Genomic DNA, 72,089 nt, shown 5'->3' with positions numbered 1-72,089 from the left:
TAGAGAGAGGGGACAGTGTGGATAGAGAGAGGGGACAGTGTGGATAGAGAGAGGGGACAGTGTGGATAGAGAGAGGGGACAGTGTGGATAGAGAGAGGGGACAGTGTGGATAGTGAGAGGGGACAGTGTGGATAGAGAGAGGGGACAGTGTGGATAGAGAGAGGGGACAGTATGGATAGAGAGAGGGGACAGTATGGATAGAGAGAGGGGACAGTGTGGATAGAGCTAGAGCACAGTTTGGATAGAGAGAGGGGACTGTATGGATAGAGAGAGGGGACAGTGTGGATAGAGAGAGGGGACAGTGTGGATAGAGAGAGGGGACACTGTGGATAGAGAGAAGGGACAGTGTGGATAGAGAGAGGGGACAGCATGGATCGAGAGAGGGGACTGTGTGGATAGAGAGAGGGGACAGTGTGGATAGAGAGAGGGGACACTGTTGATAGAGAGAGGGGACAGTGTGGATAGAGAGAGGGGACAGTGTGGATAGAGAGAGGGGACACTGTGGATAGAGAGAGGGGACAGTGTGGATAGAGAGAGGGGACAGTATGGACCGAGAGAGGGGACAGTATGGATCGAGAGAGGGGACAGTGTGGATAGAGAGAGGGGACAGTGTGGATAGAGAGAGGGGACAGTATGGATAGAGAGAGGGGACAGTATGGATAGAGAGAGGGGACAGGATGTATAGAGAGAGGGGACAGTATGGATAGAGAGAGGGGACAGTGTGGATAGAGAGAGGGGACAGTGTGGATCGAGAGAGGGGACTGTGTGGATAGAGAGAGGGGATAGTGTGGATAGAGAGAGGGGACACTGTGGATAGAGAGAGTGGACAGTGTGGATAGAGAGAGGGGACAGTGTGGATAGAGAGAGGGGACACTGTGGATAGAGAGAGGGGACAGTGTGGATAAAGAGAGGGGACAGTGTGGATAGAGAGAGGGGACACTGTGGATAGAGAGAGGGGACAGTGTGGATAGAGAGAGGGGACAGTATGGACCGAGAGAGGGGACAGTATGGATCGAGAGAGGGGACAGTGTGGATAGAGAGAGGGGACAGTGTGGATAGAGAGAGGGGACAGTATGGATAGAGAGAGGGGACAGTATGGATAGAGAGAGGGGACAGGATGTATAGAGAGAGGGGACAGTATGGATCGAGAGAGGGGACATTATGGATCGAGAGAGGGGACTGTATGTATCGAGAGAGGGGACAGTATGGATAGAGAGAGGGGACAGTGTGAATTGAGAGAGGGGACAGTGTGGATAGAGAGAGGGGACAGTGTGGATAGAGAGAGGGGACAGTGTGGATAGAGAGAGGGGACAGTGTGGATAGAGAGAGGGGACAGTGTGGATAGAGAGAGGGGACAGTGTGGATAGAGAGAGGGAATAGTGTGGATAGAGAGAGGGGACAGTATGGACAGAGAGAGGGGACAGTGTTTATAGAGAGAGGAGACAGTATGGATAGATAGAGGGGACAGTGTGGATAGAGAGAGGGGACAGTGTGGATAGAGAGAGGGGACAGTATGGATAGAGAGAGGGGACAGTATGGACAGAGAGAGGGGACAGTATGGATAGAGAGAGTGGACAGTATGGATAGAGAGAGGGGACAGTATGGATAGAGAGAGGGGACAGTATGCATAGAGAGAGGGGACAGTATGGATCGAGAGAGGGGACTGTGTGGATAGAGAGAGGGGACAGTGTGGATAGAGAGAGGGGATTGTATGGATAGAGAGAGGGAACAGTATGGATCGAGAGAGGGGACTATATGTATCGAGAGAGGGGACTGTATGGATCGTGAGAGGGGACTGTATGTATAGAGAGAGGGGACTGTATGGATAGAGAGAGGGGACTGTATGGATAGAGAAAGGGGACAGTATGGATAGAGAGAGGGGACAGTATGGATAGAGAGAGGGGACTGTATGGATCGAGAGAGGGGACAGTGTGGATAGAGAGAGGGGACAGTGTGGATAGAGAGAGCGGACAGTGTGGATAGAGAGAGGGAAGAGTGTGGATAGAGAGAGGGGACAGTGTGGATAGAGAGAGGGGACAGTGTGGATAGAGAGAGGGGACACTGTGGATAGAGAGAGGGGACAGTGTGGATAGAGAGAGGGGATAGTGTGGAAAGAGAGAGGGGACACTGTGGATAGAGAGAGGGGACAGTGTGGATAGAGAGAGGGGACAGTATGGATCGAGAGAGGGGACAGTATGGATCGAGAGAGGGGACTGTATGGATAAAGAGAGGGGACAGTGTGGATAGAGAGAGGGGACAGTGTGGATAGAGGGAGAGGACAGTGTGGATAGAGAGAGGGGACAGTATGGATCGAGAGAGGGGACAGTATGGATCGAGAGAGGGGACTGTATGGATCGAGAGAGGGGACAGTATGGATAGAGAGAGGGGACAGTATGGATCGAGAAAGTGGACAGTGCGGATAGAGAGAGGGGACAGTGTGGATAGAGAGAGGGGACAGTATGGATAGAGTGAGGGGACATTATGGATCGAGAGAGGGGACTGTATGTATCGAGAGAGGGGACAGTATGGATAGAGAGAGGGGACAGTGTGGATTGAGAGAGGGGAGAGTGTGGATAGAGAGAGGGGACAGTGTGGATAGAGAGAGGGGACAGTGTGGATAGAGAGAGGGGACAGTGTGGATAGAGAGAGCGGACAGTGTGGATAGAGAGAGGGAAGAGTGTGGATAGAGAGAGGGGACAGTATGGATAGAGAGAGGGGTCAGTGTTTATAGAGGGAGGAGACAGTATGGATAGATAGAGGGAACAGTGTGGATAGAGAGAGGGGACAGTGTGGATAGAGAGAGTGGACAGTATGGATAGAGAGAGGGGACAGTATGGATAGAGAGAGGGGACAGTATGGATAGAGAGAGTGGACAGTATGGATAGAGAGAGGGGACAGTATGGATAGAGAGAGGGGACAGTATGGATAGAGAGAGGGGACAGTATTGATAGAGAGAGGGGACAGTGTGGATAGAAAGAGGGGAAAGTGTGGATAGCGAGAGGGGACAGTATGGATAGAGAGAGGGGACTGCATGTATCGAGAGACGGGGCAGTATGGATAGAGAGAGGGCCCAGTATGGATAGAGAGTGAGGACTGTATGGATGGAGAGAGGGGACAGTGTGGATAGAGAGAGAGGACAGTGTGGATAGAGAGAGAGGACAGTGTGGATAGGGAGAGGGGACAGTGTTGAAGAGAGAGGGGACAGTGTGGATAGAGAGAGGGGAGAGTATGGCTAGAAAGAGAGGACAGTATGGATAGAGAGAGGGGACAGTGTGGATAGAGAGAGGGGACAGTGTGGAAAGAGAGAGGGGACAGTGTGAATAGAGAGAGGGGACAGTGTGGATAGAGAGAGGGGACAGTGTGGATAGAGAGAGGGGACAGTATGGATCGAGAGAGGGGACAGTATGGATCGAGAGAGGGGACTGGATGGATAAAGAGAGCGGACAGTGTGGATAGAGAGAGGGGACAGTGTGGATAGAGGGAGAGGACAGTATGGATAGAGAGAGGGGACAGGGTGGATAGAGAGAGGGGACAGTGTGGATAGAGAGAGGGGACAGTGTGGATAGAGAGAGGGGACAGTGTGGATAGAGAGAGGGGACAGTGTGGATAGAGAGAGGGGACAGTGTGGATAGAGAGAGGGGACAGTGTGGATAGAGCTAGAGGACAGTTTGGATAGAGAGAGGGGACTGTATGGATAGAGAGAGGGGACAGTGTGGATAGAGAGAGGGGGCAGTGTGGATAGAGAGAGGGGACACTGTGGATAGAGAGAGGGGACAGTGTGGATAGAGAGAGGGGACAGTGTGGATAGAGAGAGGGGACACTGTGGATAGAGAGAGTGGACAGTGTGGATAGAGAGAGGGGACAGTGTGGATAGAGAGAGGGGACACTGTGGATAGAGAGAGGGGACAGTGTGGATAGAGAGAGGGGACAGTGTGGATAGAGAGAGGGGACACTGTGGATAGAGAGAGGGGACAGTGTGGATAGAGAGAGGGGACAGTATGGACCGAGAGAGGGGACAGTATGGATCGAGAGAGGGGACAGTGTGGATAGAGAGAGGGGACAGTGTGGATAGAGAGAGGGGACAGTATGGATAGAGAGAGGGGACAGTATGGATAGAGAGAGGGGACAGGATGTATAGAGAGAGGGGACAGTATGGATCGAGAGAGGGGACATTATGGATCGAGAGAGGGGACTGTATGTATCGAGAGAGGGGACAGTATGGATAGAGAGAGGGGACAGTGTGAATTGAGAGAGGGGACAGTGTGGATAGAGAGAGGGGACAGTGTGGATAGAGAGAGGGGACAGTGTGGATAGAGAGAGGGGACAGTGTGGATAGAGAGAGGGGACAGTGTGGATAGAGAGAGGGGCCAGTGTGGATAGAGAGAGGGAATAGTGTGGATAGAGAGAGGGGACAGTATGGACAGAGAGAGGGGACAGTGTTTATAGAGAGAGGAGACAGTATGGATAGATAGAGGGGACAGTGTGGATAGAGAGAGGGGACAGTGTGGATAGAGAGAGGGGACAGTATGGATAGAGAGAGGGGACAGTATGGATAGAGAGAGGGGACAGTATGGATAGAGAGAGTGGACAGTATGGATAGAGAGAGGGGACAGTATGGATAGAGAGAGGGGACAGTATGCATAGAGAGAGGGGACAGTATGGATCGAGAGAGGGGACTGTGTGGATAGAGAGAGGGGACAGTGTGGATAGAGAGAGGGGATTGTATGGATAGAGAGAGGGAACAGTATGGATCGAGAGAGGGGACTATATGTATCGAGAGAGGGGACTGTATGGATCGTGAGAGGGGACTGTATGTATAGAGAGAGGGGACTGTATGGATAGAGAGAGGGGACTGTATGGATAGAGAAAGGGGACAGTATGGATAGAGAGAGGGGACAGTATGGATAGAGAGAGGGGACTGTATGGATCGAGAGAGGGGACTGAATGGATAGAGAGAGGGGACAGTATGGATAGAGATAGGGGACTGTATGGATAGAGAGAGGGGACAGTATCGATAGAGAGAGGGGACAGTGTGGATAGTGAGGGGACAGTGTGGATAGAGAGGGGACAGTATGGTTCGAGAGAGGGGACAGTATGGATAGAGAGAGGGGACAGTGTGGATCGAGAGAGGGGACAGTATGGATCGAGAGAGGGGACAGTATGGATCGAGAGAGGGGACAGTATGGATAGAGAGAGGGGACTGTGTGGATCGAGAGAGGGGATATTATGGATCGAGAGAGGGGACTGTGTGGATCGAGAGAGGGGACTGTATGGATCGTGAGAAGGGACTGTATGTATAGAGAGAGGGGACTGTATGGATAGAGAGAGGGGACTGTATGGATAGAGAAAGGGGACAGTATAGATAGAGAGAGGGGACAGTATGGATAGAGAGAGGGGACAGTATGGATCGAGAGAGGGAACAGTGTGGATCGAGAGAGGGGACAGTATGGATCGAGAGAGGGGACAGTATGGATCGAGAGAGGGGACAGTATGGATAGAGAGAGGGGACTGTGTGGATCGAGAGAGGGGACATTATGGATCGAGAGAGGGGACTGTGTGGATCGAGAGAGGGGACTGTATGGATCGTGAGCGGGGACTGTATGTATAGAGAGAGGGGACTGTATGGATAGAGAGAGGGGACTGTATGGATAGAGAGAGGGGACTGTATGGATAGAGAGAGGGGGCTGTATGGATCGAGAGAGGGGACTGTATGGATCGAGAGAGGGGACAGTATGGATCGAGAGAGAGGACTGTATGAATCGAGTGAGGGGACTGTATGGATAGAGAGAGGGGACAGTATGGATAGAGAGAGAGGACTGTATGGATAGAGAGAGGGGACAGTATGGATCGAGAGAGGGGACAGTATGGATTGAGAGAGGGGACAGTATGGATCGAGAGAGGGGACTGTATGGATAGAGAGAGGGGACAGTATGGATAGAGAGAGAGCACTGTATGGATAGAGAGAGGGGACAGTATGGATCGAGAGAGGGGACAGTATGGATCGAGAGAGGGGACAGTGTGGATAGAAAGAGGGGACAGTGTGGATAGAGAGAGGGGACAGTGTGGATAGAGAGAGGGGACAGTGTGGATAGAGAGAGGGTACAGTATGGATAGAGAGAGGGGACAGTGTGGATAGAGAGAGGGGACAGTGTGGATAGAGAGAGGGGACAGTGTGGATAGAGAGAGGGGACAGTGTGGATAGAGAGAGGGGACAGGGTGGATAGAGAGAGGGGACAGTGTGGATAGAGAGAGGGGACAGTGTGGATAGAGAGAGGGGAGAGTGTGGATAGAGAGAGGGGACAGTGTGGATAGAGAGAGGGGACAGTGTGGATAGAGAGAGGGGACAGTGTGGATAGTGAGAGGGGACAGTGTGGATAGAGAGAGGGGACAGTTTGGATAGAGAGAGGGGACAGTATGGATAGAGAGAGGGGACAGTATGGATAGAGAGAGGGGACAGTGTGGATAGAGCTAGAGGACAGTTTGGATAGAGAGAGGGGACTGTATGGATAGAGAGAGGGGACAGTGTGGATAGAGAGAGGGGACAGTGTGGATAGAGAGAGGGGACACTGTGGATAGAGAGAGGGGACAGTGTGGATAGAGAGAGGGGACAGTATGGATCGAGAGAGGGGACTGTGTGGATAGAGAGAGGGGACAGTGTGGATAGAGAGAGGGGACACTGTGGATAGAGAGAGGGGACAGTGTGGATAGAGAGAGGGGACAGTGTGGATAGAGAGAGGGGACACTGTGGATAGAGAGAGGGGACAGTGTGGATAGAGAGAGGGGACAGTGTGGATAGAGAGAGAGGACACTGTGGATAGAGAGAGGGGACAGTGTGGATAGAGAGAGGGGACAGTATGGACCGAGAGAGGGGACAGTATGGATCGAGAGAGGGGACAGTGTGGATAGAGAGAGGGCACAGTGTGGATAGAGAGAGGGGACAGTATGGATAGAGAGAGGGGACAGTATGGATAGAGAGAGGGGACAGGATGTATAGAGAGAGGGGACAGTATGGATCGATAGAGGGGACATTATGGATCGAGAGAGGGGACTGTATGTATCGAGAGAGGGGACAGTATGGATAGAGAGAGGGGACAGTGTGGATTGAGAGAGGGGACAGTGTGGATAGAGAGAGGGGACAGTGTGGATAGAGAGAGGGGACAGTGTGGATAGAGAGAGGGGACAGTGTGGATAGAGAGAGGGGACAGTGTGGATAGAGAGAGGGGACAGTGTGGATAGAGAGAGGGAAGAGTGTGGATAGAGAGAGGGGACAGTATGGATAGAGAGAGGGGACAGTGTTTATAGAGAGAGGAGACAGTATGGATAGATAGAGGGGACAGTGTGGATAGAGAGAGGGGACAGTGTGGATAGAGAGAGGGGACAGTATGGATAGAGAGAGGGGACAGTATGGATAGAGAGAGGGGACAGTATGGATAGAGAGAGTGGACAGTATGGATAGAGAGAGGGGACAGTATGGATCGAGAGAGGGGACTGTGTGGATAGAGAGAGGGGACAGTGTGGATAGAGAGAGGGGACACTGTGGATAGAGAGGGGACAGTGTGGATAAGAGAGGGGGCAGTGTGGATAGAGAGAGGGGACAGTGTGGATAGAGAGAGGGGACAGTATGGATCGAGAGAGGGGACTGTATGGATAAAGAGAGGGGACAGTGTGGATAGAGAGAGGGGACAGTGTGGATAGAGGGAGAGGACAGTGTGGATAGACAGAGTGGACAGTATGGATCGATGGAGGGGACAGTATGGATCGAGAGAGGGGACTGTATGGATCGAGAGAGGGGACAGTATGGATAGAGAGAGGGGACAGTGTGGATAGAGAGAGGGGACAGTGTGGATAGAGAGAGGGGACAGTGTGGATAGAGAGAGGGGACAGTGTGGATAGAGAGAGGGGACAGTGTGGATAGAGAGAGGGGACAGTATGGATAGAGAGAGGGGACAGTATGGATAGAGAGAGGGGACAGGGTGGATAGAGAGAGGGGACAGTGTGGATAGAGAGAGGGGACAGTGTGGATAGAGAGAGGGGACAGTGTGGATAGAGAGAGGGGACAGTGTGGATAGAGAGAGGGGACAGTGTGGATAGAGAGAGGGGACAGTGTGGATAGTGAGAGGGGACAGTGTGGATAGAGAGAGGGGACAGTGTGGATAGAGAGAGGGGACAGTATGGATAGAGAGAGGGGACAGTATGGATAGAGAGAGGGGACAGTGTGGATAGAGCTAGAGCACAGTTTGGATAGAGAGAGGGGACTGTATGGATAGAGAGAGGGGACAGTGTGGATAGAGAGAGGGGACAGTGTGGATAGAGAGAGGGGACACTGTGGATAGAGAGAAGGGACAGTGTGGATAGAGAGAGGGGACAGCATGGATCGAGAGAGGGGACTGTGTGGATAGAGAGAGGGGACAGTGTGGATAGAGAGAGGGGACACTGTTGATAGAGAGAGGGGACAGTGTGGATAGAGAGAGGGGACAGTGTGGATAGAGAGAGGGGACACTGTGGATAGAGAGAGGGGACAGTGTGGATAGAGAGAGGGGACAGTATGGACCGAGAGAGGGGACAGTATGGATCGAGAGAGGGGACAGTGTGGATAGAGAGAGGGGACAGTGTGGATAGAGAGAGGGGACAGTATGGATAGAGAGAGGGGACAGTATGGATAGAGAGAGGGGACAGGATGTATAGAGAGAGGGGACAGTATGGATAGAGAGAGGGGACAGTGTGGATAGAGAGAGGGGACAGTGTGGATCGAGAGAGGGGACTGTGTGGATAGAGAGAGGGGATAGTGTGGATAGAGAGAGGGGACACTGTGGATAGAGAGAGTGGACAGTGTGGATAGAGAGAGGGGACAGTGTGGATAGAGAGAGGGGACACTGTGGATAGAGAGAGGGGACAGTGTGGATAGAGAGAGGGGACAGTGTGGATAGAGAGAGGGGACACTGTGGATAGAGAGAGGGGACAGTGTGGATAGAGAGAGGCGACAGTATGGACCGAGAGAGGGGACAGTATGGATCGAGAGAGGGGACAGTGTGGATAGAGAGAGGGGACAGTGTGGATAGAGAGAGAGGACAGTATGGATAGAGAGAGGGGACAGTATGGATAGAGAGAGGGGACAGGATGTATAGAGAGAGGGGACAGTATGGATCGAGAGAGGGGACATTATGGATCGAGAGAGGGGACTGTATGTATCGAGAGAGGGGACAGTATGGATAGAGAGAGGGGACAGTGTGAATTGAGAGAGGGGACAGTGTGGATAGAGAGAGGGGACAGTGTGGATAGAGAGAGGGGACAGTGTGGATAGAGAGAGGGGACAGTGTGGATAGAGAGAGGGGACAGTGTGGATAGAGAGAGGGGACAGTGTGGATAGAGAGAGGGAATAGTGTGGATAGAGAGAGGGGACAGTATGGACAGAGAGAGGGGACAGTGTTTATAGAGAGAGGAGACAGTATGGATAGATAGAGGGGACAGTGTGGATAGAGAGAGGGGACAGTGTGGATAGAGAGAGGGGACAGTATGGATAGAGAGAGGGGACAGTATGGACAGAGAGAGGGGACAGTATGGATAGAGAGAGTGGACAGTATGGATAGAGAGAGGGGACAGTATGGATAGAGAGAGGGGACAGTATGCATAGAGAGAGGGGACAGTATGGATCGAGAGAGGGGACTGTGTGGATAGAGAGAGGGGACAGTGTGGATAGAGAGAGGGGATTGTATGGATAGAGAGAGGGAACAGTATGGATCGAGAGAGGGGACTATATGTATCGAGAGAGGGGACTGTATGGATCGTGAGAGGGGACTGTATGTATAGAGAGAGGGGACTGTATGGATAGAGAGAGGGGACTGTATGGATAGAGAAAGGGGACAGTATGGATAGAGAGAGGGGACAGTATGGATAGAGAGAGGGGACTGTATGGATCGAGAGAGGGGACTGAATGGATAGAGAGAGGGGACAGTATGGATAGAGATAGGGGACTGTATGGATAGAGAGAGGGGACAGTATCGATAGAGAGAGGGGACAGTGTGGATAGTGAGGGGACAGTGTGGATAGAGAGGGGACAGTATGGTTCGAGAGAGGGGACAGTATGGATAGAGAGAGGGGACAGTGTGGATCGAGAGAGGGGACAGTATGGATCGAGAGAGGGGACAGTATGGATCGAGAGAGGGGACAGTATGGATAGAGAGAGGGGACTGTGTGGATCGAGAGAGGGGATATTATGGATCGAGAGAGGGGACTGTGTGGATCGAGAGAGGGGACTGTATGGATCGTGAGAAGGGACTGTATGTATAGAGAGAGGGGACTGTATGGATAGAGAGAGGGGACTGTATGGATAGAGAAAGGGGACAGTATAGATAGAGAGAGGGGACAGTATGGATAGAGAGAGGGGACAGTATGGATCGAGAGAGGGAACAGTGTGGATCGAGAGAGGGGACAGTATGGATCGAGAGAGGGGACAGTATGGATCGAGAGAGGGGACAGTATGGATAGAGAGAGGGGACTGTGTGGATCGAGAGAGGGGACATTATGGATCGAGAGAGGGGACTGTGTGGATCGAGAGAGGGGACTGTATGGATCGTGAGCGGGGACTGTATGTATAGAGAGAGGGGACTGTATGGATAGAGAGAGGGGACTGTATGGATAGAGAGAGGGGACTGTATGGATAGAGAGAGGGGGCTGTATGGATCGAGAGAGGGGACTGTATGGATCGAGAGAGGGGACAGTGTGGATCGAGAGAGAGGACTGTATGGATCGAGTGAGGGGACTGTATGGATAGAGAGAGGGGACAGTATGGATAGAGAGAGAGGACTGTATGGATAGAGAGAGGGGACAGTATGGATCGAGAGAGGGGACAGTATGGATTGAGAGAGGGGACAGTATGGATCGAGAGAGGGGACTGTATGGATAGAGAGAGGGGACAGTATGGATAGAGAGAGAGCACTGTATGGATAGAGAGAGGGGACAGTATGGATCGAGAGAGGGGACAGTATGGATCGAGAGAGGGGACAGTGTGGATAGAAAGAGGGGACAGTGTGGATAGAGAGAGGGGACAGTGTGGATAGAGAGAGGGGACAGTGTGGATAGAGAGAGGGTACAGTATGGATAGAGAGAGGGGACAGTGTGGATAGAGAGAGGGGACAGTGTGGATAGAGAGAGGGGACAGTGTGGATAGAGAGAGGGGACAGTGTGGATAGAGAGAGGGGACAGGGTGGATAGAGAGAGGGGACAGTGTGGATAGAGAGAGGGGACAGTGTGGATAGAGAGAGGGGAGAGTGTGGATAGAGAGAGGGGACAGTGTGGATAGAGAGAGGGGACAGTGTGGATAGAGAGAGGGGACAGTGTGGATAGTGAGAGGGGACAGTGTGGATAGAGAGAGGGGACAGTTTGGATAGAGAGAGGGGACAGTATGGATAGAGAGAGGGGACAGTATGGATAGAGAGAGGGGACAGTGTGGATAGAGCTAGAGGACAGTTTGGATAGAGAGAGGGGACTGTATGGATAGAGAGAGGGGACAGTGTGGATAGAGAGAGGGGACAGTGTGGATAGAGAGAGGGGACACTGTGGATAGAGAGAGGGGACAGTGTGGATAGAGAGAGGGGACAGTATGGATCGAGAGAGGGGACTGTGTGGATAGAGAGAGGGGACAGTGTGGATAGAGAGAGGGGACACTGTGGATAGAGAGAGGGGACAGTGTGGATAGAGAGAGGGGACAGTGTGGATAGAGAGAGGGGACACTGTGGATAGAGAGAGGGGACAGTGTGGATAGAGAGAGGGGACAGTATGGACCGAGAGAGGGGACAGTATGGATCGAGAGAGGGGACAGTGTGGATAGAGAGAGGGCACAGTGTGGATAGAGAGAGGGGACAGTATGGATAGAGAGAGGGGACAGTATGGATAGAGAGAGGGGACAGGATGTATAGAGAGAGGGGACAGTATGGATCGATAGAGGGGACATTATGGATCGAGAGAGGGGACTGTATGTATCGAGAGAGGGGACAGTATGGATAGAGAGAGGGGACAGTGTGGATTGAGAGAGGGGACAGTGTGGATAGAGAGAGGGGACAGTGTGGATAGAGAGAGGGGACAGTGTGGATAGAGAGAGGGGACAGTGTGGATAGAGAGAGGGGACAGTGTGGATAGAGAGAGGGGACAGTGTGGATAGAGAGAGGGAAGAGTGTGGATAGAGAGAGGGGACAGTATGGATAGAGAGAGGGGACAGTGTTTATAGAGAGAGGAGACAGTATGGATAGATAGAGGGGACAGTGTGGATAGAGAGAGGGGACAGTGTGGATAGAGAGAGGGGACAGTATGGATAGAGAGAGGGGACAGTATGGATAGAGAGAGGGGACAGTATGGATAGAGAGAGTGGACAGTATGGATAGAGAGAGGGGACAGTATGGATCGAGAGAGGGGACTGTGTGGATAGAGAGAGGGGACAGTGTGGATAGAGAGAGGGGACACTGTGGATAGAGAGGGGACAGTGTGGATAAGAGAGGGGGCAGTGTGGATAGAGAGAGGGGACAGTGTGGATAGAGAGAGGGGACAGTATGGATCGAGAGAGGGGACTGTATGGATAAAGAGAGGGGACAGTGTGGATAGAGAGAGGGGACAGTGTGGATAGAGGGAGAGGACAGTGTGGATAGACAGAGTGGACAGTATGGATCGATGGAGGGGACAGTATGGATCGAGAGAGGGGACTGTATGGATCGAGAGAGGGGACAGTATGGATAGAGAGAGGGGACAGTGTGGATAGAGAGAGGGGACAGTGTGGATAGAGAGAGGGGACAGTGTGGATAGAGAGAGGGGACAGTGTGGATAGAGAGAGGGGACAGTGTGGATAGAGAGAGGGGACAGTATGGATAGAGAGAGGGGACAGTATGGATAGAGAGAGGGGACAGGGTGGATAGAGAGAGGGGACAGTGTGGATAGAGAGAGGGGACAGTGTGGATAGAGAGAGGGGACAGTGTGGATAGAGAGAGGGGACAGTGTGGATAGAGAGAGGGGACAGTGTGGATAGAGAGAGGGGACAGTGTGGATAGTGAGAGGGGACAGTGTGGATAGAGAGAGGGGACAGTGTGGATAGAGAGAGGGGACAGTATGGATAGAGAGAGGGGACAGTATGGATAGAGAGAGGGGACAGTGTGGATAGAGCTAGAGCACAGTTTGGATAGAGAGAGGGGACTGTATGGATAGAGAGAGGGGACAGTGTGGATAGAGAGAGGGGACAGTGTGGATAGAGAGAGGGGACACTGTGGATAGAGAGAAGGGACAGTGTGGATAGAGAGAGGGGACAGCATGGATCGAGAGAGGGGACTGTGTGGATAGAGAGAGGGGACAGTGTGGATAGAGAGAGGGGACACTGTTGATAGAGAGAGGGGACAGTGTGGATAGAGAGAGGGGACAGTGTGGATAGAGAGAGGGGACACTGTGGATAGAGAGAGGGGACAGTGTGGATAGAGAGAGGGGACAGTGTGGATAGAGAGAGGGGACACTGTGGATAGAGAGAGGGGACAGTGTGGATAGAGAGAGGGGACAGTATGGACCGAGAGAGGGGACAGTATGGATATAGAGAGGGGACAGTGTGGATAGAGAGAGGGGACAGTGTGGATAGAGAGAGGGGACAGTATGGATAGAGAGAGGGGACAGTATGGATAGAGAGAGGGGACAGGATGTATAGAGAGAGGGGACAGTATGGATCGAGAGAGGGGACATTATGGATCGAGAGAGGGGACTGTATGTATCGAGAGAGGGGACAGTATGGATAGAGAGAGGGGACAGTGTGGATTGAGAGAGGGGACAGTGTGGATAGAGAGAGGGGACAGTGTGGATAGAGAGAGGGGACAGTGTGGATAAGAGAGGGGACAGTGTGGATAGAGAGAGGGGACAGTGTGGATAGAGAGAGGGGACAGTGTGGATAGAGAGAGGGAAGAGTGTGGATAGAGAGAGGGGACAGTATGGATAGAGAGAGGGGACAGTGTTTGTAGAGAGAGGAGACAGTATGGATAGATAGAGGGGACAGTGTGGATAGAGAGAGGGGACAGTGTGGATAGAGAGAGGGGACAGTATGGATAGAGAGAGGGGACAGTATGGATAGAGAGAGTGGACAGTATGGATAGAGAGAGGGGACAGTATGGATAGAGAGAGGGGACTGTGTGGATAGAGAGAGGGGACAGTGTGGATAGAGAGAGGGGACACTGTGGATAGAGAGGGGACAGTGTGGATAGAGAGAGGGGACAGTGTGGATAGAGAGAGGGGACACTGTGGATAGAGAGAGGGGACAGTGTGGATAGAGAGAGGGGATAGTGTGGAAAGAGAGAGGGGACACTGTGGATAGAGAGAGGGGACAGTGTGGATAGAGAGAGGGGACAGTATGGATCGAGAGAGGGGACAGTATGGATCGAGAGAGGGGACTGTATGGATAAAGAGAGGGGACAGTGTGGATAGAGAGAGGGGACAGTGTGGATAGAGGGAGAGGACAGTGTGGATAGAGAGAGGGGACAGTATGGATCGAGAGAGGGGACAGTATGGATCGAGAGAGGGGACTGTATGGATCGAGAGAGGGGACAGTATGGATAGAGAGAGGGGACAGTATGGATCGAGAAAGTGGACAGTGCGGATAGAGAGAGGGGACAGTGTGGATAGAGAGAGGGGACAGTATGGATAGAGTGAGGGGACATTATGGATCGAGAGAGGGGACTGTATGTATCGAGAGAGGGGACAGTATGGATAGAGAGAGGGGACAGTGTGGATTGAGAGAGGGGACAGTGTGGATAGAGAGAGGGGACAGTGTGGATAGAGAGAGGGGACAGTGTGGATAGAGAGAGGGGACAGTGTGGATAGAGAGAGCGGACAGTGTGGATAGAGAGAGGGAAGAGTGTGGATAGAGAGAGGGGACAGTATGGATAGAGAGAGGGGTCAGTGTTTATAGAGGGAGGAGACAGTATGGATAGATAGAGGGAACAGTGTGGATAGAGAGAGGGGACAGTGTGGATAGAGAGAGGGGACAGTATGGATAGAGAGAGGGGACAGTATGGATAGAGAGAGGGGACAGTATGGATAGAGAGAGTGGACAGTATGGATAGAGAGAGGGGACAGTATGGATAGAGAGAGGGGACAGTATGGATAGAAAGAGGGGAAAGTGTGGATAGCGAGAGGGGACAGTATGGATAGAGAGAGGGGACTGCATGTATCGAGAGACGGGGCAGTATGGATAGAGAGAGGGCCCAGTATGGATAGAGAGTGAGGACTGTATGGATGGAGAGAGGGGACAGTGTGGATAGAGAGAGAGGACAGTGTGGATAGAGAGAGAGGACAGTGTGGATAGGGAGAGGGGACAGTGTTGAAGAGAGAGGGGACAGTGTGGATAGAGAGAGGGGAGAGTATGGCTAGAAAGAGAGGACAGTATGGATAGAGAGAGGGGACAGTGTGGATAGAGAGAGGGGACAGTGTGGATAGAGAGAGGGGACAGTGTGGATAGAGAGAGGAGACTGTATGGATAGAGAGAGAGGACAGTATGGATAGAGAGAGGGGACTGTGTGGATCGAGAGAGGGGACAGTGTGGATAGAGAGAGGGGACAGTATGGATAGAGAGAGGGGACAATATGGATAGAGAGAGGGGACTGTATGGATCGAGAGAGGGGACAGTATGAATCGAGAGAGGGGACTGTTTGGATCGAGAGAGGGGACAGTATGGATAGAGAGAGGTGACAGTGTGTATAGAGAGAGGGGACAGTGTGGATAGAGAGAGGGGACAGTGTGGATAGAGAGAGGGGCATATATGGATAGAGCGAGGGGGCTGTATGGATCGAGAGAGGGGACTGTATGGATCGAGAGAGGGGACAGTATGAATCGAGAGAGAGGACTGTATGGATCGAGTGAGGGGACAGTATGAATCGAGAGAGGGGACTGTGTGGATCGAGAGAGGGGACAGTATGGATAGAGAGAGGGGACAGTGTTTATAGAGAGAGGAGACAGTATGGATCGTGAGAGGGGACTTTGTGTATAGAGAGAGGGGACTGTATGGATAGAGAGAGGGGACTGTATGGATCGAGAGAGAGGACTGTATGGATCGAGTGAGGGGACAGTATGGATCGAGAGAGGGGACTATATGAATAGAGAGACGGGACAGTATGGATAGAGAGAGAGGACTGTATGGATAGAGAGAGGGGACAGTATGGATCGAGAGAGGGGACAGTATGGATCGAGAGAGGGGACAGTATGGATCGAGAGAGGGGACTGTATGGATAGAGAGAGGGTACAGTATGGATAGAGAGAGAGGACTGTATGGATAGAGAGAGGGGACAGTATGGATCGAGAGAGGGGACAGTATGGATCGAGAGAGGGGACAGTATGGATAGAGAGAGGGGACAGTGTGGATAGAGAGAGGGGACAGTTTGGATAGAGAGAGGGGACAGTGTGGATAGAGAGAGGGGACAGTGTGGATAGAGAGAGGGGACAGTGTGGATAGAGAGAGGGGACAGTGTGGATAGAGAGAGGGGACAGTGTGGATAGAGAGAGGGGACAGTATGGATAGAGAGAGGGGACAGCGTGGATAGAGAGAGGGGACAGTGTGGATAGAGAGAGGGGACAGTGTGGATAGAGAGAGGGGATAGTATGGATAGAGAGATGGGACAGTGTGGATAGAGAGATGGGACAGTATGGATAGAGAGAGGGGACTGTATGTATCGAGAGACGGGGCAGTATGGATAGAGAGAGGGGACAGTATGGATCGAGAGTGTGGACAGTGTGGATAGAGAGAGGGGACAGTATGGATAGAGAGAGGGGACCGTATGGATAGAGAGAGGGAACAGTATGGATAGAGAGAGGGGACAGTATGGATCGAGAGAGTGGACATTATGGATCGAGAGAGGGGACTGTATGTATCGAGAGATGGGGCAGTATGGATAGAGAGAGGGCCCAGTATGGATAGAGTGTGAGGACTGTATGGATAGAGAGAGGGGACAGTGTGGATAGAGAGAGAGGACAGTGTGGATAGAGAGAGAGGACAGTGTGGATAGGGAGAGGGGACAGTGTGGAAGAGAGAGGTGACAGTGTGGATAGAGAGAGGGGAGAGTATGGATAGAAAGAGAGGACAGTATGGATAGAGAGAGGGGACAGTGTGGATAGAGAGAGGGGACAGTGTGGATAGAGAGAGGGGACAGTGTGGATAGAGAGAGGGGACAGTGTGGATAGAGAGAGGGGACAGTGTGGATAGATAGAGGGGACAGTGTGGATGGAGAGAGGGGACAGTGTGGATAGAGAGAGGGGACAGTGTGGATAGAGAGAGAGGACAGTATGGATAGAGAGAGGGGACAATATGGATAGAGAGAGGGGACTGTATGGATCGAGAGAGGGGACAGTATGAATCCAGAGAGGGGACTGTATGGATAGAGAGAGGGGACAGTGTGTATAGAGAGAGGGGACAGTGTGGATAGAGAGAGGGGACAGTGTGGATAGAGAGAGGGGCAGTATGGATAGAGAGAGGGGGCTGTATGGATCGAGAGAGGGGACTGTATGGATCGAGAGAGGGGACAGTATGGATCGAGAGAGAGGACTGTATGGATCGAGTGAGGGGACTGTATGAATCGAGAGAGGGGACTGTATGGATCGAGAGAGGGGACAGTATGGATAGAGAGAGGGGACAATGTTTATAGAGAGAGGAGACAGTATGGATCGAGAGAGGGGACTGTGTGGATCGAGAGAGGGGACTGTATGGATCGTGAGAGGGGACTGTATGTATAGAGAGAGGGGACTGTATGGATAGAGAGAGGGGACTGTATGGATAGAGAGAGGGGACTGTATGGATAGAGAGAGGGGGCTGTATGGATCAAGAGAGGGGACTGTATGGATCGAGAGAGGGGACAGTATGGATCGAGAGAGAGGACTGTATGGATCGAGTGAGGGGACAGTATGGATCGAGAGAGGGGACTGTATGGATAGAGAGAGGGGACAGTATGGATAGAGAGAGAGGACTGTATGGATAGAGAGAGGGGACAGTATGGATCGAGAGAGGGGACAGTATGGATCGAGAGAGGGGACAGTATGGATCGAGAGAGGGGACTGTATGGATAGAGAGAGGGGACAGTATGGATAGAGAGAGAGGACTGTATGGATAGAGAGAGCGGACAGTATGGATCGAGAGAGGGGACAGTATGGATCGGGAGAGGGGACAGTATGGATAGAGAGAGGGGACAGTTTGGATAGAGAGAGGGGACAGTAAGGATAGAGAGAGGGGACAGTGTGGATAGAGAGAGGGGACAGTGTGGATAGAGAGAGGGGACAGTGTGGGTAGAGAGAGGGGACAGTGAGGATAGAGAGAGGGGACAGTATGGATAGAGAGAGGGGACAGAGTGGATAGATAGAGGGGACAGTGTGGATAGAGAGAGGGGACAGTGTGGATAGAGAGAGGGTGCTGTATGGATCGAGAGAGCGGACTGTATGGATCGAGAGAGGGGACAGTATGGATCGAGAGAGAGGACTGTATGGATCGAGTGAGGGGACAGTATGAATCGAGAGAGGGGACTGTATGGATCGAGAGAGGGGACAGTATGGATAGAGAGAGGGGACAGTGTTTATAGAGAGACGAGACAGTATGGATCGAGAGAGTGGACTGTGAGGATCGAGAGAGGGGACTGTATGGATAGAGAGAGGGGACAGTATGGATCGAGAGAGGGGACTGTATGGATCGAGAGAGGGGACAGTATGGATCGAGAGAGAGGACTGTATGGATCGAGTGAGGGGACAGTATGAATCGAGAGAGGGTACAGTATGGATAGAGAGAGGGGACAGTGTGGATTGAGAGAGGGGACAGTTTGGATAGAGAGAGGGGACAGTATGGATAGAGAGAGGGGACAGTGTGGATAGAGAGAGGGGACAGTGTGGATAGAGAGAGGGTACAGTGTGGGTAGAGAGAGGGGACAGTGTGGATAGAGAGAGGGGACAGCATGGATAGAGAGAGGGGACAGAGTGGATAGATAGCGGTGACAGTGTGGATAGAGAGAGGGGCAGTATGGATAGAGAGAGGGGGCTGTATGGATCGAGAGAGGGGACTGTATGGATCGAGAGAGGGGAGAGTATGGATCGAGAGAGAGGACTGTATGGATCGAGTGAGGGGACAATATGAATCGAGAGAGGGGACTGTATGGATCGAGAGAGGGGACAGTATGGATAGAGAGAGGGGACAGTGTTTATAGAGAGACGAGACAGTATGGATCGAGAGAGTGGACTGTGAGGATCGAGAGAGGGGACTGTATGGATAGAGAGAGGGGACAGTATGGATCGAGAGAGGGGACTGTATGGATCGAGAGAGGGGACAGTATGGATCGAGAGAGAGGACTGTATGGATCGAGTGAGGGGACAGTATGAATCGAGAGAGGGTACAGTATGGATAGAGAGAGGGGACAGTGTGGATTGAGAGAGGGGACAGTTTGGATAGAGAGAGGGGACAGTATGGATAGAGAGAGGGGACAGTGTGGATAGAGAGAGGGGACAGTGTGGATAGAGAGAGGGTACAGTGTGGGTAGAGAGAGGGGACAGTGTGGATAGAGAGAGGGGACAGCATGGATAGAGAGAGGGGACAGAGTGGATAGATAGCGGTGACAGTGTGGATAGAGAGAGGGGCAGTATGGATAGAGAGAGGGGGCTGTATGGATCGAGAGAGGGGACTGTATGGATCGAGAGAGGGGAGAGTATGGATCGAGAGAGAGGACTGTATGGATCGAGTGAGGGGACAATATGAATCGAGAGAGGGGACTGTATGGATCGAGAGAGGGGACAGTATGGATAGAGAGAGGGGACAGTGTTTATAGAGAGAGGAGACAGTATGGATCATAGAAACATAGACATAGAAAATAGGTGCAGGAGTAGGCCATTCGGCCCTTCTAGCCTGCACCGCCATTCAATGAGTTCATGGCTGAACATTCAACTTCAGTACCCCATTCCTGCTTTCTCGCCATACCCCTTGATCCCCCTAGCAGTAAGGACCTCATCTAACTCCTTTTTGAATATATTTAGTGAATTGGCCTCAACAACTTTCTGTGGTAGAGAATTCCACAGGTTCACCACTCTCTGGGTGAAGAAGTTCCTCCGCATCTCGGTCCTAAATGGCTTACCCCTTATCCTTAGACTGTGACCCCTGGTTCTGGACTTCCCCAACATTGGGAACATTCTTCCTGCATCTAACCTGTCTAACCCCGTCAGAATTTTATATGTTTCTATGAGGTCCCCTCTCATTCTTCTGAACTCCAGTGAATACAAGCCCAGTTGATCCAGTCTTTCTTCATAGGTCAGTCCCGCCATCCCGGGAATCAGTCTGGTGAACCTTCGCTGCACTCCCTCAATAGCAAGAATGTCCTTCCTCAGGTTAGGAGACCAAAACTGTACACAATACTCCAGGTGTGGCCTCACCAATGCCCTGTACAACTGTAGCAACACCTCCCTGCCCCTGTACTCAAATCCCCTTGCTATGAAGGCCAACATGCCATTTGCTTTCTTAACCGCCTGCTGCACCTGCATGCCAACCTTCAATGACTGATGTACCATGACACCCAGGTCTCTTTGCACCTCCCCTTTTCCTAATCTGTCACCATTCAGATAATAGTCTGTCTCTCTGTTTTTACCACCAAAGTGGATAACCTCACATTTATCCACATTATACTTCATCTGCCATGCATTTGCCCACTCACCTAACCTATCCAAGTCGCTCTGCAGCCTCACAGCATCCTCCTCGCAGCTCACACTGCCACCCAACTTAGTGTCATCCGCAAACTTGGAGATACTACACTCAATCCCCTCATCTAAATCATTAATGTACAGTGTAAACAGCTGGGGCCCCAGCACAGAACCCTGCGGTACCCCACTAGTCACTGCCTGCCATTCTGAAAAGTACCCATTTACTCCTACTCTTTGCTTCCTGTCTGACAACCAGTTCTCAATCCATGTCAGTACACTACCCCCAATCCCATGTGCTCTAACTTTGCACATCAATCTCTTGTGTGGGACCTTGTCGAACGCCTTCTGAAAGTCCAAATATACCACATCAACTGGTTCTCCCTTATCCACTCTACTGGAAACATCCTCAAAAAATTCCAGAAGATTTGTCAAGCATGATTTCCCTTTCACAAATCCATGCTGACTTGGACCTATCATGTCACCTCTTTCCAAATGCACTGCTATGACATCCTTAATAATTGATTCCATCATTTTACCCACTACCGATGTCAGGCTGACCGGTCTATAATTCCCTGTTTTCTCTCTCCCTCCTTTTTTAAAAAGTGGGGTTACATTGGCTACCCTCCACTCCATAGGAACTGATCCAGAGTCAATGGAATGTTGGAAAATGACTGTCAACGCATCCACTATTTCCAAGGCCACCTCCTTAAGTACTCTGGGATGCAGTCCATCAGGCCCTGGGGATTTATCGGCCTTCAATCCCATCAATTTCCCCAACACAATTTCCCGGCTAATAAGGATTTCCCTCAGTTCCTCCTCCTTACTAGACCCCCCGACCCCTTTTATAACCGGAAGGTTGTTCGTGTCCTCCTTCGTGAATACCGAACCAAAGTACTTGTTCAATTGGTCCGCCATTTCTTTGTTCCCCGTTATGACTTCCCCTGATTCTGACTGCAGGGGACCTACGTTTGTCTTTACTAACCTTTTTCTCTTTACATATCTATAGAAACTTTTGCAATCCGTCTTAATGTTCCCTGCAAGCTTCTTCTCATACTCCATTTTCCCTGCCCTAATCAAACCCTTTGTCCTCCTCTGCTGAGTTCTAAATTTCTCCCAGTCCCCAGGTTCGCTGCTATTTCTGGCCAATTTGTATGCCACTTCCTTGGCTTTAATACTATCCCTGATTTCCCTTGATAGCCACGGTTGAGCCACCTTCCCTTTTTTATTTCTATGCCAGACAGGAATGTACAATTGTTGTAGTTCATCCATGCGGTCTCTAAATGTCTGCCATTGCCCATCCACAGTCAACCCCTTAAGTATCATTCGCCAATCCATCTCAGCCAATTCACGCCTCATACCTTCAAAGTTAGCCTTCTTTAAGTTCTGGACCATGGTCTCTGAATTAACTGTTTCATTCTCCATCCTAATGCAGAATTCCACCATATTATGGTCACTCTTCCCCAAGGGGCCTCGCACAACGAGATTGCTAATTAATCCTTTCTCATTACATAACACCCAGTCTAAGATGGCCTCCCCCCTAGTTGGTTCCTCGACATATTGGTCTAAAAAACCATCCCTTATGCACTCCAGAAAATCCTCCTCCACCGTATTGCTTCCAGTTTGGTTAGCCCAATCTATGTGCATATTAAAGTCACCCATTATAACTGCTGCACCTTTATTGCACGCACCCCTAATTTCCTGTTTGATGCCCTCCCCAACATCACTACTACTGTTTGGAGGTCTGTACACAACTCCCACTAACGTTTTTTGCCCTTTGGTGTTCTGCAGCTCTACCCATATAGATTCCACATCATCCAAGCTAATGTCCTTCCTAACTATTGCCTTAATCTCCTCCTTAACCAGCAATGCTACCCCACCTCCTTTTCCTTTTATTCTATCCTTCCTGAATGTTGAATACCCTTGGATGTTGAGTTCCCAGCCCTGCTCATCCTGGAGCCACGTCTCCGTAATCCCAATCACATCGAGAGAGGGGACTGTGTGGATCGAGAGAGGGGACTGTATGGATCGTGAGAGGGGACTGTATGTATAGAGAGAGGGGACTGTATGGATAGAGAGAGGGGACTGTATGGATAGAGAGAGGGGACTGTATGGATAGAGAGAGGGGGCTATATGGATCGAGAGAGGGGACTGTATGAATCGAGAGAGGGGACAGTATTTGCTCGAGAGAGAGGACTGTATGGATCGAGTGAGGGGACAGTATGGATCGAGAGTGGGGACTGTATGGATAGAGAGAGGGGACAGTATGGATAGAGACAGAGGACTGTATGGATAGAGAGAGGGGACAGTATGGATCGAGAGAGGGGACAGTATGGATCGAGCGAGGGGACAGTATGGATCGAGAGAGGGGACTGTATGGATAGAGAGAGGGGACTGTATGGATAGAGAGAGGGGACTGTATGGATAGAGAGAGGGGGCTGTATGGATCGAGAGAGGGGACTGTATGGATCGAGAGAGGGGACAGTATGGATCGAGAGAGAGGACTGTATGTATCGAGTGAGGGGACAGTATGGAACGAGAGAGGGGACTGTATGGATAGAGAGAGGGGACAGTATGGATAGAGAGAGAGGACTGTATGGATAGAGAGAGGGGACAGTATGGATCGAGAGAGGGGACAGTATGGATCGAGAGAGGGGACAGTATGGATTGAGAGAGGGGACAGTATGGATCGAGAAAGTGGACAGTGTGGATAGAGAGAGGGGACAGTTTGGATAGAGAGAGGGGACAGTATGGATAGAGAGAGGGGACAGTATGGATAGAGAGAGGGGACAGGATGTATAGAGAGAGGGGACAGTATGGATCGAGAGAGGGGACATTATGGATCGAGAGAGGGGACTGTATGTATCGAGAGAGGGGACAGTATGGATAGAGAGAGGGGACAGTGTGGATTGAGAGTGGGGCAGTATGGATAGAGAGAGGGGACAGTATGGATAGAGAGAGGGGACAGTGTGGATAGAGCTAGAGGACAGTTTGGATAGAGAGAGGGGACTGTATGGATAGAGAGAGGGGACAGTATGGATAGAGAGAGGGGACAGTGTGGATAGAGCTAGAGGACAGTTTGGATAGAGAGAGGGGACTGTATGGATAGAGAGATGGGACAGTGTGGATAGAGAGAGGGGACAGTGTGGATAGAGAGAGGGGACAGTGTGGATAGAGAGAGGGGACAGTGTGGATAGAGAGAGGGGACAGTATGGATCGAGAGAGGGGACTGTGTGGATAGAGAGAGGGGACAGTGTGGATAGAGAGAGGGGACAGTGTGGATAGAGAGAGGGGACAGTGTGGATAGAGAGAGGGGACAGTGTGGATAGAGAGAGGGGACACTGTGGATAGAGAGAGGGGACAGTGTGGATAGAGAGAGGGGACAGTGTGGATAGAGAGAGGGGACACTGTGGATAGAGAGAGGGGACAGTGTGGATAGAGAGAGGGGACAGTATGGACCGAGAGAGGGGACAGTATGGATCAAGAGAGGGGACAGTGTGGATAGAGAGAGGGGACAGTGTGGTTAGAGAGAGGGGACAGTATGGATAGAGAGAGGGGACAGTATGGATAGAGAGAGGGGACAGGATGTATAGAGAGAGGGGACAGTATGGATCGAGAGAGGGGACAGTATGGATAGAGAGAGGGGACAGTGTGGATTGAGAGAGGGGACAGTGTGGATAGAGAGAGGGGACAGTGTGGATAGAGAGAGGGGAAAGTGTGGATAGAGAGAGGGGACAGTGTGGATAGAGAGAGGGGACAGTGTGGATAGAGAGAGGGGACAGTGTGGATAGAGAGAGGGAATAGTGTGGATAGAGAGAGGGGACAGTATGGACAGAGAGAGGGGACAGTGTTTATAGAGAGAGGAGACAGTATGGATAGATAGAGGGGACAGTGTGGATAGAGAGAGGGGACAGTGTGGATAGAGAGAGGGGACAGTATGGATAGAGAGAGGGGACAGTATGGATAGAGAGAGGGGACAGTATGGATAGAGAGACTGGACAGTATGGATAGAGAGAGGGGACAGTATGGATAGAGAGAGGGGACAGTATGCATAGAGAGAGGGGACAGTATGGATAGAGAGAGGGGACAGTGTGGATAGAGAGAGGGGATTGTATGGATAGAGAGAGGGAACAGTATGGATCGAGAGAGGGGACTGTATGTATCGAGAGAGGGGACTGTATGGATCGTGAGAGGGGACTGTATGTATAGAGAGAGGGGACTGTATGGATAGAGAGAGGGGACTGTATGGATAGAGAAAGGGGACAGTATGGATAGAGAGAGGGGACAGTATGGATAGAGAGAGGGGACTGTATGGATCGAGAGAGGGGACTGAATGGATAGAGAGAGGGGACAGTATGGATAGAGATAGGGGACTGTATGGATAGAGAGAGGGGACAGTATGGATAGAGAGAGGGGACAGTGTGGATAGAGAGGGGACAGTATGGTTCGAGAGAGGGGACAGTATGGATAGAGAGAGGGGACAGTGTGGATCGAGAGAGGGGACAGTATGGATCGAGAGAGGGGACAGTATGGATCGAGAGAGGGGACAGTATGGATAGAGAGAGGGGACTGTGTGGATCGAGAGAGGGGACATTATGGATCGAGAGAGGGGACTGTGTGGATCGAGAGAGGGGACTGTATGTATAGAGAGAGGGGACTGTATGGATAGAGAGAGGGGACTGTATGGATAGAGAAAGGGGACAGTATGGATAGAGAGAGGGGACAGTATGGATAGAGAGAGGGGACAGTATGGATAGAGAGAGGGAACAGTGTGGATCGAGAGAGGGGACAGTATGGATCGAGAGAGGGGACAGTATGGATCGAGAGAGGGGACAGTATGGATAGAGAGAGGGGACTGTGTGGATCGAGAGAGGGGACATTATGGATCGAGAGAGGGGACGGTGTGGATCGAGAGAGGGGACTGTATGGATCGTGAGCGGGGACTGTATGTATAGAGAGAGGGGACTGTATGGATAGAGAGAGGGGACTGTATGGATAGAGAGAGGGGACTGTATGGATAGAGAGAGGGGGCTGTATGGATCGAGAGAGGGGACTGTATGGATCGAGAGAGGGGACAGTATGGATCGAGAGAGAGGACTGTATGGATCGAGTGAGGGTACAGTATGGATCGAGAGAGGGGACTGTATGGATAGAGAGAGGGGACAGTATGGATAGAGAGAGAGGACTGTATGGATAGAGAGAGGGGACAGTATGGATCGAGAGAGGGGACAGTGTGGATAGAAAGAGGGGACAGTATGGATAGAGAGAGGGGACAGTGTGGATAGAGAGAGGGGACAGTGTGGATAGAGAGAGGGGACAGTATGGATAGAGAGAGGGGACAGTGTGGATAGAGAGAGGGGACAGTGTGGATAGAGAGAGGGGACAGTGTGGATAGAGAGAGGGGACAGTGTGGATAGAGAGAGGGGACAGTATCGATAGAGAGAGTGGACAGTGTGGATAGAGAGAGGGGACAGTGTGGATAGAGAGAGGGGACAGTGTGGATAGAGAGAGGGGACAGTGTGGATAGAGAGAGGGGACAGTGTGGATAGTGAGAGGGGACAGTGTGGATAGAGAAGGGGACAGTGTGGATAGAGAGAGGGGACAGTATGGATAGAGAGAGGGGACAGTATGGATAGAGAGCGGGGACAGTGTGGATAGAGCTAGAGGACAGTTTGGATAGAGAGAGGGGACTGTATGCATAGAGAGAGGGGACAGTGTGGATAGAGTGAGGGGACAGTTTGGATAGAGAGAGGGGACACTGTGGATAGAGAGAGGGGACAGTGTGGATAGAGAGAGGGGACAGTATGGATCGAGAGAGGGGACTGTGTGGATAGAGAGAGGGGACAGTGTGGATAGAGAGAGGGGACACTGTGGATAGAGAGAGGGGACAGTGTGGATCGAGAGAGGGGACAGTGTGGATAGAGAGAGCGGACAGTGTGGATAGAGAGAGGGGACAGTATGGATAGAGAGAGGGGACAGTATGGATAGAGAGAGGGGACAGGATTTATAGAGAGAGGGGACAGTATGGATCGATAGAGGGGACATTATGGATCGAGAGAGGGGACTGTATGTATCGAGAGAGGGGACAGTATGGATAGATAGAGGGGACAGTGTGGATAGAGAGAGGGGACAGTGTGGATAGAGAGAGGGGACAGTATGGATAGAGATAGGGGATAGTATGGATAGAGAGAGGGGACAGTATGGATAGAGAGAGTGGACAGTATGGATAGAGAGAGGGGACAGTATGCATAGAGAGAGGGGACAGTATGGATCGAGAGAGGGGACTGTGTGGATAGAGAGAGGAGGCAGTGTGGATAGAGAGAGGGGACACTGTGGATAGAGAGGGGACAGTGTGGATAGAGAGAGGGGACAGTGTGGATAGAGAGAGAGGACAGTGTGGATAGACAGAGGGGACAGTATGGATCGAGAGAGGGGACAGTATGGATCGAGAGAGGGGACTGTATGGATCGAGAGAGGGGACAGTATGGATAGAGAGAGGGGACAGTGTGGATAGAGAGAGGGGACAGTGTGGATGGAGAGAGGGGACAGTGTGGATAGAGAGAGGGGACAGTGTGGATAGAGAGAGGGGACAGTATGGATAGAGAGAGGGGACAGTATGGATAGAGAGAGGGGACAGGGTGGATAGAGAGAGGGGACAGTATGGATCGAGAGAGGGGACAGTGTGGATGGAGAGAGGGGACAGTGTGGATAGAGAGAGGGGACAGTGTGGATAGAGAGAGGGGACAGTATGGATAGAGAGAGGGGACAGTATGGATAGAGAGAGGGGACAGGGTGGATAGAGAGAGGGGACAGTGTGGATAGAGAGAGGGGACAGTGTGGATAGAGAGAGGGGACAGTGTGGATAGAGAGAGGGGACAGTGTGGATAGAGAGAGGGGACAGTGTGGATAGAGAGAGGGGACAGTGTGGATAGTGAGAGGGGACAGTGTGGATAGAGAGAGGGGACAGTGTGGATAGAGAGAGGGGACAGTATGGATAGAGAGAGGGGACAGTATGGATAGAGAGAGGGGACAGTGTGGATAGAGCTAGAGGACAGTTTGGATAGAGAGAGGGGACTGGATGGATAGAGAGAGGGGACAGTGTGGATAGAGAGAGGGGACAGTGTGGATAGAGAGAGGGGACACTGTGGATAGAGAGAGGGGACAGTGTGGATAGAGAGAGGGGACACTATGGATCGAGAGAGGGGACTGTGTGGATAGAGAGAGGGGACAGTGTGGATAGAGAGAGGGGACACTGTGGATAGAGAGAGGGGACAGTGTGGATAGAGAGAGGGGACAGTGTGGATAGAGAGAGGGGACACTGTGGATAGAGAGAGGGGACAGTGTGGATAGAGAGAGGGGACAGTGTGGATAGAGAGAGGGGACACTGTGGATAGAGAGAGGGGACAGTGTGGATAGAGAGAGGGGACAGTATGGACCGAGAGAGGGGACAGTATGGATCGAGAGAGGGGACAGTGTGGATAGAGAGAGGGGACAGTGTGGATAGAGAGAGGGGACAGTATGGATAGAGAGAAGGGACAGTATGGATAGAGAGAGGGGACAGGATGTATAGAGAGAGGGGACAGTATGGATCGATAGAGGGGACATTATGGATCGAGAGAGGGGACTGTATGTATCGAGAGAGGGGACAGTATGGATAGAGAGAGGGGACAGTGTGGATTGAGAGAGGGGACAGTGTGGATAGAGAGAGGGGACAGTGTGGATAGAGAGAGGGGACAGTGTGGATAGAGAGAGGGGACAGTGTGGATAGAGAGAGGGGACAGTGTGGATAGAGAGAGGGGACAGTGTGGATAGAGAGAGGGAAGAGTGTGGATAGAGAGAGGGGACAGTATGGATAGAGAGAGGGGACAGTGTTTATAGAGAGAGGAGACAGTATGGATAGATAGAGGGGACAGTGTGGATAGAGAGAGGGGACAGTGTGGATAGAGAGAGGGGACAGTATGGATAGAGAGAGGGGATAGTATGGATAGAGAGAGGGGACAGTATGGATAGAGAGAGTGGACAGTATGGATAGAGAGAGGGGACAGTATGGATAGAGAGAGGGGACAGTATGCATAGAGAGAGGGGACAGTATGGATCGAGAGAGGGGACTGTGTGGATAGAGAGAGGGGGCAGTGTGGATAGAGAGAGGGGACACTGTGGATAGAGAGGGGACAGTGTAGATAGAGAGAGGGGACAGTGTGGATAGAGAGAGAGGACACTGTGGATAGAGAGAGGGGACAGTGTGGATAGAGAGAGGGGACAGTGTGGAAAGAGAGAGGGGACACTGTGGATAGAGAGAGGGGACAGTGTGGATAGAGAGAGGGGACAGTATGGATCGAGAGAGGGGACAGTATGGATCGAGAGAGGGGACTGTATGGATAAAGAGAGGGGACAGTGTGGATAGAGAGAGGGGACAGTGTGGATAGAGGGAGAGGACAGTGTGGATAGACAGAGGGGACAGTATGGATCGAGAGAGGGGACAGTATGGATCGAGAGAGGGGACTGTATGGATCGAGAGAGGGGACAGTATGGATAGAGAGAGGGGACAGTGTGGATAGAGAGAGGGGACAGTGTGGATAGAGAGAGGGGACAGTGTGGATAGAGAGAGGGGACAGTATGGATAGAGAGAGGCGACAGTATGGATAGAGAGAGGGGACAGTATGGATAGAGAGAGGGGACAGGGTGGATAGAGAGAGGGGACAGTGTGGATAGAGAGAGGGGACAGTGTGGACAGAGAGAGGGGACAGTGTGGATAGATAGAGGGGACAGTGTGGATAGAGAGAGGGGACAGTGTGGATAGAGAGAGGGGACAGTGTGGATAGTGAGAGGGGACAGTGTGGATAGAGAGAGGGGACTGTATGGATCGAGAGAGGGGACAGTATGGATCGAGAGAGGGGACTGTATGGATAAAGAGAGGGGACAGTGTGGATAGAGAGAGGGGACAGTGTGGATAGAGGGAGAGGACAGTGTGGATAGACAGAGGGGACAGTATGGATCGAGAGAGGGGACAGTATGGATCGAGAGAGGGGACTGTATGGATCGAGAGAGGGGACAGTATGGATAGAGAGAGGGGACAGTGTGGATAGAGAGAGGGGACAGTGTGGATGGAGAGAGGGGACAGTGTGGATAGAGAGAGGGGACAGTGTGGATAGAGAGAGGGGACAGTATGGATAGAGAGAGGGGACAGTATGGATAGAGAGAGGGGACAGGGTGGATAGAGAGAGGGGACAGTGTGGATAGAGAGAGGGGACAGTGTGGATAGAGAGAGGGGACAGTGTGGATAGAGAGAGGGGACAGTGTGGATAGAGAGAGGGGACAGTGTGGATAGAGAGAGGGGACAGTGTGGATAGTGAGAGGGGACAGTGTGGATAGAGAGAGGGGACAGTGTGGATAGAGAGAGGGGACAGTATGGATAGAGAGAGGGGACAGTATGGATAGAGAGAGGGGACAGTGTGGATAGAGCTGGAGGACAGTTTGGATAGAGAGAGGGGACTGGATGGATAGAGAGAGGGGACAGTGTGGATAGAGAGAGGGGACAGTGTGGATAGAGAGAGGGGACACTGTGGATAGAGAGAGGGGACAGTGTGGATAGAGAGAGGGGACACGATGGATCGAGAGAGGGGACTGTGTGGATAGAGAGAGGGGACAGTGTGGATAGAGAGAGGGGACACTGTGGATAGAGAGAGGGGACAGTGTGGATAGAGAGAGGGGACAGTGTGGATAGAGAGAGGGGACACTGTGGATAGAGAGAGGGGACAGTGTGGATAGAGAGAGGGGACAGTGTGGATAGAGAGAGGGGACACTGTGGATAGAGAGAGGGGACAGTGTGGATAGAGAGAGGGGACAGTATGGACCGAGAGAGGGGACAGTATGGATCGAGAGAGGGGACAGTGTGGATAGAGAGAGGGGACAGTGTGGATAGAGAGAGGGGACAGTATGGATAGAGAGAGGGGACAGTATGGATAGAGAGAGGGGACAGGATGTATAGAGAGAGGGGACAGTATGGATCGATAGAGGGGACATTATGAATCGAGAGAGGGGACTGTATGTATCGAGAGAGGGGACAGTATGGATAGAGAGAGGGGACAGTGTGGATTGAGAGAGGGGACAGTGTGGATAGAGAGAGGGGACAGTGTGGATAGAGAGAGGGGACAGTGTGGATAGAGAGAGGGGACAGTGTGGATAGAGAGAGGGGACAGTGTGGATAGAGAGAGGGGACAGTGTGGATAGAGAGAGGGAAGAGTGTGGATAGAGAGAGGGGACAGTATGGATAGAGAGAGGGGACAGTGTTTATAGAGAGAGGAGACAGTATGGATAGATAGAGGGGACAGTGTGGATAGAGAGAGGGGACAGTGTGGATAGAGAGAGGGGACAGTATGGATAGAGAGAGGGGATAGTATGGATAGAGAGAGGGGACAGTATGGATAGAGAGAGTGGACAGTATGGATAGAGAGAGGGGACAGTATGGATAGAGAGAGGGGACAGTATGCATAGAGAGAGGGGACAGTATGGATCGAGAGAGGGGACTGTGTGGATAGAGAGAGGGGGCAGTGTGGATAGAGAGAGGGGACACTGTGGATAGAGAGGGGACAGTGTAGATAGAGAGAGGGGACAGTGTGGATAGAGAGAGAGGACACTGTGGATAGAGAGAGGGGACAGTGTGGATAGAGAGAGGGGACAGTGTGGAAAGAGAGAGGGGACACTGTGGATAGAGAGAGGGGACAGTGTGGATAGAGAGAGGGGACAGTATGGATCGAGAGAGGGGACAGTATGGATCGAGAGAGGGGACTGTATGGATAAAGAGAGGGGACAGTGTGGATAGAGAGAGGGGACAGTGTGGATAGAGGGAGAGGACAGTGTGGATAGACAGAGGGGACAGTATGGATCGAGAGAGGGGACAGTATGGATCGAGAGAGGGGACTGTATGGATCGAGAGAGGGGACAGTATGGATAGAGAGAGGGGACAGTGTGGATAGAGAGAGGGGACAGTGTGGATAGAGAGAGGGGACAGTGTGGATAGAGAGAGGGGACAGTATGGATAGAGAGAGGCGACAGTATGGATAGAGAGAGGGGACAGTATGGATAGAGAGAGGGGACAGGGTGGATAGAGAGAGGGGACAGTGTGGATAGAGAGAGGGGACAGTGTGGACAGAGAGAGGGGACAGTGTGGATAGATAGAGGGGACAGTGTGGATAGAGAGAGGGGACAGTGTGGATAGAGAGAGGGGACAGTGTGGATAGTGAGAGGGGACAGTGTGGATAGAGAGAGGGAACAGTGTGGATAGAGAGAGGGGACAGTGTGGATAGAGAGAGGGGACAGTATGGTTCGAGAGAGGGGACAGTATGGATAGAGAGAGGGGACAGTGTGGATAGAGCTAGAGGACAGTTTGGATAGAGAGAGGGGACTGTATGGATAGAGAGAGGGGACAGTGTGGATAGAGAGAGGGGACAGTGTGGATAGAGAGAGGGGACACTGTGGATAGAGAGAGGGGACAGTGTGGATAGAGAGAGGGGACAGTATGGATCGTGAGAGGGGACTGTGTGGATAGAGAGAGGGGACAGTGTGGATAGAGAGAGGGGACACTGTGGATAGAGAGAGGGGACAGTGTGGATAGAGAGAGGGGACACTGTGGATAGAGAGAGGGGACAGTGTGGATAGAGAGAGGGGACAGTATGGACCGAGAGAGGGGACAGTATGGATCGAGAGAGGGGACAGTGTGGATAGAGAGAGGGGACAGTGTGGATAGAGAGAGGGGACAGTATGGATAGAGAGAGGGGACAGTATGGATAGAGAGAGGGGACAGGATGTATAGAGAGAGGGGACAGTATGGATCGATAGAGGGGACATTATGGATCGAGAGAGGGGACTGTATGTATCGAGAGAGGGGACAGTATGGATAGAGAGAGGGGACAGTGTGGATTGAGAGAGGGGACAGTGTGGATAGAGAGAGGGGACAGTGTGGATAGAGAGAGGGGACAGTGTGGATAGAGAGAGGGGACAGTGTGGATAGAGAGAGGGGACAGTGTGGATAGAGAGAGGGGACAGTGTGGATAGAGAGAGGGAAGAGTGTGGATAGAGAGAGGGGACAGTATGGATAGAGAGAGGGGACAGTGTTTATAGAGAGAGGAGACAGTATGGATAGATAGAGGGGACAGTGTGGATAGAGAGAGGGGACAGTGTGGATAGAGAGAGGGGACAGTATGGATAGAGAGAGGGGATAGTATGGATAGAGAGAGGGGACAGTATGGATAGAGAGAGTGGACAGTATGGATAGAGAGAGGGGACAGTATGGATAGAGAGAGGGGACAGTATGCATAGAGAGAGGGGACAGTATGGATCGAGAGAGGGGACTGTGTGGATAGAGAGAGGGGGCAGTGTGGATAGAGAGAGGGGACACTGTGGATAGAGAGGGGACAGTGTAGATAGAGAGAGGGGACAGTGTGGATAGAGAGAGAGGACACTGTGGATATAGAGAGGGGACAGTGTGGATAGAGAGAGGGGACAGTGTGGAAAGAGAGAGGGGACACTGTGGATAGAGAGAGGGGACAGTGTGGATAGAGAGAGGGGACAGTATGGATCGAGAGAGGGGACAGTATGGATCGAGAGAGGGGACTGTATGGATAAAGAGAGGGGACAGTGTGGATAGAGAGAGGGGACAGTGTGGATAGAGGGAGAGGACAGTGTGGATAGACAGAGGGGACAGTATGGATCGAGAGAGGGGACAGTATGGATCGAGAGAGGGGACTGTATGGATCGAGAGAGGGGACAGTATGGATAGAGAGAGGGGACAGTGTGGATAGAGAGAGGGGACAGTGTGGATAGAGAGAGGGGACAGTGTGGATAGAGAGAGGGGACAGTATGGATAGAGAGAGGCGACAGTATGGATAGAGAGAGGGGACAGTATGGATAGAGAGAGGGGACAGGGTGGATAGAGAGAGGGGACAGTGTGGATAGAGAGAGGGGACAGTGTGGACAGAGAGAGGGGACAGTGTGGATAGAGAGAGGGGACAGTGTGGATAGAGAGAGGGGACAGTGTGGATAGAGAGAGGGGACAGTGTGGATAGTGAGAGGGGACAGTGTGGATAGAGAGAGGGGACAGTGTGGATAGAGAGAGGGGACAGTATGGTTCGAGAGAGGGGACAGTATGGATAGAGAGAGGGGACAGTGTGGATAGAGCTAGAGGACAGTTTGGATAGAGAGAGGGGACTGTATGGATAGAGAGAGGGGACAGTGTGGATAGAGAGAGGGGACAGTGTGGATAGAGAGAGGGGACACTGTGGATAGAGAGAGGGGACAGTGTGGATAGAGAGAGGGGACAGTATGGATCGTGAGAGGGGACTGTGTGGATAGAGAGAGGGGACAGTGTGGATAGAGAGAGGGGACACTGTGGATAGAGAGAGGGGACAGTGTGGATAGAGAGAGGGGACAGTGTGGATAGAGAGAGGGGACACTGTGGATAGAGAGAGGGGACAGTGTGGATAGAGAGAGGGGACAGTGTGGATAGAGAGAGGGGACACTGTGGATAGAGAGAGGGGACAGTGTGGATAGAGAGAGGGGACAGTATGGACCGAGAGAGGGGACAGTATGGATCGAGAGAGGGGACAGTGTGGATAGAGAGAGGGGACAGTGTGGATAGAGAGAGGGGACAGTATGGATTGAGAGAGGGGACAGTATGGATAGAGAGAGGGGACAGGATGTATAGAGAGAGGGGACAGTATGGATCGAGAGAGGGGACATTATGGATCGAGAGAGGGGACTGTATGTATCGAGAGAGGGGACAGTATGGATAGAGAGAGGGGACAGTGTGGATTGAGAGAGGGGACAGTGTGGATAGAGAGAGGGGACAGTGTGGATAGAGAGAGGGGACAGTGTGGATAGAGAGAGGGAAGAGTGTGGATAGAGAGAGGGGACAGTATGGATAGAGAGAGGGGACAGTGTTTATAGAGAGAGGAGACAGTATGGAAAGATAGAGAGGACAGTGTGGATAGAGAGAGGGGACAGTGTGGATAGAGAGAGGGGACAGTATGGATAGAGAGAGGGGACAGTATGGATAGAGAGAGGGGACAGTATGGATAGAGAGAGTGGACAGTATGGATAGAGAGAGGGGACAGTATGGATAGAGAGAGGGGACAGTATGCATAGAGAGAGGGGACAGTATGGATCGAGAGAGGGGACTGTGTGGATAGAGAGAGGGGACAGTGTGGATAGAGAGAGGGGACACTGTGGATAGAGAGGGGACAGTGTGGATAGAGAGAGGGGACAGTGTGGATAGAGAGAGGGGACACTGTGGATAGAGTGAGCGGACAGTGTGGATAGAGAGAGGGGACAGTGTGGAAAGAGAGAGGGGACACTGTGGATAGAGAGAGGGGACAGTGTGGATAGAGAGAGGGGACAGTATGGATCGAGAGAGGGGACAGTGTGGATCGAGAGAGGGGACTGTATGGATAAAGAGAGGGGACAGTGTGGATAGAGAGAGGGGACAGTGTGGATAGAGGGAGAGGACAGTGTGGATAGAGAGAGGGGACAGTATGGATCGAGAGAGGGGACAGTATGGATCGAGAGAGGGGACTGTATGGATCGAGAGAGGGGACAGTATGGATAGAGAGAGGGGACAGTATGGATCGAGAAAGTGGACAGTGTGGATAGAGAGAGGGGACAGTGTGGAGAGAGAGAGGGGACAGTATGGATAGAGAGAGGGGACATTATGGATCGAGAGAGGGGACTGTATGTATCGAGATAGGGGACAGTATGGATAGAGAGAGGGGACAGTGTGGATTGAGAGAGGGGACAGTGTGGATAGAGAGAGGGGACAGTGTGGATAGAGAGAGGGGACAGTGTGGATAGAGAGAGGGGACAGTGTGGATAGAGAGAGGGGACAGTGTGGATAGAGAGAGGGAAGAGTGTGGATAGAGAGAGGGGACAGTATGGATAGAGAGAGGGGTCAGTGTTTATAGAGGGAAGAGAAAGTATGGATAGATAGAGGGGACAGTGTGGATAGAGAGAGGGGACAGTGTGGATAGAGAGAGGGGACAGTATGGATAGAGAGAGGGGACAGTATGGATAGAGAGAGGGGACAGTATGGATAGAGAGAGTGGACAGTATGGATAGAGAGAGGGGACAGTATGGATAGAGAGAGGGGACAGTATGGATAAAGAGAGGGGACAGTATTGATAGAGAGAGGGGACAGTGTGGCTAGAAAGAGGGGAAAGTGTGGATAGCGAGAGGGGACAGTATGGATAGAGAGAGGGGACTGTATGTATCGAGAGACGGGGAAGTATGGATAGAGAGAGGGCCCAGTATGGATAGAGAGTGAGGACTGTATGGATAGAGAGAGGGGACAGTGTGGATAGAGAGAGAGGACAGTGTGGATAGAGAGAGAGGACAGTGTGGATAGGGAGAGGGGACAGTGTTGAAGAGAGAGGGGACAGTGTGGATAGAGAGAGGGGAGAGTATGGATAGAAAGAGAGGACAGTATGGATAGAGAGAGGGGACAGTGTGGATAGAGAGAGGGGACAGTGTGGAAAGAGAGAGGGGACAGTGTGGATAGAGAGAGGGGACAGTGTGGATAGAGAGAGGGGACAGTGTGGATAGAGAGAGGGGACAGTGTGGATAGAGAGAGGGGACAGTGTGGATAGAGAGAGGGGACAGTGTGGATAGAGAGAGGGGACAGTGTGGATAGAGAGAGGGGACAGTGTGGATAGAGAGAGGAGACTGTATGGATAGAGAGAGAGGACAGTATGGATAGAGAGAGGGGACTGTGTGGATCGAGAGAGGGGACAGTGTGGATAGAGAGAGGGGACAGTATGGATAGAGAGAGGGGACAATATGGATAGAGAGAGGGGACTGTATGGATCGAGAGAGGGGACAGTATGAATCGAGAGAGGGGACTGTTTGGATCGAGAGAGTGGACAGTATGGATAGAGAGAGGGGACAGTGTGTTTTGAGAGAGGGGACAGTGTGGATAGAGAGAGGGGACAGTGTGGATAGAGAGAGGGGCAGTATGGATAGAGCGAGGGGGCTGTATGAATCGAGAGAGGGGACTGTATGGATCGAGAGAGGGGACAGTATGAATCGAGAGAGAGGACTGTATGGATCGAGTGAGGGGACAGTATGAATCGAGAGAGGGGACTGTGTGGATCGAGAGAGGGGACAGTATGGATAGAGAGAGGGGACAGTGTTTATAGAGAGAGGAGACAGTATGGATCGAGAGAGGGGACTGTGTGGATCGAGAGAGGGGACTGTATGGATCGTGAGAGGGGACTTTATGTATAGAGAGAGGGGACTGTATGGATAGAGAGAGGGGACTGTATGGATAGAGAGAGGGGACTGTATGGATAGAGAGAGGGGGCTGTATGGATCGAGAGAGGGGACTGTATGGATCGAGAGAGGGGACAGTATGGATCGAGAGAGAGGACTGTATGGATCGAGTGAGGGGACAGTATGGATCGAGAGAGGGGACTATATGAATAGAGAGAGGGGACAGTATGGATAGAGAGAGAGAACTGTATGGATAGAGAGAGGGGACAGTATGGATCGAGAGAGGGGACAGTATGGATCGAGAGAGGGGACAGTATGGATCGAGAGAGGGGACTGTATGGATAGAGAGAGGGTACAGTATGGATAGAGAGAGAGGACTGTATGGATAGAGAGAGGGGACAGTATGGATCGAGAGAGGGGACAGTATGGATCGAGAGAGGGGACAGTATGGATAGAGAGAGGGGACAGTGTGGATAGAGAGAGGTGACAGTTTGGATAGAGAGAGGGGACAGTGTGGATAGAGAGAGGGGACAGTGTGGATAGAGAGAGGGGACAGTGTGGATAGAGAGAGGGGACAGTGTGGATAGAGCGAGGGGACAGTTTGGATAGAGAGAGGGGACAGTGTGGATAGAGAGAGGGGACAGTATGGATAGAGAGAGGGGACAGAGTGGATAGAGAGAGGGGACAGTGTGGATAGAGAGAGGGGACAGTGTGGATAGAGAGAGGGGATAGTATGGATAGAGAGATGGGACAGTGTGGATAGAGAGAGGCGACAGTATGGATAGAGAGAGGGGACTGTATGTATCGAGAGACGGGGCAGTCTGGATAGAGAGAGGGGACAGTATGGATCGAGAGTGTGGACAGTGTGGATAGAGAGAGGGGCCAGTATGGATAGAGAGAGGGGACCGTATGGATAGAGAGAGGGAACAGTATGGATAGAGAAAGGGGACAGTATGGATCGAGAGAGTGGACATTATGGATCGAGAGAGGGGACTGTATGTATCGAGAGACGGGGCAGTATGGATAGAGAGAGGGCCCAGTATGGATAGAGTGTGAGGACTGTATGGATAGAGAGAGGGGACAGTGTGGATAGAGAGAGAGGACAGTGTGGATAGAGAGAGAGGACAGTGTGGATAGGGAGAGGGGACAGTGTGGAAGAGAGAGGGGACAGTGTGGATAGAGAGAGGGGAGAGTATGGATAGAAAGAGAGGACAGTATGGATAGAGAGAGGGGACAGTGTGGATAGAGAGAGGGGACAGTGTGGATAGAGAGAGGAGACAGTGTGGATAGAGAGAGGGGACAGTGTGGATGGAGAGAGGGGACAGTGTGGATAGAGGGAGGGGACAGTGTGGATAGAGAGACGGGACAGTATGGATAGAGAGAGGGGACAATATGGACAGAGAGAGGGGACTGTATGGATCGAGAGAGGGGACAGTATGAATCGAGAGAGGGGACTGTATGGATAGAGAGAGGGGACAGTGTGTATAGAGAGAGGGGTCAGTGTGGATAGAGAGAGGGGACAGTGTGGATAGAGAGAGGGGCAGTATGGATAGAGAGAGGGGGCTGTATGGATCGAGAGAGGGGACTGTATGGATCGAGAGAGGGGACAGTATGGATCGAGAGAGAGGACTGTATGGATCGAGTGAGGGGACTGTATGAATCGAGAGAGGGGACTGTATGGATCGAGAGAGGGGACAGTATGGATAGAGAGAGGGGACAATGTTTATGGAGAGAGGAGACAGTATGGATCGAGAGAGGGGACTGTGTGGATCGAGAGAGGGGACTGTATGGATCGTGAGAGGGGACTGTATGTATAGAGAGAGGGGACTGTATGGATAGAGAGAGGGGACTGTATGGATAGAGAGAGGGGACTGTATGGATAGGGAGAGGGGGCTGTATGGATCAAGAGAGGGGACTGTATGGATCGAGAGAGGGGACAGTATGGATCGAGAGAGAGGACTGTATGGATCGAGTGAGGGGACAGTATGGATCGAGAGAGGGGACTGTATGGATAGAGAGAGGGGACAGTATGGATAGAGAGAGAGGACTGTATGGATAGAGAGAGGGGACAGTATGGATCGAGAGAGCGGACAGTATGGATCGAGAGAGGGGACAGTATGGATCGAGAGAGGGGACAGTATGGATCGAGAGAGGGGACAGTATGGATAGAGAGAGGGGACAGTGTGGATAGAGAGAGGGAACAGTTTGGATAGAGAGAGGGGACAGTATGGATAGAGAGAGGGGACAGTGTGGATAGAGAGAGGGGACAGTTTGGATAGAGAGAGGGGACAGTATGGATAGAGAGAGGGGACAGTGTGGATCGAGAGAGGGGACAGTGTGGATAGAGAGAGGGGACAGTGTGGGTAGAGAGAGGGGACAGTGAGGATAGAGAGAGGGGACAGTATGGATAGAGTGAGGGGACAGAGTGGATAGATAGAGGGGACAGTGTGGATAGAGAGAGGGGACAGTGTGGATAGAGAGAGGGTGCTGTATGGATCGAGAGAGGGGACTGTATGGATCGAGAGAGGGGACAGTATGGATCGAGAGAGAGGACTGTATGGATCGAGTGAGGGGACAGTATGAATCGAGAGAGGGGACTGTATGGATCGAGAGAGGGGACAGTATGGATAGAGAGAGGGGACAGTGTTTATAGAGAGACGAGACAGTATGGATCGAGAGAGTGGACTGTGAGGATCGAGAGAGGGGACTGTATGGATAGAGAGAGGGGACAGTATGGATCGAGAGAGGGGACTGTATGGATCGAGAGAGGGGACTGTATGGATAGAGAGAGGGGACTGTATGGATAGAGAGAGGGGGCTATATGAATCGAGAGAGGGGACTGTATGGATCGAGAGAGGGGACAGTATTTGCTCGAGAGAGAGGACTGTATGGATCGAGTGAGGGGACAGTATGGATCGAGAGAGGGGACTGTATGGATAGAGAGAGGGGACAGTATGGATGGAGAGAGAGGACTGTATGGATAGAGAGAGGGGACTGTATGGATCGAGAGAGGGGACAGTATGGATCGAGAGAGGGGACAGTATGGATCGAGAGAGGGGACTGTATGGATAGAGAGAGGGGACTGTATGGATAGAGAGAGGGGACTGTATGGATAGAGAGAGGGGGCTGTATGGATCGAGAGAGGGGACTGTATGGATCGAGAGAGGGGACAGTATGGATCGAGAGAGAGGACTGTATGGATCGAGTGAGGGGACAGTATGGATCGAGAGAGGGGACTGTATGGATAGAGAGAGCGGACAGTATGGATAGAGAGAGAGGACTGTATGGATAGAGAGAGGGGACAGTGTGGATCGAGAGAGGGGACAGTGTGGATAGAGAGAGGGGACAGTGTGGGTAGAGAGAGGGGACAGTGAGGATAGAGAGAGGGGACAGTATGGATAGAGTGAGGGGACAGAGTGGATAGATAGAGGGGACAGTGTGGATAGAGAGAGGGGACAGTGTGGATAGAGAGAGGGTGCTGTATGGATCGAGAGAGGGGACTGTATGGATCGAGAGAGGGGACAGTATGGATCGAGAGAGAGGACTGTATGGATCGAGTGAGGGGACAGTATGAATCGAGAGAGGGGACTGTATGGATCGAGAGAGGGGACAGTATGGATAGAGAGAGGGGACAGTGTTTATAGAGAGACGAGACAGTATGGATCGAGAGAGTGGACTGTGAGGATCGAGAGAGGGGACTGTATGGATAGAGAGAGGGGACAGTATGGATCGAGAGAGGGGACTGTATGGATCGAGAGAGGGGACTGTATGGATAGAGAGAGGGGACTGTATGGATAGAGAGAGGGGGCTATATGAATCGAGAGAGGGGACTGTATGGATCGAGAGAGGGGACAGTATTTGCTCGAGAGAGAGGACTGTATGGATCGAGTGAGGGGACAGTATGGATCGAGAGAGGGGACTGTATGGATAGAGAGAGGGGACAGTATGGATGGAGAGAGAGGACTGTATGGATAGAGAGAGGGGACTGTATGGATCGAGAGAGGGGACAGTATGGATCGAGAGAGGGGACAGTATGGATCGAGAGAGGGGACTGTATGGATAGAGAGAGGGGACTGTATGGATAGAGAGAGGGGACTGTATGGATAGAGAGAGGGGGCTGTATGGATCGAGAGAGGGGACTGTATGGATCGAGAGAGGGGACAGTATGGATCGAGAGAGAGGACTGTATGGATCGAGTGAGGGGACAGTATGGATCGAGAGAGGGGACTGTATGGATAGAGAGAGCGGACAGTATGGATAGAGAGAGAGGACTGTATGGATAGAGAGAGGGGACAGTATGGATCGAGAGAGGGGACAGTATGGGTCGAGAGAGGGGACAGTATGGATAGAGAGAGGGGACAGTATGGATCGAGAAAGTGGACAGTGTGGATAGAGAGTGGGGACAGTGTGGATAGAGAGAGGGGACAGTATGGATAGAGAGAGGGGACAGTATGGATAGAGAGAGGGGACAGGATGTATAGAGAGAGGGGACAGTATGGATCGAGAGAGGGGACATTATGGATCGAGAGAGGGGACTGTATGTATCGAGAGAGGGGACAGTATGGATAGAGAGAGGGGACAGTGTGGATTGAGAGAGGGGACAGTGTGGATAGAGAGAAGGGACAGTGTGGATAGAGAGAGGGGTCAGTATGGATAGAGAGAGGGGACAGTGTGGATAGAGAGAGGGGACAGTATGGATCGAGAGAGGGGACTGTCTGGACCGAGAGAGGGGACAGTGTGGATAGAGAGAGGGGACAGTATGGATAGAGAGAGGGGATAGTATGGATAGAGAGAGGGGACTGTATGGATCGAGAGAGGGGACAGTATGGATAGAGAGAGGGGACAGTATGGATAGAGAGAGGGGACTGTATGGATTCAGAGAGGGGACTGTATGGATAGAGAGAGGGGACTGTATGGATAGAGAGAGGGGATTGTATGGATAGAGAGAGGGAACAGTATGGATCGAGAGAGGGGACTGTATGGATCGAGAGAGGGGACAGTATGGATCGAGAGAGGGGACTGTATGGATCGAGAGAGGGGACTGAATGGATAGAGAGAGGGGACAGTATGGATCGAGATAGGGGCCTGTATGGATAGAGAGAGGGGACAGTATGGATAGAGAGAGGGGACAGTGTGGATAGAGAGGGGACAGTATGGATCGAGAGAGGGGACAGTATGGATCGAGAGAGGGTGGACAGTATGGATAGAGAGAGGGGACAGTATGGATAGAGAGAGGGGACCGTATGGATAGAGAGACGGGACAGTGTGGATCGAGAGAGGGGACAGTGTGGATCGAGAGAGGGGACAGTATAGATCGATAGAGGGGACAGTATGGATCGAGAGAGGGGACAGTATGGATAGAGAGAGGGGACTGTATGGATCGAGAGAGGGGACATTATGGATCGAGAGAGGGGACTGTGTGGATCGAGAGAGGGGACTGTATGGATCGTGAGAGGGGACTGTATGTATAGAGAGAGGGGACTGTATGGATAGAGAGAGGGACTGTATGGATAGAGAGAGGGGACTGTATGGATAGAGAGAGGGGGCTGTATGGTTCAAGAGAGGGGACTGTATGGATCGAGAGAGGGGACAGTATGGATCGAGAGAGAGGACTGTATGGATCGAGTGAGGGGACAGTATGGATCGAGAGAGGGGACTGTATGGATAGAGAGAGGGGACAGTATGGATAGAGAGAGAGGACTGTATGGATAGAGAGAGGGGACAGTATGGATCGAGAGAGGGGACAGTATGGATCGAGAGAGGGGACAGTATGGATCGAGAGAGGGGACTGTATGGATAGAGAGAGGGGACAGTATGGATAGAGAGAGAGGACTGTATGGATCGAGAGGGGGGACAGTATGGATCGAGAGAGGGGACAGTATGGATCGAGAGAGGGGACAGTATGGATCGAGAGAGAGGGGACAGTGTGGATAGAGAGGGGACAGTATGGAGAGAGAGAGGGGACAGTATGGATCGAGAGAGGGGACAGTATGGATCGAGAGAGGGGACAGTATGGATCGAGAGAGGGGACTGTATGGATCGAGAGAGGGGACTGTACGGATCGAGAGAGCGGACTGTATGGATCGAGAGAGGGGTCAGTATGGATCGAGAGAGGGGACTGTATGGATCGAGAGAGGGGACTGTATGGATCGAGAGGACAGTGTGGCTAGTGTTTGGAAGGCAGAGGAACCAAAGGCTAGAAAATAGACAATAAGGGAGTTTGGCAGCGCTAAATGACAGTGCCAGTTTGTTTCAATGAGATCACTCTAATTTTTCTAAACTCCAGAGTGTATCGGCCCATTCGACACAAACTCTCATCATAAGACAGCTCTCTCATCACAGGAATCAATCTAGCAATACTTCAATGCCAATGCAAGGAGTCTCGGGATTAAGGCAGATAAGCTGAGGGCACAGACAGACATGTGGGGGTATGATATTGTAACTATTGGTGAAACACGGCTAAAAGAACTGCAGGAATGGCAGCTCAACATTCCTGGTTGCAGGGTTTTAAGCCGAGATAGAGACGGTGATAAAAAAAAGGCGGGCGCTTCGCAGTGTTGATTAAATAAACAATTCCAGCTGTGGAGAGGGATGATATGTTCGAAGGATCATCAAATGAGGCCACATGGGAGAAGTGAAGAACACAAAAGGGGCGGTCACACTGCTGGGGATGTACTATAGACCCCCAAACAGTCAGAGGGAGACAGAAGAGCAAATATGTCGGCACATTTCTGATACGTGCAAAAATAATAGGGCAGTAATAGTCGGGGATTTCAACTACCCAAATATTAACTGGGATAGAATTAGTGTGAAAGATATAGAAGGAGCAGAATTCTTAAAATGCATTCAGGAGAACGTATTTAGCCATTATGCAGCAAGCCCAACAAGAGAGGGAGTGGTTCTGGACTTAGGTTTAATGAATGAAGCTTGGGCAGGTGGAAGGGGTATCAGTGGGAGAGCATTTTGGTGCTGGTGATCATAATTCAATTAGATTTAGGGTAGTGATGGAAAAGGACAAAGATGGACCAGGAATAAAAGTTCTTATTTGGGGTAAAGCTAATGTTACTAAGCAGAGATGCGATTTAACCAAAGTGGACTGGAAACAGCTACTTGAAGGTAAATTAGTGTCAGAGCAGTGGGAGGCATTCAAGGAGGAGATAGCGAGGGTTCAGAGCAACTATGTTCCCTTAAGATAAAGGGTGGGACTAATAAATCTAGAGCCCCTTAGATGTCAATATTAGAATATCAGAGATAGGAGCAGGAGCAGGTAATATGCCCCCTCGAGCCTGCTCCGCCATTCAATAAGATCATCGCCCTCAACTCCACTTTCCCACCTGATCTCCATATCCCTTGATTCCCCGAGAGTCCAAAAATCTATCCATCTCAGCGTTGAATAGACTGAGCATCCACAGCCCTCTGGGGCAGAGAATTCCAAAGATTCACAACCCTCTGAGTGAAAAGATTTCTCATCTCTGTCTTAAATGGCCTGCCCCTTATCTTGAGCCCCCGAGTTCTAGTCACTCCAGCCCGGGGGAATCGAGCTCTCAGCATCTACCCTGTCAATACCCTTCAGAATCTTATATGTTTCAATGAGATCCCCTCTCATTCTTCTAAACTCCAGAGAGTATAGGTCCATTCTACACAATCCCTCATCGTAAGACAGCTCTCTCATCCCAGGAATCAATCTTGTGAACCTCCGTTGCACCATCTCCAAAGCAAGTATATCTTTCCTTAGATAAGGAGACCCAAACTGCCCAGTACTCCAGGTGTGGTCTCACCAAGGCCCTGTACAATTGTAGCAATAGATCCTTACTCTTATACTCCACCCCCTTACTGCTAGCTTTACCTGCATGCTCGCTTTCTGTGTTTCTTGCACAAGGACACCCAAATCTCTCTCAACACCAACATTTAAATTTTCTCACCATTTAAAAGATATTCTGTTTTTCTATTCTTCCGACCAATGTGAATAACCTCACATTTCCCGACATTATACTCAATCTGCCACATTACTGCCCATTCAAATCGTCTATCTATCTATCTTTGCACTCTTGTGTTCTGCTCACAGCTTACTTTCTCACCTAGATTTGTATCGTCAGCAAATATTACACTCGGTCCCTTTATCTAGGTCATTAATATAGATTGTAAATAGCTGAGGCCCCAGCACTGATCGTTGCTGCACCCCACGAGTTACAGCTTGCCGGAAGCCCCGCCCCTCACACACTCCAATTGGTTGGAGGACCAACTGTCCATTCGGTCCTCTAGCCCCGCCCCGCTCTTCCTATTGGTGGGAAGCTGCCATCAATCACCCGGGCAGTGTGTGCTGAGCATGTGCAGGCGGCGGTGGCAGACGCTGACGCAGGAGGTGAGCGAGCTCCAGGGAGCGGGTTAAAGAAACACTGGGGACAACAACACCGAGTGCAGCACCGGGCCCGGATATAAACCGGGGAACATTCTCCCCACACCGGGGGGGGGATATAAACCGGGGAACATTCTCCCCACACCGGGGGGGGATATAAACCGGGGAACATTCTCCCCACACCGGGGGGGGGGATATAAACCGGGGAACATTCCCCCCACACCGGGGGGGGGATATAAACCGGGAAACATTCTCCCCACACCGGGGGGGGGATATAAACCGGGGAACATTCTCCCCACACCGGGGGGGGGATATAAACCGGGGAACATTCTCCCCACACCGGGGGGGGGAAATAAACCGGGGAACATTCTCCCCACACCGGGGGGGGGGATATAAACCGGGGAACATTCTCCCCACACCGCGGGTGGGGGGGGGGATATAAACCGGGGAACATTCTCCCCACACCGGGGAGGGTTGGATATAAACCAGGGAACATTCTCCCCACACCGGGGGGGATATAAACCGGGGAACATTCTCCCCACACCGGGGGGGGATATAAACCGGGGAACATTCTCCCCACACCGGGGGGGGGGGGGATATAAACCGGGGAACATTCTCCCCAAACCGGGGGAGATATAAACCGGGGAACATTCTCCCCACAGCCGGGGGGCGGGATATAAACCGGGGAACATTCTCCCCACACCGGGGGGGATATAAACCGGGGAACATTCTCCCCACACCGGGGGGGGAGATATCAACCGGGGAACATTCTCCCCACACCGGGGGGGATATAAACCGGGGAACATTCTCCCCACACCTGGGGGAGGGATATAAACCGGGGAACATTCTCCCCACACTGGGTTGGGGGGGGATATAAACTGCGGAACATTCTCCCCACACCGGGGGGAGGGGGGATATAAACCGGGGAACATTCTCCCCCTGCCTGCCGGGTCCTGGGTCCGCTCCAGCCCGAAGGAGCGGTCAGTGCATGCGCTGTGTCTGCCTCAAACTCTCAGGGAGTGTCCGTAAATCAACGAGAAAGAGTAATGGACCAGTGAGCGTCTGTAAATGAAGGAGCGATGGTGACTGAGCAGGGAGTGTCTGTAAAGAATTCTAGAATCACAGGATATTGCAGCACAGAAGGGGGCCATTCGGCCCATCGAGTCTGCGCCGATACTTTCGGGGAGCAATCCGGTTATCCCACTTCCCCCGCTCTTTCCCCAAATCCCTGCAATATCATTCTGCTTCAAGTGTTTGTCCAATTCACTTTTGAAGGCCACTATTGACTCTGTCTGCACAGCTCCGTCAGGCAGTGCATTCCAAATCCTAACCACTCTTTGTGGGAAAATGGTTTTCCTCATGTGACCTCTGTTTTTGCCAATCGCCTCAAATCTGTGCCCTCTGGTTATCAGTGTTACAAACAGTTTCTCTATTTATTCTATCTCATCTTCATGATTTTTAACACCTCTATCAAATTCCGTCTTCGCCTTCTCTGCTCCAAGGAGAACAATCCCAGCTTCTCCAGTCTCTACATAAATGAAGTTCTTCATCCCTGGCACCATTCAAGTAAATCTCTTCTGTCCCCTCTCCAAAGCCTTTGTGTCCTTCCTGAAGTGTGCCCAGAATTGGACCCAATCCTCCAGCTGGGGTCGAGCTAGTGTTTTATATCGCTTTAGCATAACTTCCCAGCTTTAGTACTCTGTGCCTCGATTTATAAAGCCCAGGATCATTTATGCTTTATTAACAGCTTTGTTAACCTGTCCTGTGACCTTCAAAGATTTATTAAACTCTTAAAATATTTCAAAAAATGTAGCAGAAATGGAGAGTGGCCAGGGAGCGTCTATAAAGGAAGGAGAAATGGAAAGTGGTCAGGGAGCGTCTGTAAAGGAAGGAGAAATGGAGAGTGGTCAGGGAGCTTCTGTAAAGGAAGGAGAAATGGAGAGTGGTCAGGGAGCGTCTGTAAAGGAAGGAGAAACGGAGAGTGGTCAGGGAGCGTCTGTAAAGGAAGGAGAAATGGAGAGTGGTCAGGGAGCGTCTGTAAAGGAAGGAGAAATGATGACTGGGCACAAAGCTCAATATAAAAATTCTCATCCTTGTTTTCAAATCCCTCCGTGGCCTCGCCCCTCCCTATCTCTGTAACCTCCTCCAGCCCTACAACCCTCCAGGATCTCTGGCGTCCTGCACATTCCTGGTTTTAATCACACCACCATTGCTGGCCATGCCTTCAGCAGGCTAGGCCCTAAGCTCCAGAATTCCCTCCCTAAACCTCTCCCTCCTCCTTTAAGACCCTAAGAACATAAGAAATAGGAGGAGTAGGCCATTTGGCCCCTCGAGCCTGCTCCGCCATTCAATAAGATCATGGCTCATCTGATCATCGACTCAGCTCCACTTCCCTGCCCGCTCCCTGTAACCCTTTACTCCCTTATTGTTCAAAAATCTGTCTATCTCCACCTTAAATATATTCAGTGACCCAGCCTCCACAGCTCTCTGGGGCAGAGAATTCCACAGAATTACAACCCTCTGAGAGAAGAAATTTCTCCCCATCTCAGTGCTAAATGGGCGGCCCCTTATTCTAAGACTATGTCCTCTAGTTTTAGATTCCCCTATGAGTGGATGCAAATATCCTCTCTGCATCCACCTTATCGAACCCCCTCATTATCTTATATGTTTCAATAAAATCACCTCTCATTCTTCTGAACTCCAATGAGTATAGGCCCAACCTATTCAACCTATTTTCATAAGGCAACCCCCTCATATCCGGAATCAACCTAGTGAACCTTCTCTGACAGCCTCCAATGCAAGTATATCCCTCCTTAAATAAGGAGACTAAAACTGTACGCAGTACTCCAGGTGTGGCCTGACCAATACCCTGTACAGTTGTAGCAGGACTTCTCTGCTTTTATACTCCATTCCCCTTGCAATAAAGGCCAACATTCCATTTGCCTTCCTGATTAATTGCTGAACCTACATACTAACTTTTTGTGTTTCATGCACAAGGACCCCCAGGTCTCTCTGTACTGCAGCACTTTGCAATTTTTCTCCATTTAAATGATAATATGCTTTTCTATAATTTCTGGCAAAATGGATAATCTCACAGTTTCTCACATTATACTCCATCTGCCAAAATTTTGCCTGCTCATTGAGTCTTTGCAGATCTTTTGTGTCCTCCTCACAATTTGCTTTCCCACCCATCTTTGTATCAGCAGCAAACTTGGCTACATTACACTTTGTCCCTTCATCCAAGTCATTAATATGGATTGTAAATAGTTGAGGACCCAGCACCGATCCCTGCGGTACCCCACTAGCAACTGTCAACTGGAAAAAGACCCATTTATCCCGACTCTGTGATTTCTGTTAGTTAACCAATCCTCTATCCATGCTAATATATTGCCCCCAACCCAGTGAGCTTTTATCTTGTGCAGTAACCTCTGATGTGGCACCTTAGCGAATGCCTTCTGGAAATCCAAATACACCACATCCACTGGTTCCCCCTCATACATCCTGCTCGTTACATCCTCAAAGAACTCCAGCAAATTTGTCAAACATGATTTCCCTTTCATAAAACCATGCTGACTCTGCTTGATTGAATCATGTTTTTCCAAATGTCCCATTACTCCTTGCTTAATAATGGACTCCAACATTTTCCCAACGACAGATGTTCGGCTAACTGGTCTAGAGTTTCCTGCTTTTTGTCTGCCTCCTTTTTAAATAGGGGCGTTACATTTGTGGCTTTCCAATCTGCTGGGACTGCCCCAGAATCCAAGGAATTTTGGTAGATTAAAACCAATGCATGCACTCTGCAGCCATTTCTCTTAAGACCCTAGGATGTAAGGCATCAGGTCCGGGGACTTGTCCACCTTTAGTCCCATTACTTTACCTAGTACCACTTCATTACTGATAGTGGTTGTATTAAGTTCCTCCCTACCTATCGCCCCTTGATTATCCACTATTGGGATGTTTTTAGTGTCTTCTAGCGTGAAGACCGATACAAAATATTTGTTCAACGTCTCTGCCATTTCCCTGTTCTCCATTATTAATTCCCCAGTCTCATCCTCCAGGGGACCAACATTTACTTGAGCAACTCTTTTCCTTTCTAACCCTCTTTAAAATGTGCCTCTTTGACCCTCGGAGTCAAATTCTATCTGATAATGCTCCAGTGAAGCACCAGGGGCCATTTTACAGAGTTATTTCAAGGGTGAGATAGATACATTTTTTTTGTTTGGGGAATCGAGGGATATGGAGATCGGGCGGGAAAGTGGAGTTGAGGTTGCTGATCAGCCATGATGTTATTGAATGGTGGAGCAGGCTCGAGGGGCTGTATGGCCTACTCCTGCTCATAACTCTTATGTTCTTAAAGGTGCTATATAAATGAAAGTTGTTGTTGTCTATAAAAGAAGGAGAAATGGTGATGGGTCAGGGAGAGCATTTGATCAGAACTGGGAGATATGGCAGATGGACAGCTTATAGGGAGCGATAGAGTGAGGGAAAGGCGAGAGAGAGACCATGTACACAAGAAATGAACTGTAAAGTTGGGTGGGGAAGAGGAGGTGGGGAAGTGACAGCAGACAAAAGGAGGCACAATGGGAGAAGGGAGAGTAATAAAAGACACAGAAAATAAAAAGAATTGCATTTATTTCGCACCTGTCACCACCAGCAGATGCCCCAAAGCGCTTTACAGTCAATTAAGTTCTTTTTGAAGTGTAGTAATGTAGGAAACACAGCAACCAATTTACAATGTGATAATGACCAGATAATCTGCTTTACTGATGTTAAGGGAAAATATTGGCCAGGACATCGGGGATAACTCCCCTGTTATGCTTGAAATAGTGCAATGGGACCTTTTACGTCCACCTGAGGGAGCAGACGGGGCCTCGGTTTAATATCTTATCCAAAAGACAGCACCTCCGCCAGTACAGCAGTCCCTCAGCACTGCACTGGAGCATCAGCCGAGAGTTTTGTGTTCATGTCTCTGGAGTGCGACGTGAACCCACAATCTTGTGACCCAGAGGCAAGTGTGTTACTCACTGAGTCACAGCTGACACAAATACTGACATAGTTAGAGCAGGTTAGCTCAGTTGGAGATGTTAGATGATGCATTTATCAATGCTTTGACATTTTGTCTATTCCTCAAAATCATCTCACGAACACCCTGTACAGTTGCAGCAAGACTTCTCTACTTGTATACCCCATTCCCCTTCAATAAAGGCCAACATTGCATTTACCTTCCTGATTACTTGCTGTAGCTGCATGCTAACTTTTTGTGTTTCATGCACAAGGACCCCCAGATCCCTCTGTACCGCAGCATTTTGTAGTCTCCATTTAAATAATAATTTGCCTTTTTAGTCTTCCTACCAAAGTGCATAACCTCACATTTTCCCACATTATACTCCATCTGCCAAATCTTTGCCCACTCACTGAGCCTGTCTATAACCCTTTGCAGATTCTTTGTGTCCTCCTCACAACTTGCTTTCCCACCTATCTTTGTATCAGCAGCATATTTGGCTGCAGTGCACTCAGTCCCTTCATCCAAGTCATTAATATAGATTGTAAATAGTTGAGGCCCCAGCACTGATCCCTGTTGCACCCCACTAGTTACAGTTTGCCAACCTGAAAATGACCCATTTATCTGTGTTTTCTGTTAGTTCGCCAATCCTCCATCGATGCTAATATATTTCCCCCAACCCTGTGAGCTCTTGTACTGTGCAGTAACCTTTTATCTGGCACGTTATCGAATGCCTTCTGGAAATGCAAATACACAACTGCTACTGGTTCCTCTTCATCCACCCTGCTCGTTACATCCTCAAAGAGCTCGAGCAAATTTGTCAAACGTGATTTCCCTTTCATAAAACCATGCCGTCTCTGCTTGACTATTATGATTATCTGAATGTCCTGCTACTATTTCCTTAATAATGGACTCCAGCATTTTCCCAATGATAGATGTTAGACTAACTGCTATATAGTTTCCTGCTTTCTCTCTCCCTCCCTCCCTTGTTGAATAGGGGTGTTGCATTTGAGGTTTTACAATCCACTGGGACCTTGCCAGAATCCAGGGAATTTTGGTCGATTACAACCAATCCATCCACTCTCTCTGTAGCCACTTCTTTTAAGACCCTAGGATGCAGGCCATCAGGTCCAGGGGACGTCCACCTTAAGTCCCAATAGTTTGTCGAGTACTTTTTCTCCAGTGATAGTGATTGTTTTAAGTTCGTCGCTCCCTGTGACCCGTTGATTATCTATTATTATTGGGATGCTTTTCGTGTCTTCCACCGTGAAGATCATACAAAATATTTGTTTAAAGTCTCTGCCATTTCCCTGTTTCTCATTATTAATTCCCGTCTCATCCTCGAAGGGACCAACGTTTATTTTAGCAATCTCTTCCTTTTTATATATCTGAAGAAGCTCTCACTGTATTTATATTTCTTGCCAGTTTACAGTCAATCTACTTTCTCCCTCTTTATTATTTCTATTAAGTCAATACTTAAAACCACACAGCAGAAGGAAAGAATGTTCCACAGAAACTAGAATTGTCTCTTCTGAATTTCAATCCTGTACTGACAGTGATGACTTTTGTAAACTCCTTTTGCACGGAGTTAAGAGGGGAGGATTTGAAGAAGGGAAACTCAAACGAAACGTCACGTCGTGATCAGATAGAGTCACTCGATTCATCAGGACTTGAATATCATCGACGTTTGAATGTGGAATGAGAAATGTTTTTTTGTTTTGTCTGTGGGGAAAGATTACGAACATCAGTGTGACTGAAAAAACATTGAGACACACACACCCGAGTGAGAGTGTTTCAGTGCACTGATTGTGGATAGAGCTTTAACCAGTTACACAGCCTGAAAAACCATCGTACCATTCACAGCGGGGAGAAACTGTAAACGTGTTGTGTGTGGAGGAGGCTTCAACTGATCATCCAACCTGGAGAGACGGAAGCACACCCGCACCACGGAGAAACCGTGGAAATGTGGGGACTGTGGGAAGGGATTCAGCTACCCGTCTGCACTGGAAATTCATCAACACAGTCACACTGGGGAGAGGCCGTTCACCTGCCCCGTGTGTGGGAAGATATTCACTCGGTCATCCGACCTGCTGATACACCAGCGAGTTCACACTGGGGAGAGGCCATTCATCTGCTCTGATTGTGGGAAGGGATTCAGTGTGTTTTCCTGCCTGCTGACACACCAGCGGGTTCACACCGGCGAGAGGCCGTTCACCTGCTCAGAGTGTGGGAAGCGATTCACTCATTCATCCAGCCTGGTGATACAACAGCGAGTTCACACTGGGGAGAGGCCGTTCACCTGCTCTGAGTGTGGGAAGGGATTCACTGTGTCATCCGACCTGCTGACACACCAGCGAGTTCACACTGGGGAGAGGCCGTTCACCTGCTCGGAGTGTGGGAAGCGATTCACTCAGTCATTCCGCCTGCTGACACACCAACGAGTTCACACTGGGAAGAGGCCATTCACCTGCTTTGAGTGTGGGAAGGGATTTACTGTGTCATCCAGTCTGCTGAGGCACCAGCGAGTTCACACTGGGGAGAGGGCGTTCTCCTGCTCTGAGTGTGGGAAGCGATTCACTCGGTCATCCCACCTGCTGAGACAACAGCGAGTTCACAAGTGACTGCAGGGGTTGGATTCTGCTATCATTGCAGCGGTTAATCACATCCCGACTGAATCGTGTTCATTCCGACAGTTGAAGTTTGTTTGTGATGATAATAACCCTATAACTGGGCTGGAATATAATATTTTGATGTTTCAATAACAGAGTGTGTCGACATTTAATGTTCCAAGATAAGAGGAGACTAATTGATGTCCTGTTACTGACTGCACCATTTTGGGGCCTTTTCTCCTTTCTAACTCTGGATTATTTCAGTTCTCATACCTTCAGTTACTATCGTGGACAAATGCCAGTTCCCTTTACCTTCCAGAGTGCCTCTCCTCGCCTTGGTATTGTGAGAAGGTGTCGGTAACATGCCCGGGAGCGCTGAACACAAAACCCAGTCTGTGAATCACTTTCAGATACTGGACTTAGCGTGTGCCCCACAGCATCTCTCTCACCTTCGATGTGTGAATGGAGCATCACGCCTGCAAACCTGGGTTCAAGTTAAATTTGAATCCACTCAGGAAATGTATTTAACAAAACACAGATCACTTCAAATAATTGCCAACGGTTTCGAGTCAACAAGATGAACAAGTAAATACATCCCGGCCCAATATTCCAGCTCTACATTCACAGGAGAAAGTCTGTTATCAAACTCCTCGAGTAGACAGAATAGAGAACAATGCTAACTCTAAGTATATCTAGCCTCGGTTTTAAAAATCTTTCAAATCCCGACTGATACAATCTGGCGTTTTCCTTTCAGTTGAAGTGAATGGAAGATGAGAGCGTTGTTGGAATAGGGAACTCGGTTAATTCAGCATCTGAAAGGTGTTCATTCCATATCGGGGAAAATGTGGTTGTTATCATTAGAGAGAGATTTCACTGAGCAGCAGTTGGTGTTTGCAACCAACTGGCCGAGGATATTTTCATCATAGAATGTTTAGATTAGAAATATTATGTTAGAATAAGAAGAGTTCAAAGACGAGTGGTTTGTGGTTGTCACAGGAAGACCAGTGCTTCCAACATTGTTGATGCATGTTGAAGAAAATGCAGACTTGTGTCTCTGGACTATGCCGTAGCCAAAGACTACCATATTCGGCATTGCCAGTTCCAGTTGGATAAGAGGTGGATGGCATAGCAAAAGATCCAGCAGTTAAAACAAAATTATCTCCAGTTATCTGCAGACATCGAATGTCGCAGCATGCTGACAAAGTTGGACTTAAGAATTTAAAGTATTGAGTTAAATTATTGGGATTGATTGTTCTTGAATTGAATTGTTATAGAATGGAAAAGTGGTGAAGTTATGCTTAACTTGTATTGAACCTTGGTTAGACTTTGTGTGTGCAATTCTGGTCACCATATTATAAAAGGATATGGAGGCACTGGAGAGGGTGCAGAGAAGATTTACAAGAATGACACCAGAAAGGCGAGCGTATACCTATCGGGAAAGGATGGACAGGCCGGGTCTCTTTTCTCTTGAAAAAAGAAGGCTTAGGGGTGAGCTTATGTCTTTAAAATGATAAAAGGTTTTGATAGAGTAGACACAGTGTTTCCACTTGTGGGAACCAGCATAATTAGAGGTCATCACATAAGATAGTCACCAAGAAATCAAATAGGGAATTCAGAAGAAACCTCTACCCAGAGAGTGGTGAGAATGTGGAACTCACTGCCACAGGGAGTGGTTGAAGCGAATAGTATCGATGTATTTAAGGGGAGGCTAGACAAGTATATGAGAGAGAAGGGAATAGAGGGTTATGTGGATATAGTTAGATGAGGAAAGAAGGGAGGAGGCTCGAGTGGAGCATAAACGCCGACTGGACTGGTTGGGCCGAATGGCCTGTTTCTGTGTCGTATATCCGATGTAATCCTATTGTCCAAGTCACACTGCTCGAAGGGGAAGATAAATGACTTGCATCCAAACGCAATTGTTACTTTTGTCTTCTTTGTAAAATGACAAAGTCTGGGCATAATTTGTTTGTGAAATTAAAACTGATTATATATATATATATATATATATTGTTAAGCGTCGCTGGTCAAACACATGGGAAGGAAAATTTAGCTGAAAATTGAGATAATTAAGTTTTATTTTTGAAAAAGCCACGTCTCTGTGGTTCTGTCCAAACTATGTATTCAGAAATAAGTTTTTGGGGGTGACTGTTATGCTAAAGGTAACTAACATCCTTCCTCTTGGAGACTGAATTGCTCTCTGGCGTATTTTGGAGAATAAAAGGTCCAAGAAGAGGTTTGGTTAAATAAAATTAAACAAATAAACTGGGTCAAAACTTGGGCCAAGTGGGAATGTTTGATCGATGTTTAAAGACAGTATGATAATATTGTATCAGACAGTAAAGTTCCTCCGGGCTCAGGAATGAAATGTTGAACACTGTATAAAATGGAATGAGAGGAAATGAGTGAGGATATAAGAGGAAAACAGGAAAGTTACACCTCCAAATAGCAATGTTTCTTCACTCATTGTTCCTGGGCGAATTGCCATAAATCACCTGGGTACAATCTGGTGTTAATGTAAATTTTTGGTAAAGTCAGGGAAGTGTAGGAAATTGCTAAGATTTCTCTGAGATGTTTGTGTCATTGCATACACTGAACAATAAGAAAACTGAATTTGATCGCCTGGCCACTACCCGAGACATCGGGACTGTGCAGAGGGAGATGAGCAAAGATCTTCAGACACCCCACGATCTTTTGATAAGATCACCTCAAATGGCTTGGATCAGATGTCACATGTGGCATGATACTGGGATACCGCTGCGTGTGTGTGTGAACGAGTCTCAGGCATGCTCAGTTATCGACAACAGCACAACATGAAATGGCTAATGTGGCTCAGGAGAGTGAGAGAACTTTTTAAACCGTCAAGGTCGTGACACATTCTCCACAGAGAAAGCGACTGTGAACTAATCAGGATAGAGTTAAACACACTGCTACCTGTCAGAGGCATTAGAATTAACAGGAGCGAGAATGCTGATCAAATTAGGATTTCCTTACAGCTAGAATGGTCATCAGTTTCAAGCCTCCAATAAGTACTGAACAAAGAAAGCTTGTAGAGAGGCTAAAAACAAAATAAGTCAGCCTGTCTCTGTCTGGACAAGGTGGCCATGGCTGTGTACAGATCAGCGACAAGCTGAAGGTGGGAGATAAGGAGGCCAGACCTCACAGGCTCCATAACAAAACATGGATCCAAGTGAGAGGCGATCTTCAGGAGGAAGCAGAGGACCTCAAAAGGGTTAGTTTTGGAATCCGTAATAAACCGAGGCAGAGACCCTCAAAAGCAAAATTTTGGTGGCAATAGAGAAAGAACCCTAAAGCCTGCTCCTTGGGAAGATTGGGAGACCAGGAAGACTCCCCTGAACCAGGTGGGTTGGGATACATCCTGACCCCAAACACTAAATTAATAGTGTTCACTTAAAGAGTTAGTATCACTCCAGGACAAAATGTAATTCAAGACCATTATAAAATACTTCAATACAAACTAAAAAAGTAATGATGGCAGGTTATTTTAAAGTAAGAAATGTCGTATGTTGATCAGTAATGTTAACTATTGGTTTGTCAAGTACAAACGCTGATCGTGATCATCATATGTGGGATTTAAATAAAATGACATCCCACCTCACAAAAAGAACTCGACCTGTCCCATCCAGTAAAAGAACTAATGGACTAGAAGTAACTGAATCAGGAAATGTATTATATAACAATGTGCATTTTTAAATTGTGAATTGAAATCAAAAGATTTAAACATGAGCTTGAATCTATCAACTAGATTATGTAAAGGGAGATATTCACAGTTAATAGACAAAATTGGAAGAGAATTAGTAAAGGATGTGTTAGTAAAGAATAGAAAACAGGAACCAAGGGATGAGGAAGATGGGGAACACAAGGAGAATCAGTTTAAATCGCAAGGAAAGTGAGAGCTGAGAGCATAGCTCAGAATAGGAGCCACAGCAAGGTTAGCAGGAGTAAACAGAATAGATATAGAATGTGAATGGGAACACGATGTGGCTTACTGGAGGTATCATGTGTAGCCTCTGTGACATGTATGATGAATGTGGTACAGAAGGGACTAGACAAGAGAGAGAGTAATCGAATCCCTTTGTTTATTCATGAAGGACAACTGAGAAAATGGTTTAGGGGAATAAAATCATAGGCTTTGATGTGATGCAGCCAATCGGAATGGGGATTTTGTATCCTAGGGAAGGAGAAAGAAGTGAAGATATTCGACCAGTGGGATTGGTCTTGCCTTTGCTAAGGAAAAATGGAAATGAAACAAAACCTTGGGCGGTGTATAGGGTAGAATCGTTTGCAAGGGTGGAAGACTGAGTTAGTTCCGATCCATAAACAGTATGAGGAATATCCAAGATATCTGATTAAGAAGGGAGGAACTTGGATAGCACCAGATATGTAGTGTTGTACTCTGAAAGGAGCAACATGGCTGTAGCAGTGACGGGGAAGGAGGTAATCTGTATAAAGAATTAGAAGGGGTAAGCTGCAGGACAAGTTATAACGAACCACAGAAGGCTGAAAACCAAGGGTGGGATAGGTGTATTGCCTGAAAAAGAAGGAATACAACTAAAGGGAGAGTGTACCCCAGCGATCGTTCGAGGAAATATACGGCGTATGACCTGAAGCGTGACATGGTAATAACACAGTGAAGCTGGTATTGATCATGCACAGTGCAAGCAAGAAGGTATTCAAGCTAAAAAGTGGGGTGGGACCCCAGGATCCTCGGAAAACTGGCCAGTGGGATAAAATGCTAGCTGAAATAAATGGAAAATTAATAAAAGAAAAGAAAAATGTTGGAAAACCAATTTGAATTTCCAAAGGACAGTTTGTTTTTACCAAAAGATACAAATGTGAACTTGAAAGCTGCAGCAGCTAGAAAGAGAAAAAAAGGGTGTTGAGGAAAATGGACTGGAGGAAGATCATCAAATTACAAAACCTCATTTGAAGAAACGAGATTTAAATGGGCTGTGGAAAAGATATTGGTTTAAATATAAAAACTTACGAGTTAAACCAGACAAAGCTTTGTGCTGAGAAAGAGAAACAACGATGTTTAACTATGGACTGAAGTAAGGTCATCAAAAAATGATTAAGTTCGGTTTCAAAAGGGGGAAAAGTAGTAAGCTAGGCGAACTCAACACAGAAAGAAAAAACTGGGAGTTACAGAATTCTTAAAAACGATGGACCGGCACCGAAGTTTAGATTTTGTGCCGAGAGAAATAAAACAGAAGATTTGCTCAGTGAACGGGATCGTAAAAAAAACAAACTGCTGGAATGTATATAGATTGCATGGAAATTGGATTTCTGTAAACAGAATAGCTATTAAAAATGTGTGGTCTCGCTTTAAATCAATGAAAAACTCGTTGGCAAGGATTTGAATTGGATGTGTAGAGAAATTGGAGTTTAATCTAAAATGCTGCCTTTCCCGCTGAGAAGGTTTATTATGACAAATTTACTAATAATTTCTGCTATTTTAACGGATTCCTAATTTCTTATCAAGTTTTGAAAGCACAAAGACTTGGGGAAATATTTTCAGATGAATACCCGAAGTCACGTAATGACGTCAGACCTTCTTACAAACCTGTAGTTGAGTTAACCCATTCCATTGACAGCTGTTTTATTTATACTGGACATTATCAGTTTGGATTTCTTAATAAAAGAAAGAAGACTCACCCGACAGACAGAGGACATGGTGGGATAGTCAGAATAAAAATAAAACAAAGAAAGCCTATGCAATAATACTTGCCTGCTACAGAGGACAGATAGATACTCAAACAAAACAAATTCAAGAGTTGGAAGCTAAGATAAATAAGCTGGAAGAGATAAAGGCAGGACCAGACGGATAGTGCAGTGCACTATCTCTACGGTGTACCCCACGGTGGGTAAGTATAGTCCACAACCCCAACCAAACAGTCAATCAGACAGGGATAATGACTGCAGAGTAGAGGGGCCCCAGCACATGATAATGGCTATTTATTAGTGACACCGATACGCACCACCACCATTCCCTCCAGCCGATGTAGAGCAGCCCACATTACCAAACAGGAGGTGCACCTCAGCCCACAGGAGACAAATTATATTGAATAAATTACCAACCGCTGAAGCAAAATAGTAGAAATACAGAATTCTGACAAAAGTTTGGAGTAGAATATTTTGACTCAAAAGGTAGGGAAAAGGGTTGGGGAGTATGGGGAACGAAAGTGGATTGAATATAAAAACCACTTTGGGGCTGATGACCGCAACAGAAATGATTAGCATTCTTGAAAATGTTTAAGGATAGACTATGAAAGGCACATCAAAAGATAATTAAGTGAGCATTTAACATTGGAGATGATTATGATGAAACTTTGGAATAGGCAGAACATGCAGAAGGGTTAAAGTTCGAACAAAGTGATAAAAGAGCAAAAATAGCAGCTACAGCAGTAGCAGCCGAGACGAAGGAGGAAGAGACACACTCCCGGGCAGCTCACCTGATATGTTTAAACTGCAATCAGGAAGGCAACTTCAGTAGAGATTGCCTGCAGAAAAGCAGAGGTTACGGAAATTCTAAAGGGAGATGTCAAAATTGTGGTAATTTGGACATTTGGCCAAAGATTGCTGGAGTAATGGGGGAGGCGCAGGAAGGCGAGGCCACCAACAGGCAAAGAAGGAAACACCATTAACCAGGGAAGATCTGATGGACATGCTCAGATAGGTACCAGCACCACTGGTACCACTGCCACCACCGCCCCAACCCGAGAACACCCAATAACCAACTTAGATTTGCCCCTGACCCGTAGGACCGTCAACTTACAAATAGAGGGTGAGGGATATCAGAAAGCAACCCTAAGTGAGCTGGTGTTGTTAGAAGTACAGGGGTAATGCTACCTGCTCAGTTTTGGTGCTGTCAGAATACAGAAGACAACACATTGGACATCGATACATTAAGGGAGATAGGGGTACTGATAGATCCTCAGCATAACCGGATAATTTTGGGGGATAAGCACGAAAACCGAATTAAGTTCGAACACCCGAGACACCAGCAGCAACGAATGGTAGGAACAACCATAATCCAACCCCAGTGGGAAACAAAGGCTGTTTGGGGTAGCGTGTGCCAATTATACCCGACTCTGTGGGCACAATGCAAACAAGATTATGGATTAGAGATATCACCCATCAAAATTCCTGGACCTGAACACAAAGCTCACCGACAGTTCCAATTAACAGCAGAAGCTGAGGTAGCAGTCTTCAGATAGTGCAGGAATTAGAGGAGCAAAGTGTATTGAAACATGTAATAGCCTCCATTACTTCACCTGTGTGGCTGATAAGGAAACCCAACAGGTCTTACCGACTGACTATCGATTATACCGCCCTGAATAAGGTGACTTCCGGAGAACAGCCAATAGTGGCAAGTCCGGACACAGTTTTTAATGGCCTGGATTCAGATCATAAGATATTCACCGTGCTGGATATAGCGAATGGAACTTGGACCATTCCCTTAGACAAAGAGTCCCAAGGAAAACTTGCCTTCATGGTAAAGGAATAACAATATACATGGCAGGAGTACCACAGGGATTCCATAACAGCCGGAGCATATTTCATCGAATATTGTCAGGGATTTTGGAACCAGTAGACTTAGGAGAAGGAAGGAGCGAAGTAACATTTCTGGGATACATAATGTCATAAGGGAAGAGACAGATGTCCGAGGACAGTAAGGAACAATTCAATCAATCCCCAGACCAGGAACCGTGAAAGGGGTCAGGCAGGTACGAGGGCTATTCAACTACTGCACAAATGTTATTCCCGAATATGCCAAGGTGGCCTAACCTATACAGAACCAGGTCAAAGGATGGGAACCCTCCTAAGAGCCAGTAAACTGGGGCCTAGATCAAGAAACTGCATGTGTGCGGTTAAAAGAAACTCTCACAAGTGCTCCAGCCCTGGGACTACCAGACCAGAATAGGCCCTTTCACGTCTATACCTACCATATTAACCATCATTATAACGCGGTGGTGATTCAATTACATGGAGACAGGCATAGACCGTGGCATATTACTCAGATAAACCGCAACCTGTAGCTGCAGGACGGTCCAGGTGCGTTGCTGCCCTCGACTGTGCGGCTTGGGCCATCAGAGTTAACGAACCAATAATAATGTCAGGATGCATTATTCTACAAACCCAGCGTACCTTAGTAGAATTACTTAACACTGGAAGGCTAAAAACGGTTTTCGATGCACAAAGGGCAAGGTGGTAAATAACGCTCTCCCCCCTCCTCACCCCCCACCACCCCACCCAACGGGACGGTAACAATAATAAAAGACGCCTGCAGGGTGGATCATTACAGAGGGAGAGGAGCATCATTGTAGCACAACAGAAGGTGAGGGAAGTAGTCAGGCACGTGAAACCCCACTTGAGGAGGCAGACGTGGATCTATATGTAGATGGGTTTTGGCGCTATATCAATGGGACACCACAGATCTGATGGGCCGTGGTAGATAGCAGCGGTCAGGCCAAAGGGGAAGGATGGTTAGAAGAGAATCTATCAGCTCCAGTGGTTAAATTAGTGGTTCTAACTGAGGCTCTCAGGCTGGCTAGGGGAAAATGAGTAAACGTCTATACAGACAGTCGATACGCTTTCGGAGTAGTGCATGATTATATGATAGCTGGGAGCAGACGGGGATACACGATCTCAGGAGGAGGGCCGATTAAACATCAGGAGATTGGGAAACATCTAGTGGAAGCCTCCCTCCTACCCCAGGAGTGTGTGATAATAAAGATCAAAGCACACGTAAAAAATAATGATCAACAACAAGGGAATGCATGGACAGATGAAGCAACCAACCGAGTGGCAGAGACAGGTACACTGGCCAGGGAAGCCCAAGGCGGAGCATGTACAATTGGACCAGAGGAAGTAAACATGCTTGAGGTACAGGGAGAGGCCACTCCGCAGGAACAGAAGGGGTGGAAGCAGAGAGGGCCCAACAAGGGACCGACGGGATATGGAGAAAAGATGGGAATGTGGTGACCCCAGAATGCATCCAGGGGAGCCTATTAAATTTATACCACGGGTTTGTCCATACAGGTAGAACCAGTATGATAAGCTCGATGTCCAGATGCTGGTGGTGGAAAGGAATATCGAGAGATATAGAGGACCTCTGCAGAAGGTGCGTTATATGCGCAAAATACAACCCAGGGGGGAAAGTAAAGGTCAGAATGGGGCATCAGTCCCGACCGAAGAGACTCTGGGAAAATTTGCAGTTAGATTTTACTGGACCATTATCCAGCAACAAGGGGAAAACATACTGCTTAGTTATAATAGACACGTTTATGAAGTGGGTAGAAGCTTTCGCCACTAGGAATTGTTCAGTAGAAACCATGGCCAGGATCCTAGCAAAGGAAATAGTGGCACTACAGCTGAACTCAGATCAAGGTACACACTACACAGGGAAGATAATGAAACAGGCCTGCACCTCGGGATTAGGCAAAAACTATCCCACAACAAAGAGACTGGAAAGGGATGGGTAGACAGGATACCCCGAGTATAAATAAAGCTCAAGGCAACCCCTAGTCGGACGATAGGAATGATACACTTTGAACTAAAAAAATATGGAAATCTGTAATGGAACTCTGTAAGCAGTTGCATGATTTAGAGTCAAAGGTTAGAGATCAGCAAATCAAGGATTTAGAGAACGACATTAAGAAACAGAAGTTCCAAACACCCCAAATAGGCAGTCAAGAGATTACCCCAGAGAGGTTCGGGATCGCATCCAAATGGATCGGTCTCTATCAGGTAATCATGGTAAGTTATGGTACTTATAAGGAGTATCGGCAAGTGGAAACACTGGACCCAGTTAAAAAGGTGTTGTAGGAGGTAGGCACCTTTAGAATATACCAGAATATTAGGCATTAGGCACCTGCTAGATATATCTAAACGCATATAAGTTTAAAGTGGCCACACATAAAATGGCTGCCCAGGCATGATGGGAAATCAGGTAGTCAAGCTGTGAACTGTTGAATGTTCAATGACCGGTAATAACCCTGTGAGGCCCACTATAGGAATGCCTTAGATGCAGGATAAGAATAATGAGGAGAGAACTCATCTCCCGTATTCAAGGCCATAAACCAATTAATTCCCCAGGAAGAAAGATATAAGCGAACCCATCTCCTGTAAACAAGGTTATAAACCAATTATTTCTCCAAGAAGAAAGAACTAGTGAGAGAACCTATCTTCTGTAGTAAAGTTATCAATCAGCCCAAGCTGACAAGAGACGAACACATGGTTCCTGAGACATAAGGGGAATTCTATTGTGTTAAAAGAACCTATATGTAATCTATAATCGTTGTGATTGGCTTGTGTCCAGCCGTGATGGGCTGTGTAACTGTAGTAAACTGTTTGTAACTGTTGTGAAACATATAAAATTGAATGTAACCCTTTGTTCTGTGGAGAGAAGCCTGGACTCAGTCTTGTGATTTCCTCCCCGCTAAGCGTAATAAAGGCCGCATCAGCATTGGAACCGACTCTGAGTGTTGAGTGATTCTTCTGAGAAAACACTAACGCTAACAGTGGCGTAGTCGACGGGATTTCCCGGAGTCGCTGGACGCCCTTGGAAAAACCCGGGTGAGTATAAAAAAAAAATGATTTTTAAGTATAAAGGGTGCGGAAGGTGGAAGCTGGTTGATCGACACGAAGAGACAGTCTAATATCTCAAACGCCTAGCCTGAGCCTGAATTAAGAGGACTTTTGTCCCACGTGACGGCCAGGAACCAAGTAGGCATAGGAAACACACTTGGACCGTGGGAGCGTGATACCGAGAGACATGTTCCGGACCCAGTAGTGTAATTTGAAATACCTCGGGGTAGAACCAAGCGGTGTACAGCGGCTAACGGAATCCAAACCTGTGAACAGGGTCGGACCAACGGGCCGAGCGGTGGTAGGTAGTCGAGGTAGTCGTTAAGGATATGTAGAGGACTGCGGGAATTGCTTAAATGCGTTTTTAAGAATTGTATAAGTTTGTGTAACAGCAGAACTTGTGACCTGACAGTAGCCAAGAGACAGTTTAGTACAATTCGCGCTAGAAAGAAAGCGGACCTCTGAGAGTAGATTCCTAACGGTTCTAGTCCTACCCAGGAATGGCCATGAAAACAAGTAAACTCGAGTCGGGACCAGAAGGGTCGCTTACCCGCCACCTGGCGGAAAAACAAAAGAAGCTAATCGAAAAAATGATTAAAGCAGGGTGGAACCCTCAGGAACTAGTTATGTGAGGAATTATTTAGATAAAGCTACGAATTCCCTGAAAGGTCATGGATCCAAAAATAGAGCCGGCCAAAACAAGAAGAGAGACTGTTGTAAATGTCTGATCGTTGAGTGAGAAGTGCCTGTGTGATTTTTGACTGCAGAATGAATTTTTTTATGTTTTCATGTTCCGAAAGCCTGGTTGGAAGAGGAATGCAAGGGTCTGTTTATTTTAGAAACAGAGTGAAAGTCTTTTTTTAACCCTTTGTAGTGTTGTCCTGTATGTGGGAAGTTTTAAGACATTTAAGTCAGAAACGCAGGTGTGGATTCATTCGGATGATAAGTTACGGAGCTAGGAAAGTAAACAAATAAAGGATAGGTTTGTTGAGCAAAAGATTTATTTGACACGCTCACTTACTTGCCGAAAGAAAACATGCAATGATTGATTGGGTTGAAAGACATAAATTTAGTCTCGGAATGAGATAAAGAATGCTTTAAAAAAAAAAGAGCTTCTAGCAAAAAAAAAAGTTTTAAATAAAGATTGAAATTACAAAGTTTGAATTGGGATTTTGAGATATTCAGAGAAGGCACAGAAAATAATGAGGTGGATTCAAAAAAAAAATTATTAAATTAAATCTGATCAGGTCAAACTCCTGGGCGAGTGGCGAGCTATCTGCGAAGGTGTAAAAGGGACTTTTGGAAAATGTTAAAAACAGCAAGCTTTAGTAACGACTTTGAAACTAGAGCATTTTGAGATAACGAAAGGCAGCCCTCAAAATCTCAAAGCTGGACTCCATTCCAGTTATGGAGAAAAAGAAAAAGATAAAGACGCCACTTTGAAAGTAAACAAATGATTTTAAATTAACAACTTTATGGAGTTACGAACCCTCCGTGTAAAATACAAAACCTAATTTGAAGAAAGAAAAAAAAGATGTAACGGACTAAATGGAAAAATACATAACTTACTAAATACTAGTTGATGTTTGCTGTGAAAAAGATATTGGTTTAATTAGAAGGGAAAAACAATTGGAATAGGTAAAAAACAATCTACATGGATTCGAATTTTAAATTATGAAAAAGTTTCAATGCAGTTTGAAAAGATTTCCAAAATGGACAGTGTTTATCAAAAAAAGTCCCGAACAGTCTAAACAAGCAGGAGGGTTTTGAAGATAACGAGGAGAAAGAGAGAAATTTAAAAAAAACAGAATTGAATTTCAGTAAACAAAATTGCTATTGTATGTGTGGTCTTGTTTTAAAACAATTTAAAAAAAAATTCTTTGGCAAGTACTTGAATTAGAAGTTAAGAAAACATTGGAGTTTACTCAAATGATTTATGCTGTTTTTAACGGATTCCTAATTTCGAAGCCAGTTTTGAAGGTACAAAGACTTTTTTTCAGATGATTACGTGAAGTCACGTAATGACATCAGGTCTTCTTACAAACCTGGAAAGGAGTTAACCCTTTCCATTGACAGCCGTTTTATACTGAACATTATTAATTTGGATTTCTTAATAAGAAAAAAAAGACTCAACTAACAGAGGAAACAAAAATAAAAACAGAACTAGCTTATGTAATAATAGTTGCCTGATACAATAAAGAAATAGATACTCAATAAAACAAATTGAAGAGTTAAAAGCTAAGATAAACAGGCTGGAAGAGATAACGGGACTAGACGGATTGTGCAGTGCGCAGCCATAGCACCATCACCTCTGGCAATAGAGCCAATGTACCCCACGGTGGGTAGGTGTAGTCCACAAACTCAACCTAACGGTAAAGCAGACAGCGATGTTTGGAGGAATAGCTTTGGCCTTGGTCATAATAGGAGTTTGGGTAATATTTAAGTGGGTAAAGACATGGGCGCACGCCCTGCACTTTCAACTCGAAATGGTTCGATTATAACCTTGTGCTTCTGATTTTGCAGGGTGACAGGGACACTCGTAGAGCAAAAAACTTAACCCCTGGTGACGACCAGGCCGTCTGTTTAAAATTACAGATAATACTTACTGGAATGGGAATACGAAAGGCGCTACTCGTCATATGGATAGCCCTGCGACATGCACGTACACTGGACAACACCGACGGACAGCAGAGCATGCTGGAAATAAACAACTACATGAACTGTGGAGTCTTGTTTAATTTAACGGATGGAATGTGCATCCCATCAGCCAAGGACTGGAGCAAGGACAGGACTTATTTTCATGCATGGTTACAAGTGAATCCTAATAAGAATCCTAATACGAATCAGAGTATGTGTACAGTGCTCCACGGGTATAAGGAGCAGATGCATTAAACGGAGGGATGTCAAAGGGCCTGATGAATATACTTTCGGCATAATTTGCGCGCCTCCGGGACAATCCCAGCAATCAGTCTTCCGCAAGAAGGGAATGGGGCTGTGTGGGTATTACGAGGAGGCGGGGGCGGCTGCAATATCATTGTATGTATGTTTCTCACCCCCTCCAACACCGCGCCCCATAAGAATCACTACATTGCCCGAGGAACTGCCTTATCCCATAACTACGAAGGGACCAGAGAATGGGATTGTAATGTACAACGAAGGGGAACTGTTGTATGATAATGTTAAACATGAAATTGTGCCTGTTCTGATCAATATTTCAGGCATCCAGATGCCGGAATACTGTACAGAACAGTCAAGGAAGATGTACAATGTATTAAGTAAAGTTGTAATGCAGCAGGCTACCGATGCAATGGGTGCCAGTAGGTTCTGGGGACAGGGGTTAGCCCCCAGGATGAAGAGGGAAATAGTTAATGATGTTGCTACCGTTTTCAATACAGGGACCTCCGTAGTGAACTCGATAGACATACAAGGATTAAATGAGAGGGTGGAACAGCTTAGAGGGGTGATGAACGGGTTATTGGAGAGGGTGGAGCAAAACCAGGAAGACCAAGCCAACCTAGGAAAGGAGGGTGCCAAAATCCAGCTGGATGTCATCTCAGTCCTGGAAGCTCACGCCAGAACCATCAATCACCTCATTGATAGAGAAGAGGAAGATACAGGGAAAGCAAAGACAGGGGCAACTCTGTCACGCTTATGGTCTGTGGATGGTGGGACAGATCCGCCACAATCTCGACTAGATCCAACGCGGGGAAGTACCCGATTGGATAGACAGTTCACATTTAGCTCAGTTGGCGAACCAAAGGGGGACACTGGATAATTGTACTCTGAAGGGACTGACCTGAGTATACCCAGCAATTCCAGATTGCCAGATGGGTAGGACTACCTGGATAGGGACAGTCCTGATGATCCCTATAGCCACGCCGGACTCAGGGCCGTTCCCCCTATACCAATGAGAGAATATCGGAATAATATGGGAAAATGTCTCCATACGCTACTACCTGACCACCACCTCTGCCGTTCGTCGAAACAACATACTTACCGGGATTTCCCTAGCAGATTGCAAGCAAAAGGGGGAAATCACAGTATGCCCTCACCCGGTGGGCAGAGGGGAGCTAGACGAGTGCGGGTTTAACCGAACCGACGGGTGCATACTAGAAATAGTGCCCGCACACATGCATTTCGCGAGGGCAGGCTATGGAGGGAAGGGAAGATACTGCTTCTCTACTACTGAGCGTTCATTCCAGTATAATGACCTGCAGTGCCATATACCACAGCCAAACTTTTGCCTTACACCACTACGACCTGTCGCGATCGGGCAAGCGCATATCACCCAGGTTAGGCGCCGGAAGTCCGAAGTTATTGAGGTAACCGATCAGCTCCATGATCATTTACAGGATTATGACGAACCAGATCAGGTCCTTATCCCACATCTAACCGAAGTATTACGAGAGTTGAGGCTCAGAGTGGGTCAATCCGTAAAGCTCTACCACCAACTACAAACTAAAATCAAAGTACTGGAAGAAGATACCGAGGTAGACTTACAAAGTCAGAGTTGGTGGAGAAAAGTCTGGGACAGGGGAATAAATGTGAAAATCCACCCATGGATTCGAATAATTTCACATATACTGGTCGGGATACAATTGATCTTAGCAATAACATGGGGCGTAATGGCCTGCCAGGCATGCAGACACCACGCACAACGAAGACGGACAAATCACCGTTCCCCGAATACTAAACAAGCCTGTTTTATAAGGGGGCAGGAGGATTTGGACTTTGTCAATTCGATTTAAGCAACCGGGACTCCTGAAACTGCGTGACTGGCCAGCACTTTGAGGCAGGGAGTACCGGGCCGTGCACAAAAGCTATGACTAGTCCCTTTACCGAAAGGGGGAGTTGTTGTAGGAGGTAGGCACCTTTAGAATATACCAGAATACTAGGCATTAGGCACCTGCTAGATATATCTAAACGCATATAAGTTTAAAGTGGCCACACATAAAATGGCTGCCCAGGCATGATGGGAAATCAGGTCGTCAAGCTGTGAACTGTTGAATGTTCAATGACCGAGCAATAACCCTGTGAGGCCCACTCTAGGAATGCCTTGGATGCAGGATAAGAATAATGAGGAGAGAACTCATCTCCCGTATTCAAGACCATAAACCAATTAATTCCCCAGGAAGAAAGAGATAAGCGAACCCATCTCCTGTAAACAAGGTTATAAACCAATTATTTCTCCAAGAAGAAAGAACTAGTGAGAGAACCTATCTCCTGTAGTAAAGTTATCAATCAGCCCAAGCTGACAAGAGACGAACACATGGTTCCTGAGACATAAGGGGAATTTTATTGTGTTAAAAGAACCTATATGTAATCTATAATCGTTGTGATTGGCTTGTGTCCAGCCGTGATGGGCTGTGTAACTGTAGTAAACTGTTTGTAACTGTTGTGAAACATATAAAAGTGAATGTAACCCTTTGTTCTGAGGAGCGAAGCCTGGACTCAGTCTTGTGATTTCCTCCCCGCTAAGCGTAATAAAGGCCGCATCAGCATTGGAACCGACTCTGAGTGTTGAGTGATTCTTCTGAGAAAACACTAACACTAACAAAAGCATGGTCACTAACTAGCCAGTGACAACCGGAAAATAATGCTTTTTGCAGGACTCGAGTGCTCGTGGAAATAACGTGGAGTAACGCAGCCTCATATCAGGGACAACAGACTGAGGGATGGCAAGGCCTATATTACAGGGACTTGGGCGACATTAGTTTAATAAAACATCAAAAACACTGATGGTGACGGACGGAGCAACAGTAGAGTTAAATAACGGGCATAAAACAACGTTACAAGGAAACGAAACAACATTGGGGATGAGCCAATAATACAGGACCATAATTAGTGGGATTAAGACCGCGGTGTGTTTTATAATCAGGAGGGTCAAACATACTGCACCCGGGGAAGTGGGTGCAGATTTCAATAACATCTTTGAATGGTGGTGGAGGGATATCTCCAGAGATAGACCCACCAACACGGCCCCATCCACTACTTTAGCAACAGTGAGCACTACCAGGGCCTCGACCATCACACCCCTAGCGCCACAAACCTGTCCAACTGTGAACACTGGGGCAAAAGAGAAATTGATAAGGCAGACCAAGGATAAGATATACTTCAGGGTATGTCAGCGAATAATTACTGTATTCATAAATTTCAACAATATAACTATCCCCAACATCTGCGGGTTAAACAGTAAAAGCCTGTATAGAAACCTAACCCTGCGAGCACTTAAAGGCCTTGGATCAAAAGCCATGAAGTTTATTGTGGAAAGAGGGTCAGGTAAAAAACGGGACTGGGAAAAAGAGGGATACTAGAGAAGGTACATGGTACACAGGATACGCGGCGGGATACACTGCAGGATACACGGCGGGATACGCGGCGGGATACGTGGCGGGAGTTGCGACAATATAGACCTACACCCAATAGATGAGTGAGTTAATGCCCGAACACAAATCTTAGAGGGATTGCTGGAAAGGGATGAGGATAATGAAAAGTTATAGGCGCAACTGGGTAGTGGCGCAGAAAGGGAATTATTACATGGCCCAAACATTGCGAGACCACGCCAGAACTATAAATGAATAGAGCAGAGTGGAACTTAAGTAAAACCATACCGACAAAACTAGTATGTACAGAATATGGAACATGGTTGCTCAATGGACTACAACATGGCATAGAGTAGCTTCAGAATAGAAAGGTGCCGGATTGGATAACACTCGATATATTTACCAACTGGACCTTAGACAAAAACATGACTCATGCCTGCGAGGTGCAGAGAAACAGTCGTGCTTGGGTCCCAAAGCCCTGCTGTGTAACCAGACATTTAAATAGATTTTTTATTTTTTATTGATGTGACAAGGCGAGATTCTCTACACCAAACAATGTAGGAGAAATAAGGAATCAAACTCGCGTGCGGTACGATGACAAACCAGAAATGTAATTGAAGAGAACAACAGTACTAAGAGACTCAGCCATATATAGATTGTTATAAAAATAACCAAGTTGCTTTATTTCGAGATCCACTACGAATGATCAAAGATGACTGTGGATATAACCAAGTGGACGGGTGCACCTTGAGTATCACCTCCACTAACACATTACTACTAATTTATCACTGTTCCACGAGGATATGGAGATTAATGTGTGAGCACCACAGCAACTGAAATGAAGAACGGAACACCTCATGCACCATTATGGATATTTACTTCTGCTTCACTCCACTTGATGAGACAGATATAAACGTGTTTATTATAACCTCTGAGATAAAGGAGGAATGATCGATGGGACAAGGATGGACACTACCTGAGGAGGTTATACGAAGGCCATCGGGCCACAAGGAAAATCGATACTCGAACTGAAAGAGAAACAAACTCGACTGAAGTGGACACCATTCGACAACATAGAGGATATTCCAGGCGGGGCAGAAATTCGGCAGAATAGAGAAGACCCCAAGTGGAGGAAAGATAGAAGAAACAGAGGATACCCCAGGCGGGACATAACTCGAACACCGAGAAAATGTTGGCTAGAAAGGACTTGTACACGGACTTTGCTGGACTCAATGTATGGTTGTAGTGGAAGGGTACTCACCTTGATAGTATTATCCTTTTAAAAGCTGCAACCGACATAAGAGGCAGGCCCTAGCCCGTACTATAGTTAAAACATTGAAGAAAGGGAAATCAGACAATCCGGTAGAAAGGACTTACATCGTATGGATGGGGAAGCCAACAGATAGCTCCAGGAGCTCGGGAAGTCGCACTACCCAAGTGAAAGGACAACCCTGGAAGCTCAACCATGTGGAATTAATTGTGAAATGGCCTATCTTGGGCATATAGCCAAGGGCCATTAAGGGGAATTGTAAGGGATAAATAGTTAGGTTGTAGATAGGGGGTCAGAATTATGCTGAAGGTTGTGAACTTATCAATTGCCTATGTATGTAACACTTGCTTATAAAGGTATAACACACTTATACTTATACGCATTATATTATAGCTTAACCTTCGTAACACTGAAACAGCCAACAGCAGCTTTGTTTAAATGTCCCTGAGACGAGATAAAGAAGCCAGGACAACCACACCAGGCATCGGATAGACTGGGGTAGAGGGCAAAATGGAACAAAACAATGATGAGAGATGGGCAGTTGCATGTACCACTCAGAGCCCGTCTAATAAGAGTCAACAAATCAATGTAACTTCGCTAATAGCAATAAACCTATCGATGATTTTGTAGGAGGTTAGCTCCTCTCCAACACCTGTATAAAGAATGCTTGAAAACGCTTCTATTTCAGAGGTTCCAAGACTGAACCTTTCCGTGCATTGCTCGTAATAAAACCGATAAACCTGAGGTTTTGTTTGTTTACTTCCTTGATCGTTATACAGTGGGAAGCTGGGTGAAGTGTAGATTAGCTATATCAGTTCGTCCATCCCGAGGGAGAGAAGCCTCCTTTTAGCCCAACGGATGGGCAGGTGTCGATTACCTGCATCAGTTAGTCCACCTTGAAGGAGAGAAGCCTCCTTTGTACCCCAACACCTCCCCTCCTCACCCCTCCTCTCTCCTCTCCTCTCTCCTCACGTCTCTCCTATGCTCATCTCCTCTTCTCTCC

Source organism: Pristiophorus japonicus, chromosome 23 (assembly GCF_044704955.1).
Source record: "Pristiophorus japonicus isolate sPriJap1 chromosome 23, sPriJap1.hap1, whole genome shotgun sequence".
Lineage (NCBI taxonomy): Eukaryota > Metazoa > Chordata > Chondrichthyes > Pristiophoridae > Pristiophorus > Pristiophorus japonicus.
This window is presented reverse-complemented; position numbering follows the sequence as displayed.